At 38.8% G+C, this 72,089-nt stretch overlaps 1 protein-coding gene and 1 long non-coding RNA gene across 3 annotated transcripts; both read left to right on the top strand.

The window, feature by feature from the left end:
- Positions 1-29,350: 29,350 nt before the first annotated feature.
- On the top strand, positions 29,351-30,267 carry LOC121244071. Its single transcript, XR_005936375.1, has 3 exons — positions 29,351-29,409; positions 29,496-29,566; positions 30,236-30,267. It is a non-coding gene; the product is annotated as an uncharacterized LOC121244071 (long non-coding RNA).
- Positions 30,268-51,945: 21,678 nt separating this feature from the next.
- Positions 51,946-59,117, top strand: LOC121244090 (probable alkaline/neutral invertase D). Of its 2 annotated transcripts, none has more exons than XM_041142133.1 (5): positions 51,946-52,102; positions 52,417-52,845; positions 53,855-54,286; positions 56,120-56,678; positions 58,518-59,117. In XM_041142133.1, exons 2-5 carry the CDS (start codon positions 52,456-52,458, stop codon positions 58,811-58,813), a joined length of 1,677 nt encoding a protein of 558 aa, XP_040998067.1. In that variant the 5' UTR covers positions 51,946-52,102; positions 52,417-52,455; the 3' UTR covers positions 58,814-59,117. The 2 variants fall into 2 exon arrangements, with proteins under 2 accessions (XP_040998067.1, XP_040998068.1); XM_041142134.1 differs by having other exon boundaries at positions 51,954-52,102; positions 52,414-52,845.
- The last annotated feature ends 12,972 nt before the right edge of the window (positions 59,118-72,089 follow it).

Raw genomic sequence — 72,089 nt, 5'->3', positions numbered from 1 at the left:
CATTTTGTGGACTTTAGTGACGAAGATGCAGTTGCAAAGTGCTCTTGTGTATTATTTGAGATGAGGGGGATATTGTGTCGGCATATTTTGGCCCTATTTAGGTGTAACGATATTAAATTTTCGCCAGAAATCTACATTTTAGATCGATGGAGGAAGGATATTAAAAGGCGATACACATTAATCCACAGCAGCTACGATGGAGGGGAACAACGGGCAAATTCTAATAGATATTCATCTCTTTTAAATATCTGTTATCAGATGATTACTCACGCAGTGGGTTCGAGAGAGCATACTGAGGATGCGAGAACTAAATTATATGCAATGATTGATTTGTATCGTGCCAATCAAGAACTCCCATCGATGACTCAAATTGGTTCCAATGTTGATAGTACGGGAAAGGACACTACGGTCGGTGGTTCTAGGGAAGTATGTAATCCGATTGTTGTGCGAGGCAAAGGCAGACCTCCATCTCTAAGGAGAGCATCCAGGATGGAGATAGACATACGGAAAGCTAAAGCAAAGACCAAGAAAGCACCAGCAAAGGGGAAGCGTAAAGATGTGATGATATTTTAATATCAGTTTTTTCTTTATATTTTTTTAATTTCAGAAAATAATTTAATGTACTTTTGTTTGTTAAATAATTATTAGAGGGATGGAGGAGATACCCAAGTCACGGATAGAGGAGATACATCGATCGTAGAAGTATGCAAGAATTTATTTGGCCCTTCTGAGATGGTATATTAATAAGTTTATATATAAACTTATTCAAAATTTCCATTATTTGGCTATATATTTACGTTTGATTTCTAGCAGGCTGTTCCAGAAAGAGAAAGCGTGCCTATAGACGTGTCTGGAACCCAACCCCGAGAAATAGTGATGCAGAGTCAAGAAAGCGTAAGTGGTTCATACCTTTTTTTCAAGTTTAATACTAATATATATTACCTGATTAATATATTTTGTTGTTTATTCTTTACAGATGTAATTTGGATTAGATGGATCACAACCGTTGCAATAATGGGTTCCCAGTTAAACTTTTTTGTCTATTGAATGTATTGCACGGGTTCTTTTCTTTATTGAGTGTATTTGATGGAGGGACTTTGTTGTGACGTTGGATTCGATAAACTTTGTGTATTTGATGGACTTCGTTGTAATGATTGGGTTGGATAAATTTGTTGTGGATTGGAACTATTTTGTGTATTTGAGAGACTTTGTTGTGTAATTGATGTTATCTCTGCTTTACTTTTGGTGTAGCACTTCTCCCTTCTTTTATGGCAGGTTATCATGTAATGCATCTTATTAGCCTACCTGAAGTACCACTGTATAATGGTAGGTTATCATGGCAGGTTATTACGCATCTTATTAGCTTACCTCTGTTTCTGTTTCAAAGATACATAAACTGTTTCAAAGATACATAAACTGTTTCAAAGATACATACAATCAATCTCTATCAATCTGTTTCTGTTTCAAAGATACATACAATTATTCTGTATCAATCTATTTCTGTTTCAAAGATACATACAATCATTGTGTATCAATCTCTTTCTGTTTCACAACCATTCTATATCAATCTGTTTCTGTTTCACAACCATTCTGTGTCAATCTGTTTCTATCTCAAAGATACATACAATCATTCTGTATCAATCTCTTTCTGTTTCAAAGATACATACAATCATTGTGTATCAATCTGTTTCTGTTTCCCAACCATTATGTATCAATCTGTTTCTATTTCACAATCATTCTGTGTCAATCTGTTTCTATCTCAAAGATACATACAATCATTGTGTATCGATTTGTTTCTGTTTGAAAGATACATACAATCATTGTGTATCAATCTGTTTCTGTTTCAAATATACATACAATCATTGTGTATCAATCTGTTTCTATTTCACAACCATTGTGTATCAATCTGTTTCTGTCTCAAAGATACATACAATCATTGTGTATCAATCTGTTTTTGTTTCACAACCATTCTGTATCAATCTATTTCTGTTTCACAACCATTCTGTGTCAATCTGTTTCTATCTCAAAGATACATACAATCATTCTGTATCAATCTGTTTCTGTTTCAAAGATACATACAATCATTGTGTATCAATCTGGTTCTGTTTCACAACCATTATGTATCAATCTGTTTCTGTCTCAAAGATACATACAACCATTGTGTATCAATCTGTTTCTGTTTCAATGATACATACAATCATTGTGTATCAACATGTTTCTATTTCACAACCATTGTGTATCAATCTGTTTCTATCTCAAAGATACATACAATCATTGTGTATCAATCTGTTTCTGTTTCACAATAATTTTGTATCAATTTGTTTCTGTTTCACAATTATTCTGTGTCAATCTGTTTCTATCTCAAAGATACATACAATCATTCTGTATCAATCTGTTTCAGTTTCAAAGATACATACAATCATTGTGTATCAATCTGTTTCTGTTTCACATTCATTGTGTATCAATCTGTTTCTGTCTCAAAGATACATACAATCATTGTGTATCAATCTATTTCTGTTTCACAACCATTTTGTATCAATCTGTTTCTGTTTCACAACCATTCTCTATCAATATGTTTCTGTTTCACAACCATTCTCTATCAATCTCTTTCTGTTTCACAACCATTCTGTATCAATCTGTTTCTGTCTCAAAGATACATACAATCATTCTGTATCAATCTATTTCTGTTTCACAACCATTTTGTATCAATCTATTTCTGTTTCACAACCATTCTCTATCATAGAACTAACAACAATCCCATTTACAAGTACAATTCCAATACAAAGTTAAAACATGTACAAGTCCAATACAAACTTAAAACAAATGTACAAGTCCAATACAAAATTAAAACAAATGTACAAGTCCAATACCTAAACATAGAACTAACAACAATCCCAAATTACTTATATAACACTAGGTAAAATACATGTACAAATGCAAAACAGTAATAAATCCGAAGTAGCGTGCTTACACGCCTTATTTTAGCTTCTTGTGCATTAAGCACAAACTCCTTTTGCATAACCTCGCCGCTTTTATTGGATAGTACCATCTGCACCCTCTCGAGACGATCCACTATCTTACGCAGCTCAATCTCCCTCTTTTCAAAAAGCTTGAGTATCGTCTCGACCTCTTTCTCTTTCTTTAACAGTTAATTCATTCTTTCTTCAACTTGTAGCTCAATCACTTCATTACTATCCAACCACTCGAAAAACTTACAGTATGGTAAGCCCTGCTCATTTCATGCATATATTGTATTGTATTAGAAATGAATGAACTGTACATCATATTAAAATAATATATATAAAAAATGTTTTAGGCAACAAATACTGTAGTTACCTGGGTATTGTACTTTGAACACCCTAAGACCGTTTAGGATTTTTTACAGTAGTTGACCATTTCAATGTGGCTTCGAGCTCTCTAAAGCACAATGGTTTTCCCAAAGTACGTTTGGGAAAAGATAAAGAAGATATTGATGAACATGATGATGACATTCTAAGATGAACCAACCCCCATAAAACAATTGAATAACAGTTGAATAATGATGGAATAAAATTGAATAGCAAGAAGTTTTAATTAAGTATTTTAACTGCCCCTGCCCTAACATGAAAATATCATGCAACATGCAAGGGGTAGAATTCTTGTGTAACCATGTATATCATCAAGAAGATTAGCTAAAGTAAGCGAGATAAAGAAATCAATGATGGCTTTAGATATAGAGTTATAAAGCAATAATGGATGCGGGTTTTGCATTCAATATCTTGTTATGATCATCACCAAATTGCAATGTATATGCACTATGTGTACATATCTATACATACATACAAATGTAAGGTACAAAGATAAATAAAAAAGCACAAAGTTCAAATTGCAAAATATATGTATATGCATATACTAATCATTTACACCAAATGAATATATAAAGATTATAATGTCCTCTTAATATTAATAACCATGCAATGAATATTTCCAATATGAATTTTTCCAATGGACGGTTTAATAACAAATTATAAGTTTCTAGATGGTTTAAAAGGCTCTAAAAAATTCTTATTTCTACCATCAAGCTTTAAAGCGAAAGCTTAAAGCTTAATCTAATGATGATGGTGGCTTCTTATGATAATCCTGGTAGCGTTATGCATATATACATGGGGATGGTTATTTTTCTCATTTCTTTGGTCATGGTGCAAATCTTATTGCTGAGATTATAAATCTCAAGGAAGGTACACTTTTATGCTATTACCTAAACCATACTGATTAGGTGCTGGAAACCGATTCCGATCTTGTATCAGAATTGCGATGCTAAAATGGGAGACTAGTCACTAGAAACATATAGAGAAACAATGTCATTAACCATAACAAGAATGTACCTAGTAAAGAATTTTGATTACTTTGTCCATCACAGGGGAAAGCACTCACCCATATAAGAGAGATGATCAAAACCCGTTGATAAAAGCATCTTTGAACTACTTAACCATAATCAGGCGCTGTTTACCATGTTATTTCCGGAAATGCACAAGGAAAAACTCTACTCCTTTCTACTAGCGTGCCTTGTCTTGAGATTTCAGGATTTTTTTTTTGTCTCATTTCTGTGAGATTTCATCATTGTGCTACGGGAGGCAAAAAATGCAGCAAATCCAGTGAATTTTCCAATATGAATTTTTCCAATGAATGGTTTAATAACAAATTATAAGCTTGATGGTCTAATGACATTGGTGTTTGTACAACTCTTTTTCTTTAGTTTTTAGTTTTCAACTTTTTTGTACAACTCTCTTGCACTCATTCTAACGGACTTCATTTACCCTTTTTTTATTGACATCGATAAATGAAAGCCAAACATTGTTGGGATTTCTATTTTGTTTTGAATCCCCAGTACGGATTTTTCCAACTTCACCATCAGCCTGAATCCAAACTAGAAACTTCTTGAAACATAGTTAACTGCCCCATTTAATTCTAATGTGAAGATAAATAAAAAAAAGATACTGTCCCATTTAATTCAAATGTAAGGTACAAAGATAAATAAAAAAGCAAAAAATTCTAATTGCAAAATATATAAATAAACCGAATCAAAATCAAATAAAATTTCCAAATCAAGTAATCAATACTTAAAATCACAAGTACAAATTTGATTCATAAAAGTAAAAGCAACAATCTATTGGAAACCTGGGGGGTTAATCGAGCAAATGGAGGACCGTGTCCTGTCGCGGCCTCAGGGGTGAAGACGACGGGGATGGAGAGGTTCAGGGGAGAGGGAGGACGACGGGGATGGAGCTTTGCGGGGTTGCGGAGAAGAGAGAATGGTTCGCAGGTTCGTGGCCTCAAGGCTGAAGAGGACAGGTAGATTAGGGTTAGGGTTCGTGCGAAACAGAGGGATGCGTGGGAAGGGGTTAGGGTTCGTGCGTGGGGGAAGAAGAGAGGGATGGGATGCGGGGGACGGGTAGATTGTTGTTAGGGTTCGTGCGAAACGGAAGGGATGCGGGGGAAGAAGAGAGGGATGGGATGCGGGGGAAGGGTAGGGTCGATTAGGGTTACTGTGTGTGCAGGGGAAGGGATTAGGGGGGAAGAAGAGAGGGATGGAGTGTGCGGGGGAAGGGAAGAGAGGGATGGAATGCCGGGGGGGCGGGGGGGAAGAGAATCACACCAAATTCAAATTAACACATACGGCGTCGTTTCTCATTAATGCCACGTAAGTGCCGAGGCTGCAACGGGGACGAGGCCGGTTGTGTTTAGCATTTTCCTTTTCCTTAATGGCATGTATGGGGGTTTAGTTAGGGTATTATCAAGGTCTAATTATGATGTAATGAAGTAATAATTCAAGAAAATTCAAATTCAAAGGTTTAGGAAAAGATTAAACAAAATTAAACTTCAAAGCATGGCTTAAAGTTCACTAACCTCAAGTATGATGGTTAATGGTTTTAGCCAATTTTCAAAACTTAATTTGGGTACTTAGGGTATGATTTGGACTTAAGGAAACCAATGGTATGGTGTATTGGGCTTTTGGTCTTGAATGGTGAAATAAACCCAAACATGGCTTTGGGCATTGAGGGAAGTGTGTGAGGTTCATGGATTATGGGCTCTTGAGTTTTAATGAGGGGGGCCTCATTTCTAGATTTTTAGGGTTGAAAAGAAACCTTAAGATCCACTAAGATGGGCTTGAAAATGTTTGACTTGGCCTAATTGGGCCATGGATCCATTCTACACCAAGTTCGGCCTAAAGGCCTTATGCCTTTCTTAAGCTTGGGCCAAAGATAGCTACCAAATCTTGAATTCCTCATGAGCTTGGTTTTCAAGGCTTCTTGGGCTAGACCCATGAATGCTCTAAGGTCCTAAAAGTCTCACCAAATTCACTAATAAGTTTGCTTCTCTAATCCTTAGCTTAATGGTACTAAGTGTCAAGATTAAAGTTAATCTCACTATCAACCTTAATGTAAGTAATAACCTAAAATTAAAAGCTTAATCTAGAATGCTTATTGGTTAATCTAATGGTTAATTAGATGGGGTGTTACAATAAGTCTTTTCTAATAAGTAATGTAGTTTGTACCAGGGATCAAGGGTGTAAAAAAGGTACCTCACCAATTTTATAAAAAGTAACAAATGCAAATCAGGAGTAAATGAGAAGCGGACAAAAATACTTGTCACAATCTTTTTGAACACAATAGGATCCGAAAAAGTAGATTTTTTCCTTTAAGCATGCACATTGTGCTTCACTCTAAATTAATCACATCGAGCCATATGAACTTCTCAGGATGATCTGTCTGAGCCATTAATAAGCTCTGTACAAGCTCCATTTCGGAGACAAGTGATCAAAATCTGAGTATATATTGGATTATTTCACATGTTGAACAACATATACACCAACCAAATGTCATGAACCGATGTCATATATAAACAATCAATGAACATATTAAGGTCGTTTACCAGATGGCATAAAGTCTCTAGTCTCTAAATGGGAGAACCATGTTCGAACCCCCACTCCCTGTATCAAAAGAAAAAACAATATTGAATATAAAAAATTGCACATATTTCTAAACATAAATCAATTTAATTGGCAATCAATACATAACATTACCTAGCTTGTAACCCGTTTAAAAAGAAGTAAGTAATAACCTGTTCATTGTTCATGTGTGTTATAATATAAAGCTATGTCCAGTTCGGGCAAATTGATGCTATCTGACCTTGCTCGATTATTTAAAAGCCCAACTCGGGCTTGTTCTGTGTAAGAGCTAAGCTTTGCAATCCAGCTCAAACCAAGCTTTTGAATTTCGTTTCGTACTAGTCGGTATAGATGAAATATGCTGTACAGGCCAGGTAACCGGTATAGAGAAGAATATTGTTTCGTATTGGTAAGAATTTCGGTCGTATAAGCCGATATTAGATTTTGATCAATATACAAATTTCGGCCTGTTCCTTTGTTTTTCATTTCTTCAAACTGCATGCTTATTTTTTGACCCCTAATTTATATCAGACTATTTATAATTTATATATAATTTATTCATATATAAACTATTTTAAAACGGTATCCGAAACGATACCGGTATTGAAATGTCTTTAGACCTCGACTAAAATGATTACCGAAACGGTATTCAAAACATTGGCTCAAACTCAATTCGATTTGTAGAAGAATTCGACTTGAGCTTACGTTTGACTAGAGATTATTTTTTCAAGTCTCTTGTTTCTCAATTTAAAAACGAGAAACGCATGTCACAATCACAAATTATCATTTGTCATCTATAATATTTTAAAAGAATAAATCAAACTTTTTAACCACAATTAATTTAAATAATAAAAAACAACTTTATTATTAAAAAATGGGCTAATTTCAAATTCAGTATATTGATTTTGGTTTGTAAAAAGCTACCTCGATATTTTCAACTTGCAACATTTATATACATAAGATTTCAAAATTTTGCAATTTGCAACTTTCGTAAAAAAAAAAAAAAAAAAACAAACCTTTAATCAATTAACAGAAGCTTTTACCACTTGGCAAACATGACACATGTTAGCGATCAAACACGGACGAATTAGTTTTTATTAATTATTGATCTATGGACTCACATTTTCGTCAATAAAATTAAGAAAATGATATAAGTACAACCATTTTTTATAATTACGACTAAAAATTCTACGTGTATCATTACTCACAAAATTATAGAGTTTTACAAATATAATTTTACAATCTGAAAGTGATTCATATCTGGATTACTAACATTGAGGTTACTAACAGGGGTGTAAGAAAAAAATAAAAATATTGGTTGAACTGGACCGGATGGGTGCGGTTTCAGTTCTTAAAAATGAAAACCGGTCTTAAATCGGTGTGGTACTAGTTTTCATATTTTGAAAACTTGTTTAAACCGAACCGGACCGGTAAATATATATTTTTAATTTTTTATATTATTATATATATATATATATTATATGTTACATTTCTAATTAATATAATATGAAGTTCTAATCTTATTGTTGATGTCGTGTTTCGTACTCTCTTGGGTCAGACTCCAATAACTCAGGTTTTTACAACGGGCCCTGCAAAGAGAGAAGTGTATGCAGCTTTGAGAGGGCGGCCTAGAGACCGGGGGAGCCTCTAATGCCTAAATCAGTAAATGTTCTAGGAGTGTAGTAAATAAGTAGGAAAACTTAAAAGTCAAAGAGAATATCCTTGTATTTGGAATCAGCTATTTATACTAGAAGTTCGGTGAGCGGATCAAGCCTGTCGCTATGATATCTGGAGTCTGTATTGTTCATTTGTCAGAATCTTTAAATGCGGCGGGGCTACATGTCGGTTTCGTAATTGTGAGTGTAACTTGATTTACAACGTCATTAATATGGAATAGTTTCTTGAGCCTCAACCTGATTTATGGGAGCTGTTGATGCTCTGATTGCTGATGAATCAAGAGTCCTCCGCGTTTCCTACATATACCCTGTTCTCGAGGAAAGCCGTTGGTGCGTTAGGTTGAGTTGTCTTGTCTACCAGAAGACACCTCTCCTTGGCTGACGATTTGCCCCTTATTTAGGTTAGATTCTCATTGGGCTGGGTTTCTGGGCCGAGGCCCTATGGGCATTTCCCGAGGGGAAAGTTCCCCTTACAGTCATCCAGCCAATTCTTTCCGATCAGGTCTAAGAGGAATTTCCTCTATCTCCTTTGTTTTAAACTCGATTAAGTTCATAGCCTATCTGGCTGCATGCTGAGTGACCATCTGTATTCTACCCATATGGCGGCACAACGTTAGCCATATCTCTGCTTTTAATTGGCACCTCTCTAGCTTCTCTGCCACGTCCGTATCTTTTATAGTCACACGTTATCCCGAGGGATACGCTTTACAGTAGTTGCATTAATCGAGGGATCCTTGTACTTGAGTGGGAAACGTGTAAGACATGTCGAGTTTATGACGCTTCAATAAGGGGAATTCCCCCCATCTATATATAAGGACTCTCCTTCAATTGAATGCCCCAATGTAATTTTGGTCTTGTTTCATCATTCTGCACCTTTATTTCCTTGTCATTCTTCCAAAGTCTTTTCCGTGAATCTCTCCAGGTTGTTATGGGCCCAAAGAAATCATTGCGCCCCAGTTCTCGCTTGGCGGCCCCTAAAGTCGTTCCAGCCACTGTCGCTTGGGACGACCCCCTTACAGATGATTTTGAGGGGTTTTTCTAGCGGTCGTCAGTTACCTATTAGGAATTAGAGGAACTGAAAGCGACCTATGAGATTCCATCAAAGCTGGAGCTGGAAGTGCCCTCTCCCATTCGTGGAGCAGTGGATGAGGAAGGCTATGGTACCAGAGTTGCGGTGTATCCTGCAATGTTCTCTTGTGGCTGAAGATTGCCCGTTCCTCAACCAGTGCGTGAAGTGCTGGATTTCTTTGCTCTAGCACCCGCACAGCTTCTTCTAGTTGGATGGAGGATTTTGATGTCATGTTGTGTCATCTGATGTTGTGCCTTAGAGGAAGTCGGGTCTGACTATCCCAACTTGACTGCTCGTGAATTCTTCATCACCCACAATTTGGTGCAGAAGGGTCAGCACATCTACAACTTTCAACCCGTCTAGGAGCTAGTCCGGATAGAGGAGCGGCACAAGGTGGTGTAGGGATACAACCACAAGTTCTTCTTCTTGTCAGTCGACGGTTGGGAATATCTAGCCGGGCAGGCCGTTAGGGGGCTGTTCTTCATTTGTGCCAACTGGGGCACGGTTTCCGATCCGCCAACCCGACCTAAATCCCCATGAGACACTGGCGATTGTCAGGTCCTGGGTGGTGGTGCATCCTAGTGAAGTGTATTTAGAGGCCTTGCTATCGGATAATAACCTTCGTCGATACTTAGTTCCCCTTGCCAGCCAACGCTCTAACGTGAGGATTGCCATGGAGCGAATTGTCGCGCACAATTCTTGTTGTCATCTTGCTAGCCCACTTGTAATACCCTGATTCTTCCTTCTTACGTACGTTCCGTCTTTATGACGTAAGCAAATCCCGAGGGCAGAGATTATGTGATCTGTCTACCCTTTCCATCTAACCACTGCGAGCCTCGTCATGCGTGCCAAACCACGATGGCGTGTTTCGAAAGATATTATGTGACTTCTAAGGCACGCCTAGTGTTTTAAATGTACTGGAAATATTTATAAAGAATATTTTCAGTGTTATTGAACTAAGCTTGATTTTAAATACGACAATTATAATATTCTTGAAGAGCTCCAAAAATAATATAATTATCAGAAATCATTTTAATATTATTATTAAAATGATTTCAACTATTTAAAATATTATGAGATTTAAATTATGTTAAAAGCTTTAATTAATTAAATGGTTCAATCCTTTAAATATATTAAATAAGACTTCATCATTTTATTAATGATGAAGAAATATTATTTTATAAACTAAAGTTAGTTTAAAATAATATTGACCTTAATTCCTCTAAGTGCTTTTAATTAAGTTAACGTTTACGCATTTTCAAATCAGTATTTTAATATCTCAACGTTAGATCGTTTTGAGATCCCCAAACGAAGGGATTGGATTAAATACCCAGATCCCCTCTCTCTTTCCCTCACTTTTCCTCAGCCCTCTCTCTCCTCCCTCTCATTCGGCGTACGTAGTACGCAGCACCCCTCTCTCTCGTCGAAGCCTCCACTGCTCAGCCCGGCGCCGCCGTGCGTCGCTAGACCTCACCGCCAGCACCACCTCACTCCGACGAGCTCAACCAACCCAGCCCCTCTCTCTCACTCTCTCCCTTTCTCCCTTTCGGAAGTGCAAAGCCCGAATGGGCTTGATGCACGTAGCGCCGCCTAATAGTGCCACCACCTCCATGGCAGCTTCCTCTGCCGCTGGCCATCACTCTCCAGTGAGCTTGGCCCCCTCCATGTAGCCACCTTCCCCGTCGCATGCATGAAGAGACCCACGCACTGCTTCACCGTGCGTGACCTCTAGCGCCGCCGTGCGCGGCACCCACGGCCACCAAGTGCCTCCCCTGGCCACCATAGCTCCTCCTCTTCCTCCTCCATGTGACCCATGGCCAGTAGCCCCTCCTTCACGCACGGGCTCTCTCCCTCCTTCACGCATGGGTTTCACACCCTCCACCACCGTGCGCCGCCACCCACGGCTGGTAACCACCCTCATGAGCCTCCTCAGGCCACAACCAAGCCAACCCAACCTTTCATGGCCCCGATCTGCCACCCATGCACGCACACTCTCTCTCACTCTCCCACGGCTTCTCATCCACTTCACGGCCTAGAACTGCTGCCGTGAGCCACCGTGGCGCCACCTCGACGCCACCATGAGTTCCACCGCACCTCCCTTAGCTAAACCCAAGATCCCAAACCACCACTTTATGTGGTGGGTAACCACTGCACGTGATGGACAGTCACTGCGCGTGACTGACTGCCACTGTACACGGCTAGATCCGCCGTGTTATGCTCCTTTAAACCATCACAAGGCCTTCACGAGCCCTTCCAAGACCACACTTAGCTATCCAAATGCCCAAACAGTTACCGTACGTGGGTTAGCCGCCACGTACGACTCTTCCGGCATCATCAACTGTGACGATCGAATAGCAACGCACGGGTTATCCCGTCGATGGTATAACTCTCTATCTCTCGTTAATTATGCTAGATATTGATTAGTTGACTAGGTTGTGGACTGTGCTGTTAGTATTTGTGGAGTTCGCAGTGTTGGGCATTCTGTGTAGTGAAGTGTTGGGCATATCTGTGTAGTGTGGTAATGTGATGTGCCGTGTATGTGAAGTGTTGGGCTTATTGTGTAGTGCGCTGTGAAGTGTTGGGCATTCTGTGTTGTGAAGTGTAATTGTGGAGTTTGTGCTATAATTATGGCGTAGTTATGCTGTGTAATGCGGTTGTGGAGTATGTGCTGTATTGGTGATGTGGCATGTGGAGTGGGAATAGTACACGCTGAGTGTACTCTGTGTGTGTGGCGTAGTGTGGGATAAGGAAAGTATATGTAGAATATACTCTCCTAGCGTATTGTGGAATAGGAAGAATACATGTAGAGTGTACTCTGTATGGCGTGGTGTGTGAATGGAGTATACGTGATGTGTACTCCATGTGGTGGAGTAACGCACCATATGTCAGGTATGCCATAATGGTGATGTGACGTAGTGTGGAATAAGGAGAGTATATGTAAAATATACCCTCCTGGCATATTGTGGAATGAGAAGAGTACACGTGGATGGTACTCTGTGTGGCATAACGTATGTGAAGAGAGTACACGTGGAATGTACTCCATGTGGTAGAGTGATGCACCATATGGCGGGTATGCTATAATAGTGATGTGGTGTAGTGTGTGAAGGGAGTATACACAGAGTGTACTCCATATAGTAGAGTGGTGCATCGTATGGCGGGTATGCCATATTGATGACAAGTTGTAGCGTGTGGAAAGTGAGTATATGTGGAGTGTACTCTGTATGGCATAACATGTGTGAAGAGAGTACACTGGAGTATACTCTATGTGGTGGAGTGATGCACCATATGGCGGGTATGCCATAATGGTGATGTGGTGTAACGTGTGTGAATGGAGTACACGTGAAGTGTACTTCATGTGGCAGAGTGATGCATCGTATGACGGGTATGCCATATTGATGATAGGTTGTAGCATGTGAAAAGAGAGTATACGTGAAGTGTACTCCATGTGGTGGAGTGACGCACCATATGGCAGGTATGTCATAATGGTGATGTGACGTAGTGTGGAATAAAGAGAGTATATGTAAAATATACCCTCCTGGCGTATTGTGGAATGGGAAGAGTACACGTGGAGTGTACTCTGTGTGGCATAACGTATGTGAAGAGAGTATACGTGGAGTGTACTCTATGTGGTGGAGTGATGAACCATATGGCGGGTATACCATAATGGTGATGTGGTGTAACGTGTGTGAATGGAGTACGCGTGAAGTGTACTCGATGTGGTGGAGTGATGCACCATATGGCGGGTATGAAGGGAGTACATACGGAATGTACATACGGAATGTACTCCATGTGGCAGAGTGATGCATCATATGGCGGGTATGCCATATTGATGATAAGTTGTAGCATGTGAAAAGGGAGTATATGTGGAGTGAACTCCATGAGGCAGCAACACTCCGTGTGGCGTGTTGCGAAGATGAAGATAGTTGTGTGATGATGAGCGTAGAACGTGGTAAATAGTTTCGAGAACTGTGGAACAATGTCCTGAAGTAGTTATGGCGTAGCCTGTAGTCTAAGGTGACAAGTGTCACCGTGATGGACTTTTGGCTAGGAGTATGCGTGAAATAGCAGAATAAGTGTAAAAGTGCGCAGCGGGAGCATGACTGGGCAACGTCACGAAGTGATGTGGTTCCTGACAGTCGTGCTTATGATGGGTGAGGAATTATTGTAAAAATGGTGTAGCAGGGACGTGACGAGATGTCACGATGTGATAGGAGTATGTGAGGAACTGTACTCGTGATGAGTTAAGGAGTTGATGTAAGAATGACATAGCGGGATTGTCAGGTGACGTGACAAGGTTATGGTATAGCTCGGGTGTAGTCTCGAGTTATATGACGTGACATAAGGCGTGATGGTGAATGGAGCCTTGTCATGTTAAGTGTTAGGATGAACTGTCAAAAGGGACGGGTAGCGTGAAGAGTCATGTTAGCCGGGTTAAGAGAAGGTTGGTATCGGATTATGGTCCTTGTCCCTACGAGTAGGTGATCAACATATTATATGTTGGTTTCAGGTGATAAAGAGGGTAAGGTACATGTGTAATTTGGTTAGACACGTGCCGGACGGATTCACCATATGTAATGGGTAATTTGTCCTTGACACAGTTACACAGTACTTAATAGGGGTGTAACCGGTCCGGTCCGGTTCGGTTTTGGACGAAATCTAGGATCGAATTGGTATGTACCGGTTTTTCATTTTTCAAAACCGATTACGCCCCGGTTACCCTCCTAAACCAGTACATCTGGTTTTACCAGTTTCCGGTCCGGTTTTTCAGTTTTTTTAAAATGTGAAAAACATATAATAAAGTATTACTTCTTATGATAAAATGTTATTAATAATTTAATATATATATATTATGTTTAAAACATATGATCAATTAAATTTTCATCTTTAAGATTAAACTTTTATTTTATAAATTATAATAACATTATCTTATATATAATTATATTAATAACATATGATCAAACAAATTATAAATGTTCATATTTAAGATTAACATTTTATGTTATAATTTATAAATTATAATTTGAAATTATTTTATATATGATATATAATTATATATAATACATAAAACTTATATATATATATATATAAATATTTTGTATAATATATAAAATTAATTTATATATATATATATTTCCAACCGGCCCGGTTCTGGAAACTACGGAACCGAAATCGGACCGGTTCCAGCTGGTTTTCATAATATAGGAACCGGTTCCGAACCAGACCGGTTCAAAACCGGACCAACCGGTCCGATCTGGTCCAGTTCGGTCTGATTTTCCGGTTTAAATTTACACCCCTAGTGCTTAAGCCTCAGAGTTGGCTTAGAACTGTGTAGCTTGTATGGATGAGAATGAGGATTTAGTATGAGCAAAGGTACATGAAGGTAGTGACGGATGTATTGTTATGATTGAGATGCGTGATTCTATCGGTCGGAATCATGCATCGAATGTGGTTGGTAAGAAGAGTAAGACTAAGGTCTTAGTGTCTTAATCCTAAGATGAATCATGGGTTCACTTTAGTGGATGAGCACTTGAGGCAAGACCTTGAGTTGGAAGATGTGGTGACCGTAATGGTCGCTGAAAGGTTTAGCATAGTGAAGGGCACGTAAGTGCTTGGGGTAGAAGGAGAGTGTTCTAAGTAAAGCATAGTTCTATTTCTAGTTTAAGTTGATTATGCATTAGATAGAGAATGACGTTAAGGTTATGCGTATGCATGTAGGTTGCCATCTGACACGCACATGAATGGACTGCATGATATGCAAGTAGCATGGAGTCCAGGTAAGTGTTACGTTCATACTCTTCTAGAGTCTTCTTAAAATATATAAAGAAACGAAAAGAAACGCTTTTCCTCACAATTCCTTACGAAAAGACACGAAAGACGTCTTACAAAAGAAAATGCTAAGTGTTCAAAGGTATACGTATGTACGGCCCCTCCTTGGCAGCCCCTTTTTACGCAACAAAAGTATTAATTGTACGCATGTGAATGGATGACTATACGCTGTATCTATTATATGTATTTTCTAAGAAAATGCACGAACTGATGAAAATGCACGAAATGCATGAAACTGACGCTTTTATGGATCCTACGAACTGACGCTTTCATGTGCGCCATGACGTGATGCTCATGGGTGCCATGAAAGACGACGTTCAAGGTGATGCTTGTGGATGCCACGAAAGCTGACGTTTAAGCCATGCATGTTTTTAAATGATGTTTTTTCACGAACGAACTGTTAAATGAAGGATAGGACTGAAATGAACTGAAAGAGGAAATACGATTTTCGGGCTTACGCCCCAAACGATGGTTTCTAATGAAAAGAAATATTTTCTCATGAGAATGAATGTTTTCTCATGAACTGAACGAAAGCTCCAGCTCTTTAGAGCTGGCATGAATGAATGAAAGCTCCAGCTATTTAGAGCTGACATGAATGAAAGAATGAAAAGCAAAGATGAATGAAAGCATGAAATGTATGAAGATACGTGACGGCCACATGAATGAATGGAAAGGGTACCAATGAATGGACAGATTGCAATGCCGGGTAAGTAGTACTGATAGTGCACCCAGTGCTGCCCCCTGACTGAAAAGGGATTCCCAACCTGTGGCTACGGGCGGAGTCCGAGTCAAAAGGAAGACCGCTAACCCCAACACACGAGGCGTAACAGTGTGTACTGGCCTATGAAAGTGATAAAAAAGAATGCATGTATGTATGTATGAACGCATGTATGCACGAATGCACGAACGCACGAACTTTTAAGAAATGAAGGCACTGACGGGGGAAACGTTTTACGAAAAGAAAGTCCATTTTCAAAGGAAAACCCGTCAAGTGATTTTTTCAACGAACGCACGTATGCACGCACGCACGTACGTATAGTATGTACGAATGACAAATGCATGAATGAAAACCTATGTTGTTATATTTTAACTGTATGAAGTAATGCTTACGAGTCTTCAACTCATTTTAGTTTTTATGCATGTCCCTCCCCCTTCACAGGGACGGAATGAGAAGTAAGCATCAGGACAGACAAGGCCATGGGGAAGAGCACGGAAGTCTAGGCACGGGTTTTAATCGTACGAGGGACCCTTTTATTGTAAGATTAATGTTTTCCGCTGTAAACCTCTTTTATTGCAAAATTACTTTTTATTTTATAAACGTAGAGTCTTGCACCCTGAGAAGGAAGTAAAAAGTTTTAAATCGGATGGTAATTCCCGTTATCCTTTATCAAAATATTTTACAAAAAGTCCCACCACAAGGACGGGCATTACACCACTAGTTGCATGGAAGGGAAAAAGATCGCGCAACCCTTCTCCCCCATCTGTTGATTCTGATTGCTCTACCATTGCCATTCCTACTAGGGGTCCTTCCGCATGGATTGCTCTACCGTCCTGCATTGCTTTGCGCCTTCAGCCCATAGAGTCTTTGTTGACACGACCTCTGCCGCCGAGGCTACTTGTAACACCCCGCTCATTCCTTCTTACTTACGCTCATTCTTTCTGACGTAAGCAAATTCCGAGGATGAAAATTATGTAACAATCCACCCCTTTTCTCTAGCGATTACGAGCCTCGTTATGTGTGTCGAACCTTGATGGCGCGTTTTCAAAGATACTATGTGGTTTCTAAAGTATGTTTAGTGTTTAAAATGCACTGAAAATATTTATATGAAGTATTTCTAGTGTTATTGAACTAAACTTGATTTTAAATAAGATAATTATAATATTTTTGAAGAGCTCCAAAAATATTATAATTGTTGAAAATCATTTTAATATTATTTATTAAAATTATTTCAGTTATTTAAAATATTATGTGATTTAAAATTATGTTTAAAACTATAATTAAATTAAATGATTTTATTCTTTGAAGATATTAAATAAGACTTCATCATTTTATTAATGATGTATTTTATAAACTAAAGTTTAGTTTAAATAATATTCTACCCTAATTCCTCTCAGTATTTTTAATTAAGTTAATGTTTACGCATTTTCAAATCAGTGTTTGAATCTTTCACCGTTAGATCGTTTTGAAGATCCCAAGATAAAGGGATCAGGATTAAAACCCAGACCCTCTCTCTTTCTCCCTCACTTTTCCATCCCCTCTCTCTCTCTCTCCTTCCTCTCGCCCAGCGTGCGCCATAAGTCTCCCCTATCTCACTCGATTCTTCCACAGCCCAGCCCGATGCCGCCTAACCTTACCGCCACCACCACCGACGTCCTCTGCCACAGGCAAGCTCCCACCTCGCAGCCGTCTCCCCCACGCACGCACGCAGCCTCTCACGCACGGTTTCACCATGCGCAACCCTTTCCACCACCGTATGCGGCCACCCATGGCCACCGAACACCACCACGAGCTCCCCCTTCCTTTCCCCTTCCTCCTCCCCTTGACCCGAGGCCCATAGCTGCCCTCACACACATGGGCACTCTCCCCCACATGCACAAGTTTATCACCCTTGCGTTGTTGTGCGCGGCTACCTAGGCCATCGCACCACCACCGGAGCTTCCTTTGGCCACCATCAGCCTACCCCAACCACCTATAGCCCCGATCTACTCCTCACACATGCCCTCTCTCTCTCACACTCTCACAGACTCTCCTTCCACCCGTTGGCTTCGATCCGCCACTGTAGGCCGCTGTGCCGCTGATTGAGCTGAATTATTGCATATTTTATACATTTAGAACCAATATATTTTATTTATTTCATTACATTATTATTGGTTTTAGATGAAAAAAATGGTTAAGATGAATAAATACGAGTTATGATTTAAATTGGTTAATAGCATGATTTATGCTTAATTTTATAAATTGTGATTTAATTGGACAATGTTTATTCATATGCACAACATATTTAATATTCTATTATTCTTATTTTATTTTATTTCTAATTTCTATTATTTTATTTCTAATTTCAAATTCAAAGGACTTTCTAGTGGGTAAGACGTTGGAACAACCTAAGAACTTTCAATGAGTATAGGACTCTTCAAATAAGGATAATGATAGGGTTTGAGAGTAATTCGGATCAGAGTCTAAAATGCATTAGGAGACAGAATAGACATACTTTAGTATTTTAATCATAACTTTCCGCTCAAATATCGAATTGATACGATTCTTGATGAGTTTGAAAGCTATCTTAAAGGGCTACAAAATTGTCTCTAATAAGGATTTTCAAATCCAAACTCCTGAAGCACGTACATGGCTGCCAAGTTGAGTCCTAAAATTTAAGCGATTTTGTGTGCGAGAATATGAAGACATTAGGGTTTCTTTCCTACCCTATTTAAGCATATCATTAGTAAAAAATTGGAGACTTTTTGGAGAGCAGCGCTGCAGATTTGAAGAACTCTTCCAGGGTCCAATTGCCGCTCCAGCCGCCTCCTCCATTGCCTACCACCTCCATCTCCATTCATTTGGCTTGCTCTTTTCACTCTCTACTATTTATTTAATTTTAGATTAAAGTTTGTGATGTATTTTTGAGATATTTGGCTTAGAATTTTAGATATTTTATTTGCTGTTTATTTACTTCGTGTTATTTATTTTTCTCGCTTCTTTAAGCTTTCATTTAACAGGGATTACAATTGCTATAGATTAATTTTGAGAATTTGTGAATTGAAATACAAGGATGAACCCTAGAATCTTGATTTTGGGGCTTTTCAATTTTTAGTTCGTATTTTGTCAATTATTTTCTAATCTAGTTTAATTCTTAGCTTAGTTTTCTTAATCTCTTAGTTCCATTGCATATTAAATTGATTAAAGTTTAATTAGGACTTAAATAATTTCAATTTTATTGTTTAATTTTCAAATTAATTAAGATTGTTCAGTTTAGTTGATTCTTTGATTGTTAATTTTAATTTGTTAGTCTTTTACATTTCATTTCGACACTCAAAAATCCAAAAATATGAATCTAGTCCATGACTAGTGCCCTTTTCATTCTTGTTGCACTCTTCCATCCATTGCACATACCATCATTTTTATTTTCTCTTCGTGAATGTTTTCACCAATTTAAACGAGTTTGATTTTAAGTAACTTTCCCTGAGGAGACAATTTAGGAATTTATTCGTAATTATTACGCGATATCCTCCTGCACTTGGGATAGTCTTTGTGCTACTCATTTTTGAGTGAGTCAAGATTTTGGCGCCGTTGCCTGGGATAGTTGCTTGACGTAAATTTAGACTCGTTATTTTTATTTTTATTTTTATTTTTTTTATTTTTATCTCAAATGTTTCATTCAATATCTTATCTCTGATTACACATTTCACTTGTCATCTACTTCTCAGTCACTTGAACCTTACTTATGCTATTTGGACTGATGTTTCATGTTATGGATGAGGGACAATTCAAATAAGTTGGTTAGAGTTACATCGAGCACTGAGGGTAGTATACACAGCCCAGAGATAGATAGCTCTTCTGTTTTTTCTACAGACGGGGACATTGAAATTGAACAAACTATAGTTGCACCTGTACCCACACTCTTAGGGATTATTTGCAGCCCACTCGCACCACTACACTATCATGCATTATTTTACCTAATGATGCACCTAATTTTTCTATTAAGCATGGCATGATGTCAGTGATACCTCAGTTCCACGGGATGGATTCTGAGAGTCCTTATCAGCACCTGACAGATTTTGAGTTGGCCTGCACTACTTTTATCAATAGAGCTACTACTGATGAATTTATTAGACTTCGTTTATTTCCTTTCTCTTTAAAGGATAAAGTGAAGATTTGGTTTAATTCTTTGAGGCCTAATTCTATCTCTATTTGGTCTGATATGCAACATGAGTTCTTACAAAAAATTTTTCCTTTTCAGAGAACTCAGTATTTACAAGACAGATCAGCCAATTCAATCAGAAATCTAATGAGACTTTCCAGGCTAGCTAGGAAAGGTTTAAGGATTTGTTGAACATCTGTCCACATCACGGCTTTGAATCTTGGAGGCTGGTGAATTACTTTTACACTAGTCTCACTCCAGAATGCAAGCAGTTTGTTCAGACTGTGTGCAATGGAGAATTCTTTAGCAAGGAACATGATCAAGCATTGCCATTTTTTGACTATCTTGCTGAGAGCGCACAACAATGGAACACTTGGACTGATCGAGTTTCATTGACAGCACAGCCACTGAGGTCTATTTCTGGTGGGGGCAAATATGAGCTTAAGGAGGACATTGACGTACAAGCCAGAATAGCTACATTGACTAGAAGATTAGAGGTCATGGAGATGGAAAAGGTGAAGGCCGTGAAAACAGTAGAGGCATGCTCTATATGCGCTGATTCAAACCACAAGACCCAAGATTGCCCGATTATGCCAGCATTTTAGGAGAGTGGCTCTGAGCAGATGCAATCAGTGAATTGGATAAACAGAGCACAGAATCAACCTTTTTCCAATACATATAATCTGGGGTGGAGGAATTACCCAAATTTCTCATGGAGGAATGATCAATCTGGCCGGTCTCTGCCACCTTCTCAGCAGCCATTTCTTCAGGCTGCTCCTCAGCACCAGTATCAATCATATCAGAGTTCTCATAGCTATCCTTTTGTAGCACCTCCAGGATTTCGCCTCATGTAGCTGCACAGAATTCTCAGCCTCAATCATCTGCGAAGAAGTCTCTAGATGATAGTATAGCACAAATGGCCAATACACTTTAGCAATTCATGCAGATTCAGTCCACCACAAACAATCAGAACACTCAGGCCATAAATGACTTGTGGGGCACCATCAATAAGAAGAGCACGACATTGAGCACTCTAGAGAAAGGGAAATTCCCAGCACAGTCTCAGCCTAATCCTTAAATATACCGGCAAAAACAACAAGTGCATAATGTCTCAGTGGAGGTTTTTGAGACAGCGAAGGCCGTTCTCACTTTAAGAAGTGGAAATGAAGTTTCCCAACAAGAGATGACTATGGACACACAGGTAGTTGCTCCTACGACTATGGACACACAGGTAGTTGCTCCTACACCTGAAGATGCAACAGAGACTGATGAAGCTGAAAAAGAATCAGAGGTAGTGAGACCAGAGCTGAAGAAGCCTGTGAGTGCAAATGTTGAAACTAGTAGGGGGTACCAACCTATGGTTCCCTATCCTCGGAGATTGACAGCTGGCCAAAAGAACAAATACCACACTGAGATTCAGGAGATTTCCAATCAAGTAAAGATTAATATTTCACTCTTGGATGCCATACAACAAATTCCTTCATATGCAAAATTTCTAAAGGACTGTGCACAGTGAAGAGGAAGCTGAATGTAAAGAATAAACCTTTCCTAACGGAGCAAGTCAGTGCATTGATATTGAGCGAGACTCCTCAGAAGTTTGGAGATCTCTGTTCTCCCCACATTTCCATTATGATTGGTGAGTCATGCATTGGGAGAACTCTACTTGATTTGGGCAGTAGTGTGAACTTGATACCATTCTCAGCTTATGAGTAGTTGGGATTGGGTGAGCTGAATAAGACCTCCATCATGCTACAATTGGCTGACAAATCAATTAAGGAGCCCAGGGGTATTGTTGAGAATGTGCTGGTCCAGGTGGACAAATTTTACTATCCAATAGATTTTGTAGTTCTTGATATGCAGCAGCCAGCCACTACTATTTACCAAGTGCCTGTCATCCTGGGGCGCCCATTCCTTGCTACCTCCAATGCACTGATAAATTGTCGAAGTGGAGTACTGAAACTCACATTCGGGAATATGACATTGGAAATGAATGTGTTCAATACTTGCAAGATGCCTAGTGATTGCGACGAGTCAGAAGTGCATGTTGTTGATGTGATTTCAGAGCTTGATGAAATAAAGAGAGGCTTACGACAATTTCCGCTTGGCAAAGGAGCGAATGAAGGTCTTGCATGACAAGAAAATCCATGACAAACATCTTGTTCCTGATCAGAAAGTGCTCCTCTACAATTCAAGACTACATTTTTTTCCAGGAAGCCGAAATCTCAATGGAAGGAGCCGTACATTGTAAAAGAGGTTCATCCTCATGGTGCGATAGACATTGTCAATCCGAAGAATGACAATTGCTTCACTGTTAATGGACAACGTCTAAAGCCATTTTTGAAGGTCTTTGATCCACACGAAGAGATCTTTCTTTTGCAAGATTCCAGGGAAATGTTTTGATCTTTTCACCCTTCATAGCTTTCTTTACTTGCATTTTGTTTGTTTTTATTTATTGTTTTGCTTTGATTTTATATTTCATGTTGATTTTTTTGTTTTGTTTTGCTTTCTTATTTATGTGCACTTTGTTTTCTTTCGTTCGATTCATTGAGGACCATGTCTTTCTCTCACACTCTCACGGACTCTCCCTCCACCCGTTGGCTTCGATCCGCCATCATAGGCCTCTGTGCCGCCTTCACCTCGCCACTATAGCTCCACCAGCAACCACCTGAGCTCCCCATGGCCAGCCACGACCAGCCAAGCTTCCCCTTCCATTTCCATGCCTTAAGTACACGGGTTCCCTTGGAAACTCACAGCTCAGCCGTGTTCCACCCCTCAACGTCACCACGAGGCCACCATGAGATCACCCTCAGGCACCCTCAACCTCCCCTAGCCTAGCCCTAGGCCCAAACCGCCATTTTATATGGTGGACAACCACCATACATGGTGGATAGCCACCGTACGCTGTTTAGCCGCCAGCCACGTATGGCCCTTCCAACGTGATAAGAAAGAATGTATAAATGTATAAATGCATGGCATTCTTTAAGAAATGAAGGCACTGAAGGAAGAAACGTTTTACAAAGAGAAAATCCATTTTTTAAAGAAAAATCCCGTCCAATGATGTTTTCAAACAAAAGCATGCATGCATGTACGTATAGTATGTGCATGAATGAAAACATTTGTTATTATATTTTAACTATATGAAGTAATGCTTACGAGTCATCGACTCATTTTAGTTTTTATGTATACCCTCCCCTCATGGGAAAGAGTACGGAAGTCTAGGCATGAATGTTTAAATGTATATAAGGCCTTTTTATTGTTAAAATTAATGTTTTCTGCTGTAAACCTCTTTTATTCTCAAAGCACATTTATTTTATAGCGTAGAAACTTGCACCCTGGGTATGGAAGTAAAAAGTTATAAATCGAATGGTAGTTTCCATCGTCCTTTCTAAAATCATTCTAAAAAAGTCCTACCACAAGGATGGGCATTACACTACTCGTCTCGGTGGAATGGCAAGGGCAATGGGTGGCGTTCTCGGCGAGAAAGCTGCAGGTGTTGCTGATGACTGTGGGGATGTTGCTGAGAAGGCTCCCTAGAGTTTTCAGACGATTGAGCCGTATGGCCACGCAGAACATGTTCGTAGAGTATAGGGGAAGGCTAGGGTGCTACTTACCGAAGTAAACTTTGCTCAACCACCATTTCGTCCGTATGTGTGTGAGTGTGTGTGTGTGTGTGTAGTTTTTTTTTTTTAACTCGACTTTTGTTGTGGGGCTTGAGGTGCCTAACTCGACTTTTTCAACCCGACCTCTGCTCCTTGGTCCAGGCTACCACAGATTGGGTGGCTTTCAAGCTGGAACAGAGAGAGACGGCTAAGGGAGCCCTTGCCATCCTGATCCGATCCCAAGGGGAGATTGGCCAACTCTGCATTGAGGCTTCGCTAGCTTGCAAGAATAGGGACACAGTGTAGCAATCCCAACACCAATGCCAGTCTCAGTTGGAGTGGTTGTAGGCTGATGTTCCATAGCTCTGTCGGCAATGGGACGCTAATGGTCTGCAGATCAGGTGGCTCGAGTCTAAGCTCAAAGAAGCCAATGAGTCGCTGGCAATGAAGAGGCAAAGCCTGAAGGATGAGAAGCAGTGAAGGTTGGACGCAGAGACCACCTTGACTATGAACCAGCTAACACTCATGAGCTAAGAAGCGACCGTTAATGGCCTACGCAACGAGTTGTCTTACATCCGGGGGGTACGAATTGATACATGGAAGATTGGTTGTGAGGAGGGCTTGGAGTAGATGAAGACCTTCCTCCTTTAGAACCCGCAGTGAGACCCCTGGACCGTGAACGTGTGCGACTTCTCCCAGTAGGAAGTGTCTTTGCCGATGAGGGCCTTATCTCGAGCGGCCTTGGCAGTGGCCCTACTAGAAATGAACCTAGCACATGAAGGCAAACTCATTGGGTGGACCTTATCGTGTATTCCTTATCATTTGGATCCCAGACTTTCTATTCTCATTCTCGTCCTTTTGCTTATCATGCTTTGACCCTGCCGACATCTTCGATAGTTGGTGGGTTAACTTGGAGGTTTGGAGGTGGCCGTACTAAGATCAAGTCATATTTATGAAGGTGGAATTTCTGCACAGGTTTCCTGCCAATCCTCTGTTGTTGGGTACCGGACCATGTGAACACCATATACGTTGTAATGGTCGTGGTCCTGGACCCCCGTTGCATCCATAATGTTCACTCCGTCGGACTCAATTGTTGCGAGGAGGTTTTGCTATTCTATGGTCGTCGTTCTTTGGCCGCTGAACTGGTCTTGGCTGGGTTTGTAGTCTCAGGTCCTACCAAGGACTTCTCTTCTGTACGTTTATATGTGGAGTAGACGGTACTGCAGGCGGTTCATTGGAATATACGAGCTTCCTCGTGTGAACTACTTCTTTGCAGTTTAGTTGTTTTATGCGGCTATATGGCATAACTTTTCCCTTGTAATTTGACCTCATGATGTAACTTGCCTTTTGTATTGTGATACAGTTAATAAAATGACTTTGTGTGTCCGACTGCGTATCACTTGCAATTGTTACTAGCTTTCTCCATAGCATGGTTTCTATGTTTTCCTCACCACACGACCTCTGTATTCTCCTCGTTGCACTGTTTCTACATTTTTCTTTGCTGTATTTCTTTTCATACTTCCCGCCTTTCTTTTTTTGCTACTTCTTGGTGTCCTACCCTGCCAGCGTCAGGTTGTGGTCTGCGACCTTGCACGCTAGTGGCCCCTTACACTGCGTTTCTTCGTTGGGTGATGATGCCTTTGTTGCTTGCTTTTATCGTTTGTGCGGTATGTGGGCTTGGCTTATTTTTCGTTGGGTGTGGAGCCGAATGCCACTGTCCCTTTTGATCTCGTACATTAGCCACCTTTTCCTTTCACTCCTATTTCCTTAGTCACTTTTCCTTTCCTTTTTCTTTCCTTTCACTTTTTCCAGCCGCTTTTCCTTAGCTTTTCTTTTCGTCTGCTCCTTCATTTCGTTTTCTTTCGCTTTGTCCTGCCACTTTTCCTTAGCTTTCCTTTATGTTTGCTCCTTCCTGCATTTTCAAAGTGTTTGTTTCCGTTTGCAAAGATTCTTTTGATGAAGATTCCATCGTTGAAGATTCTATTGATGAAGATTGCGCTGATAAATATTTTCTTTATAGAGATCCCGCTGATAAATATTTTGTTGGTGGAGATTTTATCTTCGGGTGGCCAATGGCCGACTCGCACTCCTAATGTTGACGGAGTTTCCGTTGATGTAGAATCTGTTGGCATAGATTCTATTCTCAAAGATTCTTTTATTAAAGATTCCGTTAATGAAGATTTTGTTGATGTAGTCCGTGTCTTTCTCTTTATTATTCGGGTAGTCCATAGACTCAGTCCGCTCTCCGTCAGGGAGAGGTCAAAATGCCTTATGTCATTCTGCATCTTTGTCCCTCGGGGAGGTAATTTGGACAGCGATGTGGCTGGACCACTCCTTCACTGCGCCGAGGCCTGGGGTAAGTTATTTGGGTAGCCTTGAAGTTGATCCCGCTCTTCATCGTGGGAGGGATAAGGCAACTTTAAGGCCTACTTTTCCCTAGGGTATCCCCGTATGGATGTACATTGTTCAGGAAGTCTGCTATTGAACATGTTCTCGCTTGTTGACATCGTAGGAAATGGTAAGTTTGGGTCAGGCTGACGTTGATCCCACACTTCGTCATAGTGGGGGCCGGGGTAAGTCATTCTGATAGTCGTAAACTGACCCCGCTCTCCCATTCGGGAGGGATAAGGCCACCTTAGAGCCGACCTTTCCCTATGGTATCTCGCAGGGAGGTAAGTTGTTTGGGCATCTGGACCCACTCCCACTCGTTAACGTTGACAAGGAAGGTAATCAATTTTATTCAGGTAGCTGAGGACTAACCCGCACTCCATCGCTGGAGGGATAAGGCAACCTTAAGGCCTACCTTTCCTTATGCACTCTTGTAGGGAGGTAAGTTCAGACAGCAGTTGGATAACCGCTCCTTTACTGTGAGGGGGGGTCGGGATAAGTCATTATGGCCACCTCGAGGATGGTCCCGCTCTCTTGGACGAGGAGCTAGAGCCCGTTGATATCACTGGAAAGGGTAGGTTTGGGGTAGGCCAGCACTGATCCCACGTTTTGTCGTAGTGGAGGTTGGGGTAAGTCATTCAGGCAGTCGTAGGTTGATTCCGCTCTCCCTTCCGGGAGGGATAAGGCCACCCTAGGGCCGACATTTTCCTAGACCCGTTCCCGCCTGTTGATGCCTACAAGGAATGTAAGTTTTTTTTTTGGGTGACCAAGAGTCGACCTGCACTCTTCTGCGAGAGGGATAGAGCAGCATTTAGGCATAACACTCATCCCTTTCACCTCGCGGGGAGGTAAGTTGTTGAAGTTTCTATTCGGTGGTGTCGACCTTGCTGGTGTGCAGACTGATTTTCTCGTTACATTATACACCTAAACCCAATAATCAAGACAAGACAAAGCACACATTTGGATTACATTCTGTAACTTTTTATGAAAACATAGGAATTAAAACGAGGAAGACCAATAATATTTTCGCAGGTGCTCAGTGTTCCACGGGTGCAGTAGTTCGTTTCCTTGGGAATCTTTGAGGTGATAGGAACCTGGTCAGCTTGTGGAGATGACCACATAGGGGCCCTCCCAGCGGGGACCCATTTTTCCCTCATCCCGCATCGTCGTTCCAGTTTCTTTGAGTACCAACTCCCCTACTTGGAATGTCTTCGGCCACACGCGCTTGTTGAAATACCTCTCAGCCCTTCTTTTATCGGACACAACTTTTATCTCTGCTTCTAGTTGTACCTCTTCCAATAGGTCCAGTTGTTCCTCCAGTCATCTATCATTGGACTCTTCTTCGAAGTGCTACACTCTGTATGTGGGAAGTCCAACTCTACTAGTGGCATTGCCTTGTACCTGTAGGTGAGGGTGAAGGGGGTTTCCCAGGTCAGTGTCTTTATGATGACTTGGTAGGCGTAAAGCACTGCGGGGAGCTCATTGGCCAATGCGCCCTTTCGGTCGTTGAGTCGTTTCTTCTGTATTCCTATTAGCGTTTTGTTAGTTGCCTCGATTTGTCTATTGGATTGTAGGTGCCTAGGGGACAAGTATCGGAATTTGATCCCTAAGTCTTGGCACCAATTTCAGTAATGGTCGGAGTCGAACTGCTTCCCATTATCTGAGATGATAGTGTGTGGGATGCCGAACCTGCAAATTGATTTCCACAGGAATCGCGTAATACTGCCTGCAGTGATGGTGGTTAAGGCTTTTGCCTCGGCACATTTGGTGAAGTAGTCGATCACGACCGCTACAAATTTGACCACTCCCTTTACCGGGTGAAGGGGGCTAACTAGATCGACCCCCACTAGGCAAATGGCCAAGGCAAGGTGATCGATACCAGCTTCTTAGGCGGGCAATGGGGAATTTGGGCGTATTCTTGACATTTTTGACACTTCTGAGCTTAGCTTTTGGCGTTCCAGAGAGCTTGGGGCTAGTACTAACCTGTTCTTGTCACTTTCCTGGCTAGTGCCTGTTCTCCCGAATGGTTCCCATAGATTCCCTTGTGTATTTCCACTAGCACGTATTGTGTCTCCTCCGGAGAGATACATCTTAAGAGGGGCTGAGTGACCCCGCCGATACAGGATTCCCTCGATCATGGTGTGGCATTGCTCTATTCCTAATTTTTCTCGCAAACGTCTTCAAGTGCTTCATCGGTTTCCAAATACTTGACTATGCTTGTTGCCCAGTCTGGGATCCCGGGTTATATCGTCATGACCTCGACCCGGACGGCGGGCACTTCCTGTAACACCCGGACCCAAAATGGGTATAGTTGGACTTTAGATTTTTATTTATTTATTTATTGGAGCTTGATGTTTTAAGTTTTTATTTTACGGACTTGAGTAGTGATTTTTTTTTTCTCTTTCGGCCTTTATTTTTTTTTTCTGTAAGTTTGTTTTTCTCGTGCATGTCGTGCATGCTCTCGCTCAACCCATCTTCATCCGCTCGCACGTCTCCTCCTTTAGGGTTTTCTTTCTTGTTTCATCCACCTATATATATTCTTATATATATTAGTATTCGAAGAAAGCTTCCGCCGCTACCCTCCTTAGATGACCTCGGCCAGCCAGTTTTCCCTAAGCTTCTGCCCTCCTTGGTGATCACTGCCATCTCCCAAACTCCTCCTCGGAACCTTTCCCAGCCACTAGGCATCGCAGTCGAGCCAGCTCGAGAAACTTTCGGTAGTTGTTCCGTGATTTGTTTCCTTAAAAACCGTTTCCCGTGCGTCTTCACCATCAGCGGACGCAACCTGGGTTGTCCACCGCGAGTAACCAACTATCCAGACCTCACCACCGTGCCCACTGCCCAGTCACACGAAGCTGTCACCTAGCCTCCCGTAGCCTCTACAGCAAGCATCGGACTGCTCTGTTTTGGCATCCAAAAACAGAGCATTTTTCCAGCCACCTTGAGCCGCTGAAAACACCCTCCTCCGCCCTGTGCCCCCTCATAAACTGTCAGGGAGGACGTCTCATCACCCCTATCCGCCGCACGCTGCCTCTGTTTCCCCGGTAAGCTCACGCCATTTCTGGTTGGTGTCTCTGTTCTCTCGGTATCTACCTCACTTTTCCCTCACCGTGTGCCTCTCTCACTAGTCTCCCTCTCTTGCTCTCGCAGCCAGTGACCAGGTGCCACTCCCTTTCGCCGTAGCCAACCACCAGCTCCACGCCGTCGTGCCCCACCTCTCCGTAAGTGCTTCAGCTGCACTGTGTGGAGTTTTCTTTTCCGGCGTGTATATATATATATATATGTATTTGTATGTTACGTGAGCTATAGGATGTATTATTACATTTTTACCCCTTAAAGCATACCTCTAGATTTATTGTTTCGGGTGTTTAATTTTGTGAGTTTATATTATGTACTTTGGATTTTGAAATCATGGGTTTACAACGTGAACTGCATGTGTTTTTTTTTATTTTTAGACTTAGGCACATGTGAGTTGTACTTTGTTAAGTTGTTTTTTTGTAAAAGACTGATTTTTTTTTTTTAACAAAATATTTTTTTATGAAAATATTGATAAATTCTTGGAGTGATTGGTAAATGCAAAATCTTATTTTAAATCCTTTTTAAAAGAATATTTTTTTGATTTAAACAAAAGTATGATCATCCACTTATAATGATTTCGATATAGTTACGCTATTTTTAGTTTTATAATTTATAAATAAATTGGAATTTAATGGTTTAGTCAGAGATATTATGTTGGATATTGATGAGTTAGAAAGTGATGTTGGTATATTAGGAATAATGAGAATTTAGGTTTTTGAGGAATTAAAATAGGTTATTTTAGCATTTTAGGCTTAAATATTGAGATACGTGATTAATTGGAAATTTATGAGAAGTACGTGATTATTTTATAGGTGACGATTAATTATTATCCGACGCTTTTGAGAAATTTCGAAAAAGCTAAGAAGTCCAGGTAAGCGGGGTTCCTATGCTAGACTTTGCATTAAAATAAAATGTGCTGAGGTTATTTTGGAAAATATACATATTTGATTTTGAAAAGAAATTTGAACTACCTCGGTTATTTGTTCTGCATTACTCATGAGATTCTGTATAAGAATAAATTATTTTCTGTCATGACTGGTGTAAACATGAGCTTATTTTTTGACATTCTGTTTCTGAACTTTGAAAAAGAGAGCGAATATAAAATTTTGTACATAAGTTATGTTATATAATGATTTTGTTCTATTCTGAAGATTTTCTGCACTCTGATATAATCTGATGTGATTTCTGAAAACCTCTGGCATAACATTCTGTTTCTGTTTCTGTTCCATTCTGACCTCACCACAAGTGTAAAACTGTGGCCTCTGTTCGGGTTGGTACCAACTTTTCTGTTTCTGGTGCACCCACTTTGGAAACAAAGTGGTTTTCTGCGTGGTCTTTCCAATGTGCACACTCGGGGCTCCGAGAATGAATAAGAGGAAGATTCACATTCTATTTTTGCTCGGTTAGCTACCGGGGTTTGCACAACCCTACCACGGGGGTTAAACATGGTATTTGTTCTGATTTGATAAGATAAGGTGTGATGTTTCAGTTTATGCTATGCCAAAGAGATTTTTGATTATGAATATTTTCGATCTTTCGCTCTGATATGTTTGATGACATGTTATGACGCTACATTTTGAAAACATTATTCTGTTTCTGCATTCTGAAAGAAAATATTTGTTCTGCATTCTGTTTTCTGTAAATGCTAATTTTTACACACTAGTATATGTCATCTGCTCACTGAGTTGTTGATAACTCACCCCTTATCTCCATATATTTTTCAGATATTTTGATTTGATGAGTTAAGGATAATTTCGAGTTTTAGAGAGTTTTTAATTTATGTTATTGAGTTTTTCTTTGTCGTCCCCATGGAGGAATTTAGACATTTGGATTGATTAAATTGATTAATATTTTATTGGATTCTTTGGATTTTATAGTTGTACTATTTAAGTTGATTTGAGGTATTAAGAGTTAACTCTCCGGACCGCTGGGAACGGGGCGTTACACTTCCACCTTTTAACCACAATATTATTTGGTAGGGTTGAGTCTTTTTGCTCGGACACTACAGGCACTAGTTTATCCACCTTCTGATTTTTCGTCCTCGGTACTTGCTGAATTTGAAAATACTTGAAGTGAAGCTGCTCTGCCCCCACCAATGTGAGGTATCTCCTTAACTTCTCGCGCTTGACGGCGAACTCTCCCAAAACTTGGTTTACTACCATTTGGGAGTTAGCTCACACTTCAATTTCGGCGGCTCCTAAGGCTCTGGCCACCTACAATCCTGCGAGCAGCACTTCATACTCTGCTCCATTGTTCGTTGTCTTAAAAGCCAGTTTAACGGCGTAATTGTGCTCTTTCCCTTCGGAAGTTATGCACCTCTACTCCTCCCTCTGCTCGGCAAGATGAGCCGTCGACAAATACTTGTCAGGATTTTGTAAGTCATGTACCATTGCCCACTGTCGGGAATTCGATAAACTCGGCAACAAAGTCCACAAGCACTTGCCCCTTCATGGTCGTTCAAGGAGCATATTCGATATCAAACTCACTTAATTCCACTGCCCAGTTCATTAGGCGCCTTGAAGCATTAGGCCACTACAATACCTTCATCAGTGGAGTTTCTGTGAGGACTCGTACAGGGTGAGCCTGAAAGTAGGGGCGTAACTTCCGCGTGGTTGCTACTAATGTGAAGGCTAATTGCTTTATGCAAGGGTATAAGGCTTCAGCTCCTTGATAGGCCCAACTGACGTAGTATACCGGCTTTTGGATCCCGCCTTCCTTACTCACTAGTACCAAGGAAGGCGCCTGGGGGGAGATGGTTTTTTACAGGGTAAGCATTTCCACACTTGGGTTGGCTAAGTAGCAGGGTCTCGTGAGGTATTCCTTGAGGGCCCCGAATGCTTAGTCACACTCGTCGTCCCACAACTTTGCTTTCCGCAAGACTTTAAAGAACGACAGGCAGTTTTTGGTCTATCTCGAAACAAACCTGCTGAGCCCGACAATCAGCCTAGCTAACCTTTGTAGATGGGCTTCAAAACCTCACTCAGACACCATGAACCCCTGGAATTTTTCCGAACCGACTCCAAAGGCGCACTTCCCCGAATTCAGCTTCATCTGATATCGTTGCAGTATCGCGAAAGCCTCTCTCAAGTCATCCAGATGTTGTTTTAAGGCCCCGCTTTTGACCAATAGGTCGTCTACATAGACTTTCATATTCTGTCCTATTTCGTCTTTGAACTTTTGATTGACTAGCTTCATGGACACCTACTCTGGGTACAATCAAATCCGCATGAAGCCTGAAGACAAGGAGAAGACATCGTTCATCACAGACCGAGGTCTATGATGACCTGCTGTAGAGTCGACGATGAGGTCGATCCTGGGAAGTGAGAAGTTGTCTTTCGGGCAAGTTTTGTTGAGGTCAGTGAAATCAATGTACAACCTCCATTTGCCGCTTGCCTTCTTAACCAGGACCACGTTCGACAACCACTCCGGGTAGTGGGCTTCCCGGATAAACCCCGCCTTCAGCAGTTTGTCCACCTCTTCAGCTATAGCGTTGTTCTTCTCTGCTCTGACGCTTCGACGCTTTTGCGGCACTCATCGAATTTTTGGATCTACATTTAAACTATGGTGTATGATCTCGGGGGCTATTCCGGGGCATGTCCCCATGATTCCATGCGAATACATCCATGTGCTAAGCGAGGAGTTGCCGCATGGCGTCTCAAGCTTTCTACGCCATTCCCTTGCCGATTGCTATCGTGGCTTCTGGCTAGATCAGGTGGAGGATGACAAGTTCCAGAGGCCAGATTGGCTCGTCCTTTCGGAGCTCTCGCTCGTCTAGAATTTCATTCGCAACCTTCACACAATTGGGGATCGGAGGTAAGAGTGCTGACCACCTTAGTCACTTGTCGCGTTGTGTCCCTGCTCGTTTGGCCTTCTATCGTCATAATTTTCTCATCCTTGCACGTTTGGTCCTCCACCGCTTTACTTTCCTATCTCAAGTGAACTCAGCGATCCTCTGAGTTGCCTGGAACTAGTTGCCTTGGATGTACAAAGGACAGGCAAGATCTAACTCGAATCTCACAGACAGCGCCAATGTTGATGTCGTGTTTCGCACACCCTTAGGATAGGCTTCAACGACTTAGGTCTTCACAACATGCCTTGCAAAGAGAGAAGTGTATGCGGCTTTTAGAGGCGGCCTGGGGGCAGGGGAGCCTTCGATGCCTAAGTCAGTAAATGTTCTTGGGGTGTAGCAAATAAGTAGAAAAACTTAGAAGTTAGGGAGAGTATCCTCGTACCTGTGATCGGTTATTTATACTAAAAGTTTGGTGAGCGGATCAAGCCTATTGCTATGACATCTGAAGTCTTAGTATTGTTCATTTGTCAGAATCTTTAAATGCGATGGAGCTCCGTGTCGGTTTCGTAATTGCGAGTGTGACTTGATTTATAGCATCACTAATATGGGGTAGTTTCTTGAGCCTCAACCTGGTTTATGGGAGCCGTTGATGATCTGATTGCTGATGAATCAAGGGTCCTCCGGGTTTCATGCGTATACCTTGTTCTCGAGGAAAGTTGCCGATGCGTCAGGTTGAGTTGTGTTGTCTACCGGACGGCGCCTCTCCCTGGCTTACGGCTGGGTTTCTGGGCTGAGGCCCTTTCCCAAGGGGAAAGTTTCCCTCACATTTATTATTCAAGTTTATTAATCTTATAATATAAAATTAATATACTAGTATAATTAGACACTAATTATGCTATTTTAATCTTATTATTCAAATTTATTAATCTCACTAATAAGTTACACACTACTTATATTATACTACTATAATTGAATATTAAAGAATTAGTAATTTAATAATAAATACTAAATTCTCATAATTAAGTTTAATATTAAAAAAATTATAATATTAAACATATATAGTGTTGCATATGTAAATGGTAAACTGAAAAACTAGACCGGAAGGAAACTGGAAAATTCAAAAGTTTCAGTCTTGGTGATGAATCAGTTCGTATTAGTTCTTAAGTTTCCAAAACCGATATATTGGTTCGATTCCAAAATTTTTCTAAAACTAGACAAAATCAGATTGGTTACACCCCAGATTATTAATAACTTCTCCTTTTTAGTAATATTGGCTTTTGGGATGAACAGTATAAATATGCCCCGTATGACATCTTTGTAATTTTGATTACGGGATTGTGACGCCCCCAATGTCTTTGGTAATAATTAAACTTTTATCTTTGAGGTTATATTTTACGAAGATCTAATGTTGTATATCCATCACAAGTTGAGTTTGAAGATCGGTATAAGTACCGACTAGTGCTTATAAACAGAACATTTGTTGCATTAGCTGCCGGGCGCCTCTAGGAATGTACAATTATTTCACTTCTAGACTATACTATTTTACGCCGGGGGCGTTATATTTTGTCACAGTGATTTGTCTTTGAAATCACTAATTGTTTCAAAAATTTAAGTTGACGAGAAGATATAAATTTAATTATTTGTATTGTATTCTTAACATTCTCTCTCACTTGTGAGCCAGACTTTCTTTAATGAGTGGGTCCAATACGTGAAATATTTAATTAGTAAAATATAGTGTAGAGTCATGTTTCGAACCTGGAATTTCTGTACCGATACCATGTGAAATCACCACTTATCTTAAAAGTTTAAACTGATAAAAAAATATAGATTTAATTATTTATATTATATTATCAACACCCTCCTCCCTCACTTGTGAGTCAAACTTCTCTTAATGAGTGGGCCTAATACGTGAAATATTTAATTAATGAGGTATAATATAGAGTCATGGTTCAAACTTAGAATATTTGTACTGATATCATGTGAAATCATCACTTATTTCAAAAGTTTAAGCTGATGAAAAGATATATATATATATATATATTTAATTATTTATATTATATTCTTAATAGTGTCTAGGCTAAAGCCATTATTTATCAATTGGATTTTATGTGGTTCCCAATAGCTATATTGGATCTGGTATTTAAGAGAAATAATTTGATCACAAAGAAATTTCATAAAAGTAAACCTACAAACTGACATGACTTGATATGATACGTCGGATTGTAAAATTATTTTTATTGTAAAATTGCTATAACGTATTATATAAAGTCATTTCAATTTGTAAATTTATTTTTATTAAATATTTTTATGATTATAGCACTTATAAGAGGTAAAACTTTGACATTCGTAAAATGAAGTTGACATTAGACACCTTAGTATGGCAGTTTTCAGATTTGAATCTTGAGGACGAAGGTCCCACTAGAAGAGGGGACAAGTCACAAAATATAGGGGTCAAAGACCAAGTAAGCCCAATGTCGTGCATGGTTCTAAAAGGAACACAGCCCAATAATATTGTGTAGGAATAATTACGGGGCAACGAAGAAGGGTCGTAGAAGCCGAGAAGCCCGAGAGGGTGTGAATCACATATAACGAACCACCCTTGTGAGCAGCAGCAATAAAATCAATGCCCAACAATATCTTCGTTATCCTAGGTTGCTGGGTCCAACAGCTGTTTGCCAAACTTCATCCATGTCAAAAACCGTCTCATTTCAACTGCTACAACCATCTACCCAATCTCAGCTCTATGCAGCAGGGGTGGACTTGGTAAGGAGTTGGGGGGGATTGTGTAACACCATGTCCCGTCAAATATTAAGAATAATGTTAATTTTAAGAAATGGAGATATTGGAATGCTACTTGCCTAAAGTTTTTTCTTCTTTAATAAAGCATCAGATGCAGAAGATTCTATTTCATAAAATAGAATGTACTTTATAAAATTAAAAAAAGTCCGCATAAGCATCTATGAAAAATTCCATCTAACTTGGTACTATAAAAATCATACTTAAAAACTTTTTTATACATGATCCAGACCACTGCCACTTCTTTCTGAGCCAAGTCTAGTTTGGCACCCCCAAACCTCACTTCTCCCTAATACTCGAGTCGCATTCAATCTCATTCAGTTACATTACTATGTATAAATACATTCCCCTTGATTTCTCAAGGTCTCAGGCACACAGTTTAGTCATGTAATCTTATTCAGTCACATTCAGTCTCAGTTATGCCTTTATACTTTCTACTTTTAATCTTATGGCTGGTACATACTGTTAACCACCATGTGTTAAGGTTACCCTTGCAGTCATGGTTCTTTCTGTGACTAGCGTAAAATTGGTCTGTAACACACACATACACACACATTATCCACAAATTCATCAAATCCAGAATAACATATTTACCAATACCACGAGTATGAAAATCCATAGTTTATGTGTGACGCATGCAACATAAGGTTATATACCACGTTCATGACAGTTAAAGATGCAATGTACCTAGCATGCATCTAGTAATATGCAATATTCACAACAAATAATTTTTTTGAAAAATACACAATGTACTATAAATACTATATAACAAAACATAAACCTAATCTCATAAATAATCATATGTCAAAAGTCACATTGTTCATTAAAATACTTTGACTAAACATCCATATAAAAAAAATAGGGTCCTCCTAACATGGACCCTTTTAACCTCAAAATGAGCACTTAGTACATATTATAAGATCCTGACCCTCAACCTGTACTTTCCAAAATCTCCATGATCTCATCCAATAGCGTCTAATTGACTTACATAAAGTGGTTAGCTAATACGAAGCAATTCTCCAAGGTGAGAAACTCTTCGCAATAAGGCATCCATTGGGCTTAGGATTCCACTCCAAAATTCATTTAATACCTCTCACTAATCGTATGATAATTCCATATAGCAATTCATTGTTGGAAGCGATCATCCACAGTAAACTCGGTGTTAGCCAGCTCTGGCCACACCACTCTCTACCTCGTCCAGTTATGTCTCATTGATCCTTGTCACAGCTTCTCTATCATTCTGGGAGGGATTGATAGTTGAGACAACCACATTGAGATTATAAAATCTCAGCCAGAAAGGCTCTTAAGCTACCAACAATATGAATAGGTATGCATGACAGTAAATGATATGTATGCTTCATGACATGGACTTGAACATGCGTGATATGACTTGAAAAATGACATGACATGATTAGACTTGAAAGAGAACATGACTCATACAGAATTACATGAAAATGTCTTGTCTCATGAGATTACCACGATGTCCTTGTCTCATGGAGTTGCCACAATGTACTTATCTCTTGGAGTTTCCACGATATTCTTGTCTTATGGGGTTACCATGATAGTATAGTTTTATCTCATTGGATTACCTTGATTTATTAAAAATGACTTGAAAAATATTTCATAACATACTCAATGCATGTGACATGGCAGTCATGACATGTAACAAATAAACATGTAACAAATGGCATGGCATTTCATGGTTTATTTGTTTCATGCCTAAGTGGTATCATGTCACATGTATTGAGTGGATAAACACTCTTATAACATACACATACTCATCATTCAAACCTAAGTGGTATCATGCTTGACTAACAACAAAAAATCACAAAATACATTTTAACACAATCTGCTTGCACTAAAACCGAGTATAGCATGCTTTGGACTTGAAATAAAGTGATAAATTGAATGAGTCATGAGAATTGAGGAGGAAACTTTCCTTTTTGACTGAACAAAAATTCCCTTCATCAAGAGAATAGGAAACTTTCTTTTCTCGAATTTCTAGAAACAACCTTCAGTATTTGGAGCATAATATTTTCTAGAGAACTCCAATAAGGGCGATCTTAGTGTCTACGGAAAGCTAAGAGAAAAACCACAAAGTCTTAGGATCATCATATAAAAATATCAAAATCATTGGAACATGATTTTACCACAAAGATCTAATCTTTCACAAAACAGAAACTGTTTTACTCCTTCCAGTTTCCAACTTTTAAGATCTAAGAATACATTTCATCAAAAGTCTATAACATGCAATCATTCCTCATCAAACTTTCATATAAATATGCTAACTGCACAAAATAAAAATAAAAAATCAGATCAAAATCTTTCCAGTAGCCTGGTCAAAAACTCAAAACAATCAAGTATTGTCCAGTTTACCACTTAGGATGACATTCCCAAGATTAAAATAACTTTTTACACCCAAAGGCCATTAAAATCAACAAAAAAAGATATCCACAAAAACTATACTCAAAGAGAAACAACTCTTTTGAAGGGAACCTTGTGAGAAAAGACTTAGAAAAGCTTAACAAATGGCATGCAAAGTGAACCAGAAAAACTGTCCAAGAGAACGATTTGTTTTCTCCCCAAGAAAAGTGTTGGAAAGGGATTAAATGAAAGGAAATTGATTGAGATGTCTTCTTACAAGACTGACGGGTGATGAGAGGGCTATGAATGACACTTGAGTGATGGTTGTGTCAGCCAAAACAAGGGGCAAAACCGTGGGCAATAGTGAATGGCTTTCAGCTAAGGAAGCTTCCTTGTGAATAATGGTGGTGAGGTGGCGTGGCGCCCCAGCCCCGCTTGGCATTTGGCGGAAAATGAAACGTCGAGACATGCAACACCAGGGTTACCTGGCCCCCGTACATGATAGATAAGATGCAATGCACCTAATAATAACTAGCAGTATGTAGTATATTGCAGTGAAAAGTCAACTTAAGTCAAATGATAGAACAATAGTCATGGTACCAAAGAACATAAAATCCCAAAAGCACTTTATAATCCATAAAAGTCATCAAAAGTAGCTATGAGTTTCCAAGGAACTCCCAAAACACGGGACCAAAACATCAAGGTTAAACTGAAAGTCATTTCCCAAAAGTGAAATAGGTCAGAACCAAGGTCCCATCCTCAAGCAGACTTAAGAATATCCCCTTAGACGGTTGGACGTCTATATCTAAACCCAACTCCGTGGCTATTTCATTGTCTTCTACAACATAGTTCTTTGCTTGCTCTAGGTATCTTGACACAAAACTCATGTCATGCTTAAATCTTAACTTCCTTTAAGGGTACAAGGTTGAAACTCCAGCATCAGACTCATTGAGATTAGCCAAAAAAAATTTGAGTCGCTAAGCTGACACCTTAAGCAATTCTAGGGTAGATTGATGACGAGCCTCCACTGTGAACTCATCCTCAATTATCTCACAGATCTCGTCTATGCCTAAGAGTCTTGCGTACCTGGTACAACTTCTACCATTCTAAGTAGGGGAATGATAGTGGGGAAAATACAACAGTGAGATTTCGAGAAATCTCAATAAGTAAACAAATAACATGTAACAGATATCGTAAGCATATGAAAGTAAACTTAACAATGAATGCATGGACATGAGACTTTACTTATGCAATTAACTTTCAAAAATACATCGTTTAAAACATGACTTTCATAACCTTTTCTTTCATAAACATTCTTTCTTCCTTTCATACTTGTTCTTTTAACATACTTATGAGCTCAAAGCCTTTCTTGACTTGTAACATATAATTGGATACCTCACGGCTACCCTATGCACAATGTGTTCCCCGCTGGTTACCGCATCAACCATTGGCCACTTTGACCAACATGACTACGTCTTATCTTTCAAATATAGTAGTTGGTATTTCACCTTCACTGTAGGTACACCCACTAACTTTACGTTTGATCCTGTTCCGGTGTCATTTTCTTTTAGAAACTATTTGAGATCTGTCGACAATACTTCGCTGACCCAGTGGATATCCCTCCATTTTAAATACTCTTGAGAGGACAGAGGAGTTCCACTAAGACATTCCTCGTCCCAGCATTTGGAGGTATGAGATATCTCCTATTGCTTAAGTGTGTATATGTGAGCATGAGTTCTAGATGAACTTTGCTTAAACAGAAACTTCACCTCCCTTTAATCTGTGTGTGTGTGTGTGGGTAATAAGGGAAAAGTTGGCTTCATACCTTCTAGATAGGGTTTTCGGCTCCTTCCCTTTTATAGACACTCAAAAGCTTCTTGCATGAGCCAAACTCATGCATGGATGCCAAGTGGCATGTCACCCTATGACCTCTTCCTCTAGCTCGTCATTTGATTGAGTTGGAAACCAAAAACTCATTTTTTATGCATGTGGCACCTTCTTCCTCCAAAACCGAAACTCCCTTCCTCTTTTGCCCTCCATTTCATGTCTTCGTTCAATGTATCTTGTGGCTATGAGGTCTTATATCAAACTCAAATCTTTCTCAATCTCTTACATGTGTGCATGAGTGCCAAGTGGCATGTGAGGAGTGTGTGTGTGTGTGTGCATGGGCTGCCAAACCCTCTCTTCCCTAGGAGATCTTTTTTTACCATACTTTTCGACAAGCATGTGATTGGTTCCTTTTTGCACAAAGAACCTTGTCCTAGCCGTCCACTTCAAGATGTTCTTACACAAGATTTTTCTTCTAGAAGCCCTAGGCATCTAGGCCTTTCTTCCAACCTTGATCTTGCACTTTCCTAAAAGACAACTTTTTACCTACCTTTATGCTTGTATGACACATGGCAAAAAGGCAAACCTCCTTTCTCCATGGTTGCCATCCATGGCCGGCCTTCCCTAGGTTTCACTTTTCCAATAACCTAATCATTCCCTTCTAGAATCTCTTTCCCATAGTAACATGTGCCAAAAAACTTCTTCCTACAAGCAAAAATCTTCATGCATGCGTGACACATGACAAAAAATAATCGATCTCTTATGGTAGGCGTGTAAACCAAACCCTAATTCCTTCTTACCTCACTTGCTTATTTCCAACTAGATTCATCAAGCCCTAAACCTAGCTCTATGGATGACAAATGACATTCTAGAACTTAAGTTGGGCGTGAACCCTAGTTCCTTTGGGCTTCAAAACCCTAATTCCTTAAGAAGTCGAACTCTCATGGGCTTATGTAAAGAGAAAAAAAATTTACACAAAAGCCTAGAAAGTCTTGGTAGTCACTGGTGGCCTTGGCCTTCAGACCAAGTACAACTTGGGAATGCTTTAGGCAATGTTTCGTCAATTATGTCAGGGGAAACTTCCTCCACAAGCCTTGCAAAGGTGGCTCAATTTTGTGGGTCTTAATTGAATTGACCTGAATTTGGGATTTAAAGAGGATTTAGGTTACTATCAAGCCCAAATCCAATTTTCTTGGCCCAATAAAATATCCAAGGTTTAAAAGAATAAATAATGATGTCATAACATAAATTTCAGTGGTTAATAGCATGTGAAATTGATTTAATCAAATGATTGAATACTAAGCTAGAAACCGGATCCATTTAGAGTTTGAAAACAAATTTGGGGTTTGGGGAAACCACTTAGGGTTTCGATTCCAACCAAGATTTTGGGAGTTCAATTGGATTCCAAGTATATGAGATTTCAATAGGTTTTAATCCCTCTTTGGTTTGGCGCAAATTGGATGGTTGGATGGAATAGTATTCTGCTTAGGTGGCATGATTACAAAGCTTGATTTTCTTCACATTTTTCATCTCATAGTCCCTCTTGATGCAAAGTGCCCAAAAATATTCCCAAGTGTGGCTAAGATCTTTCCAAGTGTCCCAATAAAGCTTCTCTAACCTAATTTGGACATTCCACATTATGATTTTGAAAACACTGCTATAGGTGCTACTATCAAGGTTACTATTCACTCCGAAAAAGTGAAAATAAACTTTGCACTGTAAAATCCTAAATATACATACTAACATTAGGGTGCAAATTTTTTATCAAACTTTGACTACGAACTGCCTTGAAATAATCAAAACGCGTTCTCAAACAAGTGTTTCATCCGAAAACTGAAAATGGGTTTATTGCGTCATAAAATCCTAAATATTCAAACGAAACTAATGGCGTAGACCGTATCCCATTCTAACATTTTTAGGTACCTCAAATAAATAAAGTCACACTTTTCACACCATAGTGAGTGGCTACACACAATATGCTGACAGACTAAAACCTATGCAATTGACTCGATTCGCGAAGGTTTTCATGAGATTCCTAAAGCTTAAAAAAATTCATCGCTTGAGTATATGGCGGGCTGTTATAAGGTTACATGCCCCCCCATTGATGATAGATAAAGATGCAATTCACTTATAATACATCTAACGATATGTAATATTCGTAGCAGATAATATTGTTTTTTTCTTGAGCAATAATATGCACCAGATATGACACCCTACTTAAAAACACCTTAGGATTTAAACCATTATAACCACGACCCTAGCTAAGCCGAAGTTGAGATCATTGAGAAAAGGAAAATTTTGAAGTTTGAGTTGGCAAAAGGAGCTTACACCATGGGTTTAGTTAGTATTATTTTAGAGAACTCTAGTACTATATTAATTTTAAGAAAAATGTGCCAGGAGGCCAATGGAAGAATGTCACATAGGATATTGGAGACTTGCCACCTTGGTGAGCTAGATAACATGGTTAAAAATACTAGATGGATTTGGAAAAGGCCCCAGAGCTAGTTTAATAAGGGCCCTAGCTTACTAAGATAAGAGGGCTAAGGATAAACGCAAGACTATAGGCCCAACTTCATAAAGATCCAAAGCTATAGGCCCAAATTGGTTAAATCCAAGACTAAGATCCAACCTAGTGAACTATTGAGGCAAGGAAAGACCCAATAAAAATCAGAACATGGGCCCAAGGATAGGACCAATCTAATGCCCACACAAAAGGATTTAATATTTGATCCAATGGGAATTCAACACTTCAAGCCCAAACTTAGTATTCATATCACTATTCCAATTGGATCCTACATACACCATATCATTAGTTTCCTTTCTTCCAAAGCCCATCCCACACATCCCTAGAGTTACAAATCTAACCATGGTTAGCCCTCCCATAACCTCAAGCTTCCATTTCCAAAGATCCTTCATCAACAACTAATAGTAAAGTTGCCATCCTTGAATGCTGATTTCCACCACTAATAGTAAAGTTGTCATCCTTCATTTTTCTAAAATTTTTCACTTTCCTCGCTTACTCTAGATCACTGCCTCATGACTCATGAACATTAGTTAAATTGCAGCCCTTGTCATGTAGTATAATGGCATGTCAAATGTCAAAATAAACCCACTAATTGACACTCTTGGTGCAAACCGTTCAACCCTACAACAAGCCACCAAAACTATGGCTCTTCAACAAGTCTTCAAGAAGGTCTTCTACACCACTCAACCAGCATTATGTCACCAAAAACCAGACCTAAAATAAGGCCAAGAATAGTTCTATGAGCCAATCCAAAAACTCAACTATTCGCCTAGGAACTGAAGAAGTGACCAAAGTGAATACTCATGCTTCTTCAAAAACTTTTTGCACCAAAATCCGTCATCCCCACATGAGGTAATCAAGTGTTTTAGGCTACTATTCAACTGAAAAAGGCAATGGCATATTTAAAAATACACTCAACACCTCCACTGCCCACTACACACCATTCACATTCCACCCCCTTTAGCCAAGTCGTGCACTCCCTCACCCCTCACCCCTCCATTGAGTCCTAGAAATGCCCCCCTTTCACCCCTCACTTCGTCACAAAACTTCCTCAAGCTTTCTCTTAGTGTTCTTAGGAGCAAAATACTCTTAGTGTGTGTAAGGAGTGAAACCGAGTGGTGTAAGAGTGAGTTGCTTTTGGAGCATCATAAGCCACAATTTGGTGAGGACCTCTACCCTATCTTTTGTTGGGTGAATTTTTTACATGTTAGGCTTTAACTTATGGTATGAAGATGAAGATTTAATTATGTAAGGTTGAACTTGGGAAAGCACATACGGTTCAGATTTGGAGTTTTACATGTATAAATTGATTTGGTATGAAATTTTAGCCATGAAATGTCTTGATATGTTATCTTAAACTTAGCTAACATCTTGAACCATTGATTGAAGGTTTAAATTTGAGGATGAAAACATGTCATGTTAGGTTTACAAGTCAATATGAAGTCTGTTGATCATCTAAGCACATTAGGTTTCCACTTGCATGAAGATGTCATATCACGATTTATTTTCCCAAAGTTTGTGTTATAAAACCTTTAGAAACCTATTATCATCATGTTAGGGGCTGGAGTGCATGATTTATTTAGGCCTTAAGGGTTACATGTTAAAAAGAAGCTAAAAGCATCATGCTTATACCCGGTTTGAAGGTTTCATGACATTTTGGTTCAAATTGATGCATGGAGATCAGCATATGACCTGAATCTAAGTTGTTAGCATGTTCATTAAGACTAGATTTGTTGGTTACTACTTAACAAAATTGGTCATACATGCATCCATAGAAGCTATAGGCTTGAAATTCCTAAATAGTCACAAAGTATGCCACGGATTGGATGGAATTGGCGTAATAGCTATTTGATTCTTTAAATTCTATGGTCATACATGGACTTAGAACATGAAAAATATAAGGTTTATAAAATTTGGTGAAACTTGGGGCCAAAATGCAAATAGTGAAAATTTAGAGCCTAAATAGAAATTTCGGAAAAATACAGGGGCAATTTTGTAAATATTTTTTTGAACCCTTTTGATTATGAACATCTTCCTTAGTTTTATAATTCTTAACTTAGAATAACTCTTATTACAGCCACATCAAATTCCTAATACCTGAGAAGTTTGTAAATTATCTTCTAACTTATTCTTAAATAATATATTTATGATTCTTGTATAAATGCCACATTCATAATATAAATTTCATTTTAAGCATATAATATCATATGATACATTATTAAGTATTTGATTACTTGCTTGCATGACATGTGAGGTTTTCACCATTTTAGCATTTTACATAAAGTTGTCATTTTTGCATGAGCACATGTCATGAAATACCTTTTGAGCATCGTATAAAAATAAATTTTTTCATGACCCAAATGCTAGGATGGGAAATTATCCTAGTGAAACTCCTTTGTCCACTCTGAAATGAGTGAAAATTGAGTGGTAGCCCCTACGTTGACAAAAAACAGTTAACCTAATGTCAGTGGGTGTATATGTTATGATATCAATGCATTAATATAGAAGTCTGCAAACAATGTAATTTCAACATGAGTTGCACTATGCTCACTCGTAGGTACTCACAGTGCAAATGAGAAATTGTGAGTATATCATATGTTATGTTCTATTATTAATGGCTTTAATAAATAAGAAATGTTATGTTTTTTGAAACAATGAAGTACAAAATGTTCTCTATAAGAAAATGTGCATTGAAGTTTTTCTGAAAGATGTTGAGAAATCTGGATGGGAGATAATACGATTTTTTTTCCTGCATATCTGGCATGCATATCATGTTTATCATTAATCATGCATATATTTTCTCTGTGCAAGTGGGTCAAACTTACTAAGATTTCAAGGAATCTCACTATGGTAGTCTCACTACCATTCTCCTCAGAATGGTAGAAGCTGTGTCAAGACCGACCTTCAATGAATAGGATAGTGATGAACTCCACCGCTCGACTTCAGATGATTGAGAATGAGCCCGACCCCGACAGAAAGATGGAGTTAATAGTGATGTTCTTAGAGATGGTCTTATTCATTATGGAGCGTATTAGAGAGATGTTTTGATCTACCTGATTATGGAACCTTGTTGTAGATGACTGTAATAAGGAGATTCTATCTCCCACTTTGTGTTTGAGCTTATGCCTTACTGTTTGGACCTCTTTCTGTAAGGCATCATCTATCTATGGTTACTTGAATTATTGAGATGTTTAGTTCATTATGGCATGAAATTTTTATAAGTCTCCCTTTTTTCACTACGATTATTGCATATTGCTAGTTACATATTAGGATAGATTGCATATTATCTGTCATGAATGGGGGTATGTGACCATGTGTTGCATGTCCCGATGTTCTAAGTCTCCGTTCTATCCCAAGCGAAGGTTGGGGGTGTCACACTAGATATAACATATCCAAATTAACATAAGCATACTTCATAGACATATAATAACTGAAGTCCAAAAGTTACAGTACTTGTTCAAATTGTCTATAACATCACTAGTACTGGAGATGAGGCTTCTCATGTACATAATAAGGCAAGCATAATGACTACTAGGCTAGACTAAGGAGTAGCTTGCGCAATTTGGCCAAAATAGCCATAATTCTATCCAAAAACTAGAGCATTGACGTGATGAGCTCCTCGTTGTTGCATTGTGGTCTAATTGACCTCATCTAGATGATCCTCTACGGGTCCTCCTGATCCTAACACATGGTCTACCATTTAAGGGAGAATGATAGTTGGAACTACCAAGTGAGATTTGAATACAAATCTTAGCAAGTTCACAACCAACTTAAACTAACAGTTTACAGATGTATGCATGGCAATAAAAAGACATGAATACTCACGTGAACATGAATGAGCATGAAATGACTTGGCAAAGAGCATGACATGTGTTTACATAACTTGAAAACTAATATGAACTGAACTGACATGAACTGTAATTGACTTGATTTGAGTTAACATGACGTGAACTGAAACTGAATATGAACTTGGAATCTTGTTCCATAAATAAATTGGTTAATTAAACATGACATGTGCTTGACTGAAATATGTGACTAAATATGGACGTGACATGATTTGACTAAATTAGACTTAACATGAACTGAAACCGACATGAACATGACATGAACTGATTGCTTTTCAACCATTGGAGTATGTGGTTGGTCAACAACATTCCATGTAGCACCTTTAATGTTTTCAACCAATGATTGCTTTTCAAAAACATAACTACCATCCCCCTGTCCAAAATCATTGCCACTATTAGATGTCAAACTAGTAACCGTCATCAGCTGGCTGAAAGAAGGCGGAGAGATCTCAGTCGATTGTACACCAACAAGATGACCAATACCAGAATTCTAAAGTGGACTAGATGCCCTTAGCCATGACCCATATTGCAAAGTAGGTGATGATCCTAAGAATGTTGAATTGGTCTTTTGTGGATAGCCCAAACTTATGATCAGAGTAGGTGATGTATGAATTCTACATTGCTTGGGAAGGAAAAATTCTTACCCTTTATAATATTGCAAAGGGGCTCCAATTGTATCATTGACTAGTTCTTTTAGAATATACGTCATGCGATTTAGTCCTTCCATTGGGGCGTTACAAATGGCGTTATAAATGGTATCATATTCTATCTCAACCATAAATGTGGGACTTAATACGTGCCCCTACGATGAACTGGCCCGACGAGGATGTCCAGAATTTAAGGGGAGAAGATTGTGATACCCCATATGATAAGAATAAGGGTAGGTGGTATATGAGATCTCACATTGCTTGGGAAGGAGAAGTTATTGCTTTTTATAATATTCCAATGTGACTCCAATTGTATCATTGACTAGTCTTTTTGGAGTATAGGACATGTGATTCGAGCCTTCCAAGGCCTTGCAAAACTAGAAAAGGTTCTCCCCCACTTCAACAAATTTAATTGCTATAGCAATCTTCAAAATTTTCAACATAGTGGACTTGAAAGCCTCATGATTAACACGTTTCTCTACCAAATCCTTACCAACCAAGCAGCATTTTCTCGTGCAAGAGTGTCTTGGATATCTTCCCCAACCACCACAACTTCATGCTTCTCATCATCTGTAAGACAGTTTATCTCATAATCGAGTGATATCTTCTACGCTCGGCAATACAAAAAACAATATTGAGATCGCAACACTAATCTTGCCCTCGACAAACTACACTTTCCACTTGAGCGTGAAGGAAAGAAACTTTCTCCTCACAGAGCTTTGAGAGAGAGACGAATTGGGCGGTATGGTTTTTGCGTTGTTTGTCCATAGGAGAGAAGAATTTAGGATATGATAGAGAAATGATTTAATATTATTTTTGAAAAATGAGTGAGAAATAATTTAATATTATTTTCAAAGAGCAACTACATACAGTCCCCAATGTCAGTCCCCGCATACACTATGTGTCCCCTATCCATTTCCAAGTTGAATGATTGAGGATCAAAAACACATTTTTAGACTCAAATTGTAAATTTAAATTTGTAAATATGACTATAACTTAAAAATTATGTAGTTTTTAAATTTGCTAGTGCATATTTTGTAGGGGTGCTACCCACCCCCTACGGGGTGGGGCCACCCTTATCCGCCCCCCGCCCTCGCATGGGCGTGGGGGTTGGGATTTTTCTCCCGGGCTCCGGCCCCCGTCCGTTGACGGGGGTGCGGGGGTGGGCCTCCAACCGTCCACCCCCACCCCTTCACAACAAATAACAATTTAGTAATTCAGTGATTTACAGCAAGCATAATCAAGCAATTCACAAAACCACATGCACAATCAAGTCCTCTACAATTCACAATCTCATCCTCCAATCTCCATCAACAAATAATAATAAAAAATAAAAAATATGGGGCGATTAAGTGATTCACGAAAATATTTGGGAGTGAGTGAGCCATTGAACCCTACTTATATTCACCCGGCGCTGAGCCTGAGATAGCGATGAAAATCTACGACAGCGACGGTGACTCAAGATGACGATAGTGATTGGTGAGACAAATGACCAATTGGAGAGAATCGAGAGGCAAGAATTGCAGAGAGAGAGAGGGGGGAGAAGAGGAATTGCGAGGAAGAAGAGAAACAGGGACTGAGGGGCTCTTCGACTGCGTATTAACCTATAATCAAAACTCCATGGTTTTGATTATGGGCAGGGGTATTAAAAAGTAATACCCAAGCATAAAACGACATTGTTTTGTGCCTGGGTATTTCTTTTTATATATATATTATATATAATATATATAATTAATATATATATTACAAACGGTGCGGGGCGGGGTTCCACCCCAGCCCGCCCCTGTCTCTGCTTGAAGCCCCATATGCGGGCACTATCCCCTACACCCCGCAGTGGTGGACGGGGCAATCCGCTCTGCCTCACGGGGGCGGAACGGTTGGAGGACGGGGCAGCAGGGGCTGGCCTCGCTGCCCACCCCTAATATTTTGTGTAAATTATAATTTAGTAGAATGCCCCTTTATAGAATACATTCACAATACAAATCTCACACTTAAGCAATATGTAATTCTTGTATTGTCTTGCAATTTATAAAAGAGTCATCCTACTACGCCACAACTTATACAAAATATAAAGTAAAAGTTTCATTTAATATATATTACTATATTTTTATATTATTCAAATAATAAATATTTATAAATATGTATAGTATAAATTTATATAATAAAATATATAAGTGCGGGGCGGGGTAGGGCCCTCCCCGCCCCAGTCTCCTCTAGGGGGGCCAGATGCTGGACATGGTGGGGTGAACAGGAGCGGGGCAGCTGGGTATGGGCCCCGCTACCCACCCCTAAGTATGGCTCCCAAATATGCCTCTCAAATATACCCACTCATATACTTTTATTTTTTTTTATTTTTTTCAAATGGTTAAAAAAATAACTATTAATGAATTTATATTTATATATATATATATTTTAACGATTAAGAATGTTTAAAAAATGTTTAAAAAAATAAATAAATAAATAAAAAAATTCATTTACACTAATATACATATTTGAGATACATATTTGGCACTCATTAACATTGTTCAAAAGGAAAATGCAACACTCCAGTCAAAGAAAAGGCCCTTGGAAACTGTGTCATTTATTGCCCACGTGAACATCAACACACCCTAACGATTTCCCTCGTGCCGTCTCAGCGGGCATTTCCGGTGATCTCTCGCGTGTTCTCTGTATAAATACGAGTTTATACTTTATAACCCGCATAATGTGCGGGCTTTATATTTGTGCAGTCCACTTTATATATTTTTATACTGAATTTTTTAATGACAATCAAACATGGATTATGTATACAAAATAAGAATAAAATATTTAAAATCAACATTTTTAAATGCAAAAAAATGAAAAAAAATAAATAAATATAATTGCTTGATTTATTAAAGAGTTCTTAAAATATAACAAAATGATGTGACTTAATATTATATTTTAAATTATAAAATATTTTTTAATATAAAATATATTTAATATATCATATTAAATTACATCAATTTATAAATTTATTTTTATAAAAAAAAATTATAAATTAAGTACTTTTTAAAAAAAAATGACCACACGTATGTACAATTTTAGACATCATATTATAAGTACTGAGTAATAGCCTCATCAGTGTTGTACATCATCATATCACTAAAGGAAAAAAAAAAAAAAATAGTTTTACCGTCAACAAAAAGTCTTCTGGTAGAGGCCTCTGCATCTTCTGGCTTCAAAGTAGACTCCCTAATCTAAAAGACTAGTTGAAGAGCTTGACGTTAAGTAGCCATTACCAAATTATCAGAAGAAACAGAGTTAAGTAGCCATTACCAAATTATCAAGTTGCCTAAACATTCGGAAAACTCAAAAATACGATAATAACCAAAATTACCATTTCAAGGGCAAAAAGAAAAACTGAAATATTCAAAGCAAAACCACACCAGAGTGATAAGAGAGAAAAATAAAAGCGAAAAAGCGAAGGCTATTGAAGATTATATTTTAAGAACGACAGTTGCTACAGAAGCAAGACCAACGTTCGTCACTGAGAAACCCAGATCTTTTGGTAGAAAACGTCCGTTTCTGATTCGCTTCTTCCATTCTCCGACGATGATAAAAAAACTGAATTACCCATGATAATTTTACAATAAAGAAGATGAAACCCTTACTCCATGTAATCTCTTAATCTCTTCAATTTTCTTTGATAATTATTGTGGTAGCTGCTCAAATGGCGTCTTCGTCGTTGTTAAATGGTGAGTGTGCGGTGGTCATCGTATTCATCTCCCGCGTTCTTTTCTCTCTCCCCTTCTCTCTTCTCCTTCACGGCCTCTCTCTCTCCCTCCTCGCCTCTCTGCATTCGTCGTTGAGATCCATGCCGAGACTTCCGCTTCTCTTTCTATTTTCAAGACCAGGTATTCCACACTTCCTTGTTTTAGTGCAGCGAAATTTGGATTTGAGCGATATTTGATTCCAAGAGATCACAATGACCGGTGAAAGGGTTTAATATCAAAAAATTGAAAGTGCATGTCTTAAAATCGAAGGACACGAGATGAATGACACGTCAGAAAAGTCAACGTGGTGAGGTCTCAGTGATGGTGGCTTGCAGCGGTTCAAGGTGGAGAAGGCTTGTGCTCTATTTTCGGGAGTGTGGAACAGAGCATGTGGCGTTGCTGCATGTGGGAGTGGTGTTTTCCGACGTGTAGGGTGCTGTGAAGGGGCAAAGGTGGTGGTGGTGGTTTGTTGGGTGGCTCCTACGGCAGCGTGGGCTACCAGTGGTGGTATGGTTCGGTGGGTGCCACGGGAAGTTACACTGGGTTCCGTTTCGGGCTGGGCTCATCTGTGGCAGTGGCTGGGAGGCTGCACGGTGGGCTCGTCCGTTCCGGTTAAAGTCGATAGCAGCCTCGTCTGCTTCAACAATGGGTGTCAGGGATGGAGTCGTCAGGGGTAATGGTCTGATGATGAGAGGAATAAACGGCAAGCATAGCAAACCTGGTGATTCTCAGCCACTTCGCACCGTTGGTGGAGGAGACGGTTGGTCTTCCAACATGTTGCAGATCCTTAGTGAAGTCGAAGGGTCGTTTTGGGATGCTCATGCTGAATTGTTGAGGTTGAAGGAACGTTCAATATATCTGTCATATATTCAATAGGCGTTCCAGTCTAGGCAACTCTTCATTGAGGCGCGTCTCATTTTGTTTGGTCGATATTTAATGCATAATCGACAAATACGGAATGTAAGCCAACTCAGATATTTTGAACACGGCTTTTATATATTTAAATAGATTAGCTGCGCGGAATAACAGCCTTTTTCCTCTTCTTCTTCCCTCTTTATTTACTGTTTCTTCGCCGAAGACGAAATCCCGTCGAAGCTGCCGGCGAACGACGCCGTATAATCTCCTCCTCCTTCCCTTCCCACGCAATTTCAGGTTTGCTCTTGAGCCATTGTACCCTCTCTCTCCCGTCATTGAATTATTTATGCATTTATTTTTATACGGAACTTTCTCGTGGTGCTTCGATCTGGTACTTTACGTGAAGTTTGGCCAATTTGCTTCATCTTCTTCCTCGGAACTCAAAAAAAAGAGTTTTTAATTTTCCTTCTTTTGGTGAAATAATGTTCGTCATCTGTGGTTCAATCTAGACTTTGCTTTTGGTTGATTTTGATCTGTCATTTTTAATGGTCTTCGTTTTAACTCTTTTTGTTTACAGTTGACCTGTGTGACCTTTTTTAGTATTTTGGTAGGTCTTTCTTAGTGATTTGAACACGGACGAATCGGAAGAGATGGAAGGGACGAAAGAGATGGGACTTCGGAACGTGAGCTCGCATTGCTCCATCTCCGAAATGGACGACTACGATCTTTTGCGCCTTCTCGACAAGCCAAGGCTAAACATCGAGAGACAGCGTTCATTTGATGAGAGGTCGCTGATCAGCGAGCTGTCGATCGGTCTCACCAGAGGAGGCTTGGATAACTTTGAGAGCACGTACTCGCCTGGTGGCAGGTCGGGTTTCGAGACCCCAGCGTCTTCTGCTCGGAACTCATTTGAGCCCCATCCGATGGTTGCGGATGCCTGGGAAGCACTCCGGCGATCTTTGGTGCATTTCCGAGGTCAACCGGTTGGGACGATCGCTGCGTATGATCATGCCTCGGAGGAAGTTCTTAACTATAATCAGGTAAAACTTTTAGGCCAAATAATGATGCTCAATGATCGACTATCATAACCAGGTACGAGACAATTAAAATAAAAACATTTTTATAAATAAAAATATTAAGAAATGATTAAAATTAAGAACATTTTTCTAAGTTCTCAAAGATTTTATTGATAAAGTCAATAGGCATTGTCTATGTAAACAGAACTTAAAAAACTAAAAACATCGATCGAATTCAGGATGAAAACCCATTTAAGATTTTGGATTAATGGTATTAGAGAATGCATATGTCCTTAAAAGTTGAGGGGAGGTTGATTGCAATCGCCGATCGGAAAGAATGCGATTGGTGAAAAACTCACAGCCATTAGTGAAGATCCGTTCAACTCAAGGGGGAGCTTAAATTGTATTCAATCCTTAGGCACATTGCATGGTAGAAGTTAGAGTCCCGAATGCCACTTGCACAACCCTTTTAGTCCACCGCAGATTTTGATGTAGCCAAGGGTTTAGTTGGAGAAAATAGTCTTGGAAACCAATAGGGTTTGGTCTTGGGGGCCATCCCCAAGGTCTAATGTTCCATCTAAGGGTGCAAAGAATTTATGAGGGCCACCTACTATCGGAAAAGCCAATGATTGACCTTATCCATGTAATGTGGACAAGTTACATTGGGCGTTGCTTGATTGGGTACAAAACATGTTGTATTTACGCTATCTCCAGAGTTCCTTGTCATAAAAAATAAATGATGATCCGGATGTTCATTAGGTAAACTTGAAAACTTGATCTCAGTTGATGGAATCTCTCGAAAGGTGATCAGGCAGACTTTTATATCAAAATGAGGAGCCAGCTATATGAACCTGTGATATATGTCTTGACCTATGTATGTCTTCTGACTTTGTTACCTGATATGTGTGTTGTGGGCCCGTTACGTGAGTTTGGGCTTTAATTGGGTTAAACAAATTTTGCATTTGCATTGTCTTTGAGTTCATGATCATAAAAAATATCTTATGAGCCTGACTTGATATTTATTTCTCTTCAGGTTTTTGTACGAGACTTTGTACCTAGTGCCCTCGCTTTCTTGATGAATGGTGAACCTGACATAGTTAAGAACTTCCTCTTGAAGACTTTGTGTCTTCAAGGGTGGGAGAAAAGAATAGACCGATTTAAACTTGGGGAAGGTGCAATGCCAGCCAGCTTCAAAGTTCATCAGGACCCCATTCGAAAATTGGATACTTTAGTTGCAGACTTTGGTGAAAGTGCTATTGGGAGAGTTGCTCCTGTTGACTCTGGATTTTGGTGGATTATTCTTCTCCGAGCATATACAAAGTCTACAGGGGATCTATCACTTGCAGAAACACCAGACTGTCAAAAGGGGATGAGGCTTATTTTGACTCTATGTCTATCAGAGGGATTCGATACATTCCCAACTCTGCTTTGTGCAGATGGATGCTGTATGATTGACCGAAGAATGGTAAGCCGCCTTTATAATACTTTTTAGTCAAATATGATCCTGATGTTGGTTAGCTGTTCATTTACAAAGGTCTTTGGTAATTCTTATGAAATATCACATGATTTACTATCATAGTAGGAGTTTCCAAGGAAAGCAAAGTCACTCACTAAATGGTCTTAGTGGACACTTTCGGTATTTTTTTTTAGAAGCAGAGTAACTGAGCCAGTGAAGAGATAGCTGGATTAGCGTAATCTTTTATTTAGTTCTTTTTTGGGTTTATGTGGAATCAGATCTAAATATGGTGGCCTTATCCAATTAAGTTGTTCCTTTACGAATATAAATCTTTATTTCCATAACCATTTTTTCTTAGTAATGATGAAGGCTATTTTCTTTCAATTTCTTTGAATTTATCTGTTTTGGCAGTGCTTAAACCATACTTCGAAACAAAGATTAAGTGTTTCTTAATTGGAAGGGAACTTGACAGACTTTGTTGTTTTGTAATGCTTACCGCCTTGTATGAATGGAGAACTTAGGACATGTTTGGACACTTGGTGTATCTCAGAATTTAGTGAATAATTGTGAAATGGGTTGAGAGATTCTCTATGTCGAACGGGTGGAGTGATTCGCCCTATCGTTTGGTGGAAGTATTTCACGTGTTGACCAGGTAGAGAGATTCTCTGCGTTGAATGGATAGAGTGATTCCCTGTGTTGTTTTGGTGGATAGATTTCACGTGTTGGCCAGTAGAGCGATTTCCCATGTCAAATGGGTGGAGTGATTCCCCGTATTTGGTGATGTGTACGATGATTCATGATTATGCTGTTTTACTCAAGAAAATGATTCCTTGCCATACTTTGATATGTGTTTCATTCAGAGGGTGATTCTTCACCTTACTTATGATATGTGGGTTTAGCCTTATTTACATGAAACTTTTGCATTCATATTTATCGCCATTGTCTCTCATTGTTAATATTGTTATGGGTTTTAACTTGTTAAGGTTTCGTTGAACTCTCACCATGGTAGTCCCACTACGTTTTCGTCCTTAGAAACCATAGATTTTGATGCAGATGTAGCTCAAGAGGGTTACATCTAGAAAGGACCAGTGCAGCCTGAGGAATAGCAGTGGGGGCCTGTCCCCATTAAGTTTATAATCCTTGTAAATTTTAAGATGTTTATTATACTTAGGTGACGAACGATTTCTAATGGTTTATATTTTGAGTTGGGTAGTGAACAAATGTTGGTATGTAATTATATTTGGGATGAATGAACAGTGACTTGTGGATATTTTTAGTAATGAATGAGTATGAGAAATTTCTCTAGTACTACAAGTGTTAGTCTCCAACTAATACTATTTACTAATTTCGGTGCAATTTTGATTCACGTGTGCTTGGCATACGAGCACACGAGAGTCCCATGAACATAAGGGATGTAGCCGTCCGGCTAGCATCCTGGGCACCACGGTTCCTCGACAAGCCACAACCGGAGGACTAGGGGGCTCCACACTTACATTTAGCAGATTGCTTATTCTACTAGTTCTCAAAATGTGATTTTGTTAGTTGTTTCTTGAAATATACTCTTTTGGTCCTTCTATTAGGAGCATTGATCCTAAAGTTACTTTCTCTCCCATCATCCTTAGAAATAGACAATGCAAGAAGCTTCTGTGTAACACTTTCATCTACTGCAGTTTCATGTATTGTGGCCATGAAAATTTTCTTCTTTTTGGTACTCTCCTTTCATTCTTTTGTTCTGTTTCTTCATATGATAACATAATGCTCCTCTGATGTTCTTCACCTCTTTTCTTTGAGGATTACATGAACACTTCCTTATATATAATTACTTCATTAACTCTTTTGTAGGGCATATATGGTTACCCAATTGAAATTCAGGCACTTTTCTTTATGGTGTTGAGATGTTCTTTGGCAATGCTTAAACCGGATGCAGAAGGAAAAGAATTTATTGAGCGAATTGTGAAGCGTTTGCATGCATTGAGTTATCACATGCGAAGTTACTTTTGGCTTGACTTCCAGCAGCTAAATGACATTTACCGTTACAAGACTGAGGAGTATTCACATACTGCAGTAAATAAGTTTAATGTTATTCCTGATTCAATCCCAGAATGGGTGTTTGAATTTATGCCGACACGGGGTGGTTACTTTATTGGAAATGTCAGTCCTGCAAGGATGGACTTTCGATGGTTTGCTTTAGGCAATTGTATTGCGATCCTATCTTCACTTGCAACACCTGAGCAGTCAATGGCTATCATGGATCTTATTGAATCTCGCTGGGAAGAGTTGGTTGGAGAAATGCCTCTGAAAATATCTTATCCTGCAATAGAAAGTCATGAGTGGAGAATTGTAACTGGCTGTGATCCCAAGAATACCAGATGGAGTTACCATAATGGAGGATCTTGGCCAGGTTTGCCTCTCTTCTCATCAAGTTTTCTAAGTGAACGCTTATTTGGTTATTCCAAATTGATTTCAATATGATTTTGGTAAGGAGATATTTTAATCAATGTTTTCAACAGATTGTTGTTCAATTTTTTGTTTTTGGATCAGGATTGTTTAATTGTGGGGGTGAAAACTGATTCTAACTAAGAGGCATTGAGGGAGGGAAGCTCTTTCATTCATTCCCTTCACTCTTCTCTCTCCCTCTCTATCTCTGACGCGCACACGAGGAATTGGGTTACTCTTGAACCCAATGCTTTATCTAAAATTTTACACAGATTTCAAAATGATATGATCTAGAAGAGCTGTCTGAAAGGCAAGTTCTTATACTATAACGCCCCAATGGAAGGCCCAAGCCACTTACCTATACTCTAAAAAGACTAGCAAATAATACAATTAGAGTCTCATTGGAATATTATAAAGAACAAGAACTTCTCATTTCCAAGGAATGTGAGATCTCATACACCACCTACCATTGTCACTTATCACAATGGGGTATCACAATCATCCCACCTTATATTCCCAACATCCTTGTCGGGCTAGTCCGTCGTAGGTGGCAAGACTAATGGCTCGTTTGTTTTCAGAGATGAGATGAGATGGGATGAGATTAAAGTTAAAAAGTTGAATAAAATATTGTTAGAATATATTTTTTAATATTATTTTTGTTTTGGGATTTGAAAAAGTTGAATTGTTTATTTTATTTTGGATAGGGATTTGAGAAAGTTGTAATGATGAAGTGAGATGAGATGAGATGAGATGAGATATTTCCTGAAAACAAACGAGGCCTAAGGCTTCATTTGGATCATCAATTCATCTCAATTCATCATTACAACTTTTTCAAATTCTAATATAAAATATAATAAACAATTTAAATTTTTCAAATCCTAAAATAATAATAATATTAAAAAATAATATTCTAATAATATTTTATCATCTCAACTCAACTCAACTCAACTCAACTCACTTCAACATCCAAACACAACCTAAAGTCCCACATTTCTAGTTAGGATAGGCTTTGATATCATTTGTGATGCCTCAATGGAAGGCCCAAGCGACATGATCTATACTCCAAAAGGACTAGTCAATGATATAATTGGAGCTCTATTAAAACATTATAAAGAGCAAGAACTTCTCATTCTCAAGCAATGTGGGATCCAATACACCACCTACCCTTATCACTTATCAGACTAGGGTATCACACATACTCATTCCCTTCCGCATGTTAGTTTTGGCCCCCTTACGTGGATAATCAGATTCCATGAGTGTGAAGCAAAGAGCTAGCCCTGAACTCAACAGTTATATTTAAAATCTCATACAGGCGTCAAAAGGTGTTGGAAGAGCTACATCTGATAGGCAAGTGCTCATGCATCCCCCCCCCCCCCCCTCCTCACACACACTAACTTGCACAGAGGTGGACAATTTGGAGACAGTTTGTTACTGTGACTAATGGTAGAACTAGATGATAGAATACCATAGAAGAATTAAAACATTTCAATACTTTGCTATAGACCTTTTTATTCAAGTAAATAAAAGGTTTCTCCTCTTGTATGTGGAATCAGAAAATGCCTTCATTGCAATTCGACAAACTTCTGTATTGCATAAGTGGACTGAGCAACCATATTTTGGAAATTTGCTAGTATATTCTTTTATAGACATACACTCTAGTTGTAGTAATTGGTTGTGGTAGAGACCACGTGAAGTGAAAGTTTGTAGCTTGCTCCAACTATTCCCACGCTCTAATGTCTCTAGATTGGTCATAACCCATTATTTTTTAGTGATACCTTGGTTTGCCTCCTTATCTCGAGTGCAGTGCTTTTATGGCTTCTAACAGCTGCTTGCATTAAGACCGGACGGCCACAAATTGCAAGACGGGCAATTGAGCTTGCAGAGAGTCGTCTGCTGAAGGATAACTGGCCAGAATATTATGATGGGAAACTTGGGAAATATATTGGTAAGCAGGCAAGAAAGTACCAGACCTGGTCAATTGCCGGGTACTTGGTGGCAAAGATGATGCTAGAGGATCCATCACACTTGGGGATGATTTCCCTCGAAGAGGACAAGCAGATGAAACCCGTACTTAAGAGATCATCTTCATGGACCTGCTGAAAGTGCTCAAGCAAGAAAAAGAACCTAGCAGCACAGAATGGGAAAAATCAGGTGCTGAAAAGGATCTTGTTATATGATTGCATTACTATTCTTTGGTGGTTTCTCCCTATACGTTTCTCTAAAAGTTTAGTTCGTGTACAATAGGCTGTGCTTAGACCATTTTTGTGATTTTCCAACTAAAAGATACTTTTTGTTTGTGTTTCAAACTTAGAGAGGCATTTTGCAAATGCCTTGCTGCTTTATTAGCTCTCGACAGACTAAAATGGTGGTGTCAAGCCGTTGCATAAGCAGGAAAGACAAACCCCCCCCCCCCCCCCCCCCCCCCCCCCCCCCGCGGGTGGATAGTACACAGTCTTTATTCTTTGTACTTTTGGTTAAAATCTAATTGTTCTATACGATACTCTGAAAGTCAATAATAGCCTTCTGATCCATTTATATCATCTATTTAACGCTATCGTTGCACTTGTTTGGTATTTTAGGGACTTTTGAGAATCCGCACCTTTTTTAGCCTAAAAATATCAAAATAATTTTTCTTCTTTCAGATGCTTTTTTTTTTCAACGCCTATTCATTTCTCTAAATTTTTGTGGAAAAAAAATATATCATAACTTTTAAAACATTACTATTTTTTTTTTTTATTATCTAAAAGTGACTTTTCATTCTACTTCTATCATTTTCAAAAAATTTAATTCGAAACACATCTGAATTTTTCATCTGGAAAACAGAAAAGCTTTTACTTACCCAAAACATTTTTGAACAATTCGAGATCATTTCTAAAAAGATTTTGAACGAATCATTTTTTGAGTCGAGACTTTTTTAGTAGTGCCAAATTGTGCTATTAAAACCACGGAAAGATGTAGACTTTTGAGTAATTGCAAAGTGTGAGATTACTTCTGACTTTTGAAAAACAAAGTGACTTGAGTTGGTTTGACTCAAATAATCTTTGTCATGAGTTAGTTTACGTTAAGGTCTCGAATAGAGGATTCTCATGCAAATTTGAACAGTTGTCTTTAAAAAATTTTTAAATTACAATAATATCCCTTCCAAAATGTTTTTTTTTTTTTTTTTTTTCATTTAATTAAACACATTAATGGGTCTACACATGCAAGAGACTGCAAATAAAGTTTCTCTTCACTAAATTTAATCTATCTAAGCCTCGTGCAACATTGCATTGGTCAATGATATGTTCCTATTAAACTTTGATTGCATATGATTTAGTTAAAGCTTGGGCTAGAGGTTTTTATGTCATGAAGGGGGCTTTGTCTCACCTTTTTTAATAGATTAGGGATTTCTCTCCTAAAGAAGAATCATCCACAACTCTTGTTTTGATTAAATTATCTATGATGTCTAAAAGGACACGAATGGTATGAATCTCAATTCCAAGAGGCGCTTTATTTTCACCCGTTTTATCACAACACAACATAATTTAAAAGTTAATCAGGAATAAATATTACCAAGCAATCACAAACAAGCAAATATTAGGGATGTATATGAAAAGGCCTTGGACAAAAGGTGAATAGAGATAAGACTTCCATGGTGTTAAGCAAAAATATGATCCCTAGTCAATAAACAGAGATCATGCAGTTTTGGGGAGTCCAAAAATGCCAAAATTATGACAAATATTTGGGACCCCCTCCCATGGTGGGTAGAGGGAAATATCAAGCGTGTGGCAAAAACTACAAGGGTGGAAGGAGAAGCTTCTATCACAAGGGAGTAAAGAGGTACTTATCAAAGTTGTAGCCCTTTCTATTCCCACCTATACAATGAGTTGTTTCAAAATTCCAATGTCTTTGTGCACTGAGTTGGAGAGTTTGATAGCTAAATTTTGGTGGAGATTAAAAAAAAAAAGGAAAACAAGATAAGCTAGGTTAGTTGGAGGAAATTGTGTGAATCAGAGGCTCATGGGGGAATGGGTTTTAAAGATTTGAAGACCTTTAATATGGCACTCCTAGCTAAGTAGGGACGGAGAATTCTTAAAGAGGAAGATTCGTTGCTACACAAGATTTTCAAAGCTAAGTATTTTCCTTCTTCCAGTTTCAAAGAGGTTGAACTAGGAGCAACACATTCTTATGTGTGGAGGGCTATATGGGAGGCTAAGAGTTTATTACTACAAGAGCAATGCTACGTACAATCCTCAAATGGAGACTACATTGCAAGCCTAGTTAATTTATTTTTAAATTTTTTCAAAATTACAATAATATTCTTATCAAAATGATATTTTTTCCATTTAATGAAGGGCTTGCCCATGCAGTTCCCAAATGGAGACTGCAAATAGAATTTCTCTTGCTACAAGGGTGCAGATGGAGGGTAGGAGATTGAAAGGCTATTAACATTTGGTCAGACTACTGGTTGCCTAATCATAAACTCATTCCAATTTCTACTTCTATTACTCAAACTCATTTGAACTGGAAAGTATCTGATATGATAGATGGACATACAAAATGGTGGGACATGGTGAAGGTGAGAAGAATCTTACCTCCAAGAGAATCTTATGAGGTACTTAACATGATGCTACCTTCAGATAATAGACCAAACAGTATTGTTTGGGAGCATGAGCAAAGTGGGCAGTTTAGTGTCAAGAGCGCCTACAAATTGTTTATGTCCTTTGGTGATGTGAGGTAGCATGGTGAGGTGTCATATGGGAGGAACAGAGAAGAATGTGGTGGAAAATATGGAAGATGCAAGTTCCTAATAGAGTGAAAATCTTTGCTTGGAGGGTGTGCAAGAATGATTTACCTTCTTTGAAAAACCTACAAGCTAAGAAGGTGGTGACAGAGGCAAAGTGCAGATGGTGTAAGGTGGAGGAGGAGGATATTAATCATGCCTTTCTCTATTGTCCAAGTTTCAAAGATGTTTTGGAGAATCCATCTTTGTTTCTTGCAAGAGAATCAATTTCAAAGAGACTTTGTTCAAGTTGTGGCTCAATTGGTTAAAAGAAACAAATTAGGTGAAATGGAGAAACTATTTTTTTGTGCTTGGGGATTATGGTACAGAAGAAATCAATTAGTTTTTGAGAATAAGTAGTTTTCTCTAGAACAAGCATTGGATCATGCTCTCTCAGTTTATCACGAGTATAAATCTGCAGCAGAGGAGCAAAAAAAGGGAGTGATGCCTCAATGCAATTGGAAGCCTCCACCTTCGGGAGTACTGAAGTTAAACACTGATGATGCTCTATTCCATGACCAGTGCATATTAAGTGTAGGTATGGTTGTTCGAGATGAGGGTGGTAGCGTGATCTTCATGGCTAGTAAACCAGAACATGAGGTAAGTGATCCTATAGAAATTGAACTCTTGGCAGTGTTGAAGGGACTCCAAATTTGTTTTCCCTTGGGACTCAGTGAGCTTCAAGTGGAGAGTGATTCACTTTTGGTGGTCCAAGAACTTAATAGAGATTAGGAGTCTATGTCTATTTGGGGAAACTTGGTCCTTGAGATTAGGAGAATGGTACAAAGATTTCCAAAGGTTACAATCTAGCATCGAGGTTGAATTGCCAATGTTGCTGCCCTTGTTTGGCAAGACATTCATAAGCATATTGATGATCTAGTGATTTGGTGGGACTTTTTTCCTGAAAGTGCCTCACAAGTCATCTGGAATGATGCATTGATGTAATCTCTATTTTTCTGATGAATAAAACAGTATGCATTGTTTATCAAAAAAAAATATATTAGAGTATATAAAGCAAAAAAAAAAAAAAAAAAAAAAAAAAAAAAAGAGAGAAAACACTAGATATTTGGTGACAGAGTGAAACTCATTTGAAAAACTTCATCAGAATCCAAATCACTCCAGATGCTCAACCATTGCCTTTAAATCTACTAAACTAAATTATTACAACCAATTATAGTCATTCATAAAATCTTTGCTGACTCTGAATCTAACTTGAAATTCCACAAGTAACCCACCCACTCAATCTCAGGATAAATGGTAGCTCTAGAACTCCGGCCTCTTCCACTGCGGCACCCACGAATGAACCTCGTGCACTTCATTAGAACTCCTGATAAGAATGGTGATATGTGTTACCTCCATCTCTCACAATAAAATATTTCACTTATTTTCTCTTAATAAAGCCTTTTGCACTAGTGTCGATGGTTGCTCCTCTCAAAATTTTATGCCGCTTGGTCTCTCTTTAGAATAATTCAAAATCTCATATTTGTAGTCACTAGAACAAAAATGACTTTTTGTAATGAACATTATTTCATTGCTGATACTGCATCATTTGCAACGATTAAAAACATTTTGTTGCAAATAGTTGCATTTGCAACAAAAATTTTGCAACAGCAAATTCTTGTTGGTATTAATCATGAACAGTCCACCGGGAACAACAAAATATTATTTCCAATGATATTTTTAAGAATTGCAACCAATATGGCTGTTGCAAATAAGAATACACATTTCCAACAAAATGTTACGTATATATTTTTATTTGGAATGAATCAAAACTCATTACGAATAACAAGTTTTCCCCACAAAAACTTAAATCCTTGCAAATAACTGTGTAATTGCAACGAAATAAGTGTCGTTGCAAATGGTAATATGTATATATTGTTTTCCCAACATGTGTAATTGCAACGGAATAAGTGTTGTTGCAAATGGTAATACATATATATTCTTATTTGCAATGGATCAAAACTCGTTGCAAATAACAAGTTTTTCCATCAAAAATTTAAATCCTTACAAATATGTATGTAATTGCAACGAAATACAATTCATTGCAAATGGTAATACATACATACATATATATATATATATTCTTATAATTTGCAACGGGTCAGAACTCGTTGCAAATAACAAGTTTTCCAAATGAAAACTTAAATCCTTGCAAATAAATGTGTAATTGCAATGAAATAAGTATCATTGCAAATGATAATACATATAGATTCTTATTTGCAATGGGTCAAAACTCGTTGCAAATAACAAGTTTTCTCAACAAAAACTTAAATCCATGCAAATAAGTGTGTAGTATTTGCAACGATTCTCTTCATTTTGTTGCAAATAACAAGTTTTCCGTCCATACTCAAGCAACAAAAACTTCATTTTGTTGCAAATAACAAATTTTTCTAACGAAAACTTAAATCCTTGCAAATAAGTGGTATTCCCATCCGGACTGGGTTGGGTACAAGAATCCGTTCGGTGCACTCTAGACCCTTCTAATGGGGACTACAAAACTATTGGCGACGAAATTAAACCGCCATAAAAGATTACCATTTAAAAAAAAATGAAAAATTCAAAACTGCGTCATTTTGAGCATGCCCTAAACCCTTATTCCTTTCTTTCTCCCCCATCCGCACCTCATTCTCTTGGTTTTAGATTTCATTTGAGAAAAAAGGGTGCCTTAAATCAATTTACAAACATAACATTAGTGTATGCTTGTAAATTTATGCTTGCCATGCTATATTGAGACCTAGAACAAATTCAGTTGATAGACCGCTGCAATATATACTTCTTTGTAGAAGACCCTCGTCACATTTTATTCCCAAGATGTTGTATCTGAAAATCTTCCTATTGAATTCAAAACTCCAACATCATGCAATTACTCTAGTTTGTATGCTCTACATAGTACATATCCATTTGGTCAATTGCTCTCTGTATCCTTAAAACTGTAAAATTAAGCCCTATCATTGATCATTTACAGTTTTTTCCCTTTGAACATTTTGGAGGCGAAGGATGTAGGTTAGTAGCATTTTCATTTAGTAAACTTGTCAAAATACTGATCAGAATTTTTCCCGTTGAACATGAAAATATCTCTAACTTTCAAGAGCATTCTATTATATTGCTTGCATTACTTTCTCTATGATTTTTGTGTGCCTCAAACAGCTTTACTAGTTTGTGCAATACCAACGCTTCTTTGTGACTGGAGGTGATGATGAAGATGAACTTATCTTATAAGCCACAGTTCTTCAGGATTCTTTGATGTAGTTTCCCTTCCCATGAGATGTTGTTTGATATATATTTTGCATTTGTTTCGGTAAAGCACTTAATAGACTTGGTTCTGTTTCATTATTTCTTGCAAGTTCATGATTTCTTGCGAAAACAACATCTTTGATTATAAAGAGAAATCATAAGGGCAAAAACTGCGTTGTTTGTGTTATGCTTGTTGTTTGGAATTTCTACCATCTTTGCACATCAATTATAAACACAAGCACCATTTTCTCATTACATATTGTATTTTTTTGTATTTTTGCATTTGAAACTATAGTTTGATGCCATATTTCCTACCCTTCCATACTTTGTACCCAGTGTTGATTCCATGGAAATCATCAGAAAGCAACAGCATGATGTGATAGGCCTTGCAAGTAGTATTTCTGCACTTCTCGATAATCAAAACTTGTTCAATCTTTCATCACATTAATGTGATATAACTTTATTTTGGTGGTGGGGGGCATTGTACTACTACTATATTAGCTGGACATGTTCACTGAATTTTTAATGTTAATTATTTTCGAAAGGAGATCCATGGGGATCAAGGCTAATATTTTGAATGTTAGTTATAAGGAGCTACTCACTACTATTGCATTTATTTATGCCTTTTTAATTGGGTTAGCCTTGAATGTTTTTTAACTTTTTCTTTTTCTTATTTGCCTGATGTGGTTTTATTTTGATGTCTTCTTATCTGGTTGCAGGAAATGATAGTAGAAGCAATGAATATATATCGTCTACATGCACAAGTAAGAGTTTATAGCTTGACTAGGTTCTGGTTCATAATGTGTAGACTGTCTGGTTAAGTATCTGGTGAAGTTTTTGCCATGTGTGTTCAACTGCAGTCTCTTATATAAATATATGATAGGGTGTGGTTTAAAGATAGCATAGATTCCAGCTAGAGTTTGTCTCTCTTTTTACCTATAACTTGCATTAAGTAATTTTTTCGGATCATTAATCTTCATTTGGGTTGCATATTGTCTATGTTGGGTTCATTTTTAATTATTGTAACACGTCAATCAGTCCTTATTTAATGTTTGAATGGATGATGAACCCAATCCCTAATGTGTGATATTGTATTTTTTTTTTTCTCTTATGTAAGACTATCTACAATGCGATGCATTCTCTACAAATAGTTTTTTTCATTGTAAATATAAACTATTTGCAACTAAAGATATCTCCTTGATAATAAATATATTTGCAACAACTAGTATTTTGTTGCAAATACACAACAAAAACATGGCAACGAATGTATGATTCATTACAAATAAACATATTTGCAATAGCAATGAATGTACATTTCGTTGCAAATAAAACCCTATTTGCAATGACAATAAAATCAATTTGCAATGAAAACAATTCGTAGCTAAAAGTGATTGTTTGTAATGAAAAAAACCATCGTTAAGGATATACTTGTCCCAAGGCGGCATTTGCGAGAGTAGAGCAACGACAACTCATCGTTGCAAATACTTTTTTACAACACAAATTGGACTTTTTACGACCATTTTTTCATTGCAAAGAGCCATTTCTGTGATAGTCTAGTCTAGAGCTATTTCCTTCTCACCTCCATCGCGCAAATTCTTTATTTTGAAAGAATTACGGCTTCTTTTCTCGTCCACATATTTTATGAAGTCTAATTCATACATTCTGGAGAGATTATTTTCATGGTCTTGTCGACTGAATGTTTCGCGTGGTTCTAGTGAATTCAAAGTAGAACTTGCTAGAACACAACAGTTTTCCTAGTGTGAGGTCAACCGAACATCTTACTAACATCAAGTGGAAATACAATGAGTAATGCTAAATATAGTTATAGTGTAAGTTATGCGTACTTCTTTTAAAAAAAAAGTGGAGTTTTCTATTAAAAAAAATAGATTTTAATGGAGTTTTCACATAGATCTTAGATTTATCTACTTTTTTTAAAAGAGTACGTGGAACTTGCACATCTTAAACTTGCAAATATCATTTATTTTCTTTTGAACTTAATCATAACACTAATGAGCTTGTGCAAGGCACGTGCACAACTTCCTATGTTAGCTAAGATCGAAAAAAACAAATATATTTTGTGTATGGCATGCATGCACAATGCACATAGTAAAACGTTTAAAAACAAAAACACATAGCAAAAATGAAAAAGCAAGCATGTACTCTTAAGCCGTTTGTGGCTTAATAGCAAACAAGGAATTCCCAACGAAAAGAGCAAACAAGTGCAAATAAGACAATAGCAAAAATTATGGAAATATTGTAATCCAAAAGATTGAATAATAGTTAGCTAGAAAATTATAAGTATTAAGAACAAGGAATAAACACTCAATCATGAAAATATTGAAAATAAAATGACTTGGAATATAAACTGTGTGTTCAATGCTAGGCTACATCAAAGTTCTAGTTCATAATGGAATTGAAAAGAAAAAGAATAAAACTAGTGTTTTTCGTTAAAGTCGGTTGATGAAGTGTGTGGCTTTCGCTTCTGCCCTCTAGTTCCGCCTTCTCAAAAGAACAGTTCAAGAATAAATTATGGAACTCTAAACTCAGTCTCAGATTCTAAAACATAAAAACTCTCGACTCCGATTCAAAACTCTCTCTATTCATCCCACAAGGTAGGATTAAATAGATGTCGAAATTCAAATATGGAAACAAGATCATTGTAGCTACAATTTAGCCTAAAGATCTGAAAAAATAGTTTCTAAAGATTAATGTTAACATAAAAGGAATTATCCCAAGAATAACGGTATTATCTAAAATGGAAGATTCAGTAATATACGGCTTGAATTAAGGGGTTCAGGAGGATACGACATTATTTGGTGGTCAGTAGCAGATTGATCCGGTCGAGAGGAATTATCCCACTAGGTAGATGCTGTGTGCGCTGAATATAACTAGCGTGGAGGTCACAAATGTATGGGCATAGAGGTCACAAAGACCACAGGGCCCTATCCTCGCCTACCAAGTAGAAAGACTCTCAACCAAGATGAAAGACTCATCTCACCTTTTCTAGTTGTTGCCCACGATGTCGTTTAGGTTGGTCTTTTAAGTTGGTCATTAGACTAGTCACCCAATCTAACCGCCTAAAACCTTGTCACCAAGTCTTCGTGCCTTCTGGTCGTGCCTACCGAGAGGTGAGTCTTTTTACCTTTGGGCGAAAGAAATCTCTTTGCTACCCATGGGACAAAGTTCTGTCTCTCATCAGTCTGGATCTGTAGTCTCTTCTTTTGTACCAAAATGCTCTCCTTTTGCACTAAATCTTTTCATTCCTTCAAATCCAAGAAAATAAATAAAAATATGTAGAAATAAAATAAAATAAATAGTATTGAAGGAAAAATGACACTTTTCATAAATAAAATAGTGATAAAAAATCACATAAAAAAAAACACTTATCATTTTACATAGTATTTTGTTACTGAAAAGGGAACACGTGTATTTAGGGAGAGGGGAAAGAAGAAGAATCATTCTGGAATATTCTTAAGTTGAATATTGTAAGGAGGTTGGAAATCCCTCGAAGTATTCCCTTATCTAGTATAAGTAAGGCCATCTAAGGCATTTCTTCAAACAATTTGCACCCATTTCCTATTTACATTCCTGCAACATTCTAGCCATTATCGCATTCATTCCTAAATACATTCAGTCATCACAATAGGGTTCTAACAAGTGGTATCAAAGCAGTCGATCCTCATGGCTGAAGGCACCAGATCAAAACAGAACCAAGACTCCATGCAGGGTCAACTGGAGGCTCAAGTTGCAACAATCCAAACTCTCACAGATCACACGGACCAGGTCAGTGACATGCTGCAAACCATGCTAGAACACACAAGCCAGTTGACCCACCATGAACATCCTCCAGAATGAGATCTGGAAACCCACAACCCTAGAAGAATAGTCAGCAAAGGTTTGAAATTAGATTTCCCACATTTTGATGGGGAAAACCCATCGAGGTGGTTATTCGAAGCTAATCACTATTTTGAATTCCATCAAACACAACCAGCGCACAAGTTACTAATGGCTTCCTATCACATGGTGGGAGAGGCACTTATCTAGTATCGAGACTCATGGGGCAGTGACCGCTTTACAAACTGCGACAACTTCAGCCGAGCACTACAAATTAGGTTTGGCCCCACAACATATGATGACCCCATGGAAGCAGTGACCAGGCTTAAACAATCCACCATAGTAGCAGCTTACAAGGCTCAATTTGAGGCCCTTTCAAATAGACTGAAGGGACTCCCCGATGGGGTCAAACTCAGTTGTTTCCTCAGTGGTTTGAAGGATGAGATACGATTGCCCTTCCGCATGTTGAACCCTATCAGTTTAAATGCAGCATTTGGGTTAGCAAAAATACAAAAAGATTACATGGCCACTACCAAAAGAAGTTTTAAGGAACGAGGAAGTGAGAAAATTATCGTGTCAACACCACTTCCAGTGATGGGAGAAATAGATGGAACAAAACTTATGTGCCAGCAAAGAAAATATTCTCAACACATATGGATGAGAAGCGTAAAAAGGGTTGGGTTATCACTGTGATGAAAAGTGGAACCCCTCTCATATTTTCAAAAGTCCTACGGTCTACTTATTACAAGGAGAGGAGGACCATGGGGAGGGGAGTGGGGAAGTAGTACCTGAAAATGATCAGCCTAGAAACAATGTTGCTGGGAAGGAGTTGGAAGTAGGAGGACCTGAAATCTCTTTGAATGCCATAGCTGGAACACCAAGTCCCAACATGATGAGGTTGTTTGGGCATATTGAAGGGGTGCATGTGGTTATTTTAGTGGACTCAGGGAGCACACACAACTTCCTAGATCCCTCGGTGGCATAAAGGACTAAGCTGAGGTAGATGGGGACAAGAAGTTGGCTGTGAGGGAGGCTAATGGGTTGTAATTCACACTGAAGGCTATTGTGAGACGGTGTGACTCAGGGTGCAAGGTACTAAATTCTTTCCTTCTTGTTGCATGCTCCAGTTGGGTGGGTGTGATGTGGTGTTAGGGATAAATTGGTTGGAACCTATAGGCCTAATTTCATGGGATTTTTCAAAACTGTCAATGAAATTTGAATATGGGAACAGCAAGTGGAACTACGAGGGATCCAACTAAAACATCTCACCTTTGCGGGCAGCTGCAAGGCCCTTGTTGCTTAGATATCCAGGGGTAAGGGGTTCTTTTTATAGATTCAAGAAGAAAAGAGTGTGTAGGGAACTGTAGTGAACAATGTTGAACTGCAAGAGTTACTACATGACTTTAGAGGGTTTTTTAGGAACCCAAGGGGGCTATCTCCATCCAGGCCTCAAGACCATAAAATTATACATAAAAGGGAGTACAACCCATTTCAATCAGGCCGTACCGAAATCCCTACTAACAAAAGTCTGAAATAGAAAAAATAATGGATGACTTGTTAAAACATGGGGTTATCAGACCTAGTTCCAGCCCTTTCTCATCTCTGATGTTGTTGGTCTGCAAGGCAGATGGGAGCTGGAGGTTATGTGTGGATTACTAAGCCTTGAACCAGGGAATAGTCAAGGACAAATTCGCAATAACCATGATAGACGAGTTGTTGGACGAGTTGCATGGGGCAGCGGTTTTCTCCAAACTCGATCTTAGGTTAGGTTACCATCAAATTAGATTGGTTGAAGAGGACATAGAGAAAACAACCTTTCGTACCCACAAAGGCCACTACGAGTTTTTGGTGATGCATTTTGGGCTAACTAACGCCCCCTCTACTTTCCAAGGCCTAATGAACGAAGTGTTTAGTCCATTGTTGAGGAGATGCGTGCTGGTCTTTTTTGACGACATTTTAGTGTATAGTAAGAAATGTGTGTTGGAGTTATTGCGGGACCATAACCTATTTGCTAAGTTGCCTAAGTATAGATTCTGGGTGCAGGAAGTGGACTACCTTGGGCACATCATTTCTGTCCAAGGAATTAAGGCGAAACTAGCCAAGATAAAGCCGATGCTTGAATGGACGACACCTAAAACTTCCAAGGCCTTGGGGGATTTCAAGGTTTGACAGGATACTACTGGAAATTCATCAAGAATTATCGGTTACTTGCAGCCCCACTCACTAATCTTCTTAGGAAGAACACGTTCACGTAGAGCCCAGAGGCTGAGTAAGCTTTCATCACACTAAATGAGGCTGTCACTAAGCCACCAGTACTAAAACTTCTTGATTTTTCTTGTCCCTTTATGATTGAATGCGATGTAAGTGGGAAGGGAATTGAGAGCTGTTCTTATGTAGTTAGGACAGCCTATTGCATTTTTGAGTAAAATGCTAAAGGGAAAAGCCTTACTATTGTCCACATATGAAATAAGAATTGCTTGTCTTACTAACGACAATGCAGAAGTGGCATCCCTACCTTTTGGGCCAATCTTTTGTGATAAAAACAGACCAGCTAGCCTTAAAGTTTTTACTGGAGCAGAGGGTTAGGACTGAGACACAGCAGCGCTTGTTTACAAAGTTAATGGGGTATGAGTTTAAGGTCAAGTATAAAAAAGGGAGAGAAAACAGAGTGGATAGGCCCTCTCGAGAAGAGGTGATGAGGAGAAAGAGGTGGAAGGGGTTCTGGCCCTAATCACATTCCCTAGTCCTGATTGGGTGGATGAGTTAAAATTGAGTTATAAATACTCGCTCGAATTTATTAAGTTGTTACAAAAATTGGAAAAAAAAAATTCTAAGGCTCCAAAGGGGGTCAAAATGCAGCAAGGATTACTTCTTAAGAAGGGCAAGCTTATGGTGGTGCCAGGAAAAAAAGGAAGGTTCTTCATTTTATACACTCAGATCCTTTGGCTAGACAATCAGGGTATCTCAAGACCTACCAGAGACCAAATAGGACTTCTTATGGAAAGGAATGAAGAAGGATCTAAAAGGATGGGTGAGAGAGTGTGACATTTGCCAAACCACTAAATATGAAACCCTACCCCCAGCAAGATCTCTTCAGCCCCTACCAATACCCCAACAAGCTTGGGAAGACATCTCTATGGATTTCATAGAGGACTTGCCAAGTTCAAAAGGGTTTTCTGTCATCTATGTGGCAGTGGACAGGCTTACGAAATATGGTCATTTTATGGCTTTGGCTCGTCCTTACACTGTCCATGATGTAGCCCAAGAATTCCTACAGTCTGTATTCAAGCAACATGGTTTTCCTAACACCATTGTCTCTGACAGAGATCCAGTATTCCTAAGTTCTTTTTGGAAAAGCCTCTTTTCACTATAGGGTACCACACTCAATTACAGTTCTGCCTACCACCCACAAAGCCATGGACAAATAAAGGCACTCTATAAGAGCCTTGAAGGTTACCTAAGGTGCTATATGGGTGAAAAGCCTAAGACTTGGGAACAATGGTTACCACTAGTAGAGTAGTGGTACAACAGCACCTACCATAGCTC

This window comes from Juglans microcarpa x Juglans regia, chromosome 8S (genome assembly GCF_004785595.1).
Source record: "Juglans microcarpa x Juglans regia isolate MS1-56 chromosome 8S, Jm3101_v1.0, whole genome shotgun sequence".
NCBI classification, from domain to species: Eukaryota; Viridiplantae; Streptophyta; class Magnoliopsida; order Fagales; family Juglandaceae; genus Juglans; species Juglans microcarpa x Juglans regia.
This window is presented reverse-complemented; position numbering and strand designations above follow the sequence as displayed.

Coding starts and splice junctions, on each gene's coding strand:
- LOC121244090 (XM_041142133.1), top strand. CDS start 52,456: ATGGAAGGGACGAAAGAGATGGGACTTCGGAACGTGAGCTCGCATTGC. Junction 54,287..56,119: donor GTATGATTGACCGAAGAATG/GTAAGCCGCCTT, acceptor ACTCTTTTGTAG/GGCATATATGGTTACCCAAT. Junction 56,679..58,517: donor TAATGGAGGATCTTGGCCAG/GTTTGCCTCTCT, acceptor TCTCGAGTGCAG/TGCTTTTATGGCTTCTAACA.